At 40.4% G+C, this 55,787-nt stretch overlaps 1 protein-coding gene across 4 annotated transcripts; it reads left to right on the top strand.

Moving 5' to 3' along the window:
• The first annotated feature begins 1,714 nt into the window (after positions 1-1,714).
• SLC9A8 (solute carrier family 9 member A8) lies at positions 1,715-43,791 on the top strand. 4 transcript variants are annotated; one of them, XM_038369233.2, is made up of 16 exons: positions 1,715-1,880; positions 2,828-3,006; positions 6,237-6,317; positions 17,140-17,198; positions 24,185-24,268; positions 25,984-26,085; positions 26,798-26,832; positions 28,869-29,012; positions 30,462-30,600; positions 33,013-33,118; positions 35,114-35,230; positions 36,650-36,732; positions 38,353-38,464; positions 38,939-39,159; positions 41,005-41,151; positions 42,748-43,791. In XM_038369233.2, the coding sequence occupies exons 1-16, from the start codon at positions 1,867-1,869 to the stop codon at positions 42,853-42,855; spliced, it is 1,731 nt and encodes a 576-aa protein (XP_038225161.1). In that variant the 5' UTR covers positions 1,715-1,866; the 3' UTR covers positions 42,856-43,791. The 4 variants fall into 4 exon arrangements, with proteins under 4 accessions (XP_038225161.1, XP_038225164.1, XP_038225162.1 ...); XM_038369234.2 differs by lacking the exon at positions 1,715-1,880 and adding an exon at positions 1,932-2,435; XM_038369236.2 differs by lacking the exon at positions 2,828-3,006 and having other exon boundaries at positions 1,723-1,880.
• The last annotated feature ends 11,996 nt before the right edge of the window (positions 43,792-55,787 follow it).

Raw genomic sequence — 55,787 nt, 5'->3', positions numbered from 1 at the left:
TGCATAATGAATAATAATCCCAATTATTAAACTTGGATTACAAGTTCAAAAGAGCCTCCAAAAATGCACCCAAAATATGCAGGCACATATGCCTGTATGCACAAACCCACTCATTTTCTTGAGGCATTCATATTGGAAAGTGACAGGTTCTTAGATTCCTTGCAGGGGCTGAAAAAAAGCCTTACAATGGAATAACATGGCTATCTATTTTAGTACTTACACTGTAGTATCTCACCTCCTTACAATCTTTAATGTATTTATCCTCACAACACCAAAGCACTATCATCTCTGTTTTACAGGTGTAGAACTGTGGCACAGAGAAGCTAAATGACCCAGGTCACACAGGAAGTGTGTGTGAGAGCAGAGAACTGAAACTGCATTTTCCAAGTCCCAGGCTTATGCCCTTCCCATTCAGTTTTCCTTTCCCTTTCTTGGGGCACAATTTGGTGGTATTTTTATGAGTTAAAGACATTTTCATTCAAGTATGTTTTGACACTGATTTCGAGACACAGCATTCTGATTCAGCTTGAGGGTAGTTTGATACAATAGTTTTAGAGACAGGTTTCAGAGTAGCAGCTGTGTTAGTCTGTATTCGCAAAAAGAAAAGGAGGACTTGTGGCACCTTAGAGACTAACAAATGTATTTGAGCATAAGCTTTCGTGAGCTACAGTTCACTTCATCAGATGCATGAAGTGAGCTGTACTCACGAAAGCTTATGCTCAGATAAATTTGTTAGTCTCTAAGCTGCCACAAGTCCTCCTTTTCTTTTTATTTAGAGACAATTGCATTTTGGTTTAGCATCAGGCTGAAAGAACCATTCTGACACAACATGAAGATATTTTGAAATCACGGATTATCACACTTCAGTGACCGAATCATAGAAGATTAGGGTTGGAAGAGACCTCAGGAGGTCATCTAGTCCCACCCCCTGCTCAAAGCAGGACCAACCCCAACTAAATCATCCCAGCCAGGCCTTTGTCAAGCCCGGATAACATCGAGATAATTTCAATGGTGCTTCCGAACCAATCACTGCATCAAAAATATCACCAGGATCCGTCAAAAACGAGAGTTGGCCACGCTTCCAGCCCCACCGCGTTTCGGACTCATTGAATCGGATCACAGCATAAGGAGACCTGCCAAGGCAGAGATGTTTTTTTTAGGCAGCCGCACTACCTGCAGACGCGGCGTGACACTACCTGCAGACGCACGCGGGCACGGCTGCACCATCGCACCGTCGCACTGACACGGCGCCGCTTGCCGGCACTTGCAATTGTAGGCCGAGGCTGAGGAGACTGAGTGTGTTCTTACACCCCCAGCTCCCGCAGCCATGTGATTACACCACGAGCTCGACTCCCACGTAGGAGGATGAAGTCCGTCCCCCTCCCCCTCTGTGGAGCATGGCTGGAAACCGTGGCGTGGCTACCCTCACGCGCCACGCACTGGACGGCAATGACAGTCACCGCAGGGGGACTCAGGAGGTGGGGGGTGGGGACACCAGCGACGCGATGACGCAGCCCGCTGCCCCGGCAACCGCGTGAGGACGCAGCCCGCTGGCATGACACCGCGGCAGGCCTGTGGCTGCTCTCTATATTCCTCCCCGCAAGGCGCTCCCGCCCTGGGGGCTCTCATATTGCGGGACCCCACCCCCGGGCGACGCGAGCTGTTGCCGTACCTTTTCCGTCTCTGTTAAACCTCACCTCATCGCCTACGCACGTCCCCTCCTCCCGCCCTCTCTCTCACCATAGAGTTGCCTAGAGCGCCGCCGCCGGCAGAACCCGGAAGCAGGAGGCGCCCTGCGCAGCCGCTCCCGACCCTGAGCGCTATGGAGGACTCCGGAGGAAGGGGCGGGGCGGGGCGGGCGGCACGATGGCGGAAGTGGAGTGAGTTGATTCTCTTCAGGGCGCTGCGGGACGAAGGGAGAGTTTGCAGGGCGGGGGGACCAGGTCCTCGCCCCAGCGGGGCCACCCTCTAGACGGGGCGGGAGGCCGAGCCCCTCCTTTCAGGCCGGGGGGGGGGGCTCTCGCTGTGGGGGAGGGGCAGGGGTAGCCACCCCCAGCTGCATGCCCTGGCTTATCCAGTGAGTGTATAGCTGGCTGTGCCGCCCCGCCCCACATGGGCCCTGCTGGGCCGCTTGTGAAACGGGGCCCCCCGGTGCAGGAATCGTAAGGCCCTGCCCTCTTCCCCCCCCCCACCCCCCCCGGGAAATGGGTCTGCCCAGCGCAGCCACTGCGAGCCCCCCGTGAAACGGGGCTGTCTGGTCCTGCTGCCACATTTGTACAGGCCTAACGGGCCCCTTCCCAGCACACATGCACAAATTAACCAAGGGGCAACTCTGCGAGGCTCATCTGAGCGGGTTGGGGCCTCCCCCTTCTCTTCCCGTGGGTTGTGAGTGAGCCAGCCTGCCCTGGCAGGTGTGTGTTTGTCTTACAGTTGAGGTTTGTGTTATTTATATACTTATTTGTATTACAGTAGATTTGTATCACTGAACAAACTAAACAAAATAAGTCCCTGTCAACACTGCACACCTTCCATTCATCTGTGTGCTAAACCCTAGCTCCAATGCAAAGTATTCTTTGCACACCAGTGAGTGAGAGAATTCAACAATAAATTATTCTATGAGCCTGAGATTCTAATACTTGCACATGGACCCATTATTAGGGACCACTTCTTTAAGACAGCTGCACGGTATTATCATTAATTCTGTTTCCAAGATAACTTGTTGGTAATGTTTTTAATCTTTCAGTAGTTTTGTGCTTTCCCTTGACTGACCTCCCACACAATGTTGAGCTTTTGCTAAGTCTAATCATGTTCTGTATTGCCCTGACAGGTTCTCAAATACCACCCATGAAATCCTCAATGTCACCCTCCACACCATGCTGTCCATTACTACTAAATTGGTGGCTCCTACACCTGCCAAACCTATCCTTCCAGTGCAGACTGGAGTCCAAGCTCAGCAAGAGGAGCAATCTAGTGGCATGACTATATTCTTTAGTCTCCTTGTATTAGGTGAATGCTGAACTGAAAAATCTCTTATTGTTCACTGTTGAGTTTGTGTTATGTCTGAAACATTTGTAAGATGAGCTCTGGGGATATAAAACTTTTTTAGTATGGTCCTGTATTTCTCCTGCAAACCCCTAACCATAAAAGTTTGTCATATAGACCCAAATTTTTAGAAAAGTTGGATATGCAAGTATACGTTTAAAAAGGTGAGCTTGTGGAACTGAGTGACTGTGGAATAAACTCCTAAAGGAACTAAGGACCCTCACAGACCTCATCACCTTCTGCACCAAGTGCAAGGCATGTTTCTTTGACCTTGTCTTTAGTATAAACACATAGCAATGTGTATGTGTCCTACCATAACAAATGCAGTTTTTCCCTTGAGGAAACGATGAGAGAACACGTGTGAGATATTAGTCATGTCGCTTAAAGCACTGCTGGAAGGCTCTCAGCTATGGTGAAGAGTGTGGTGTAAGAACCTGTGTAGAATTTGCATGCACAGTTACCATAATTATACATAAATCAGGTAACTGTAGTGAAAATTGCCATAGTTATCCATAGGCTTGTACACTTACCCAACTTGAACACTAATTTGTGATAATTGCACAGATATTTTGCACAACCAGTTGCACATTCAACTTTTCTGAAAATCTGGGCCATCAGTAAGTTTGTCTCTTTACAATATAAAACTTTTATCTATGTAGTGTAAACTATATGGTAGTCAAAGCTGTAACAATACAATTTCAGTAACATGTTTAAGGGTTTTTTCCTACCTCTTGCTATATGAAATACAAGCAAAGTGGGGACTTATAAACAAACCGCAATAAGAGATCCTTTCTGAAGAAGTATGTAATATTACTTGCTTGGTTCTTCAGTATCTTCTAGATGGTCACTGTTTGCAGTGTTGATATGTGGCTTGTGTCACAATCTGGCAAACTAAGTAGGAAAGCATGTGTATGTTTGTCATACCAGCATATTTTATAAGTCCACTTGGATAAAATCCTACCTGTGTCACCCTCTTTGACGTATTTTTTATTAAATGCAACAAAAAGAAAACCCAATCCTTTAGATATATGCACATCTCCCTCTGATGCTCTCCCTGTGACCAATACCAAAGTGATATTTGAGTAGGTATTAAAGAAAAATCAAAACAAAATGTAATAGATCGGAAAAAACATGAAGTTTAAAAGAAAAATTCTGAATGTTTGTGTGTCAAATGGAATTTAAAAGGTTTATTCAGGGTAAAGTTTCTGCATCTTTTCCTAGGGCTAAAGAGTAGGGCCACAATTCTTGGCTACATTTCAGTCCCCTTGTGCCACTCCAGCAGCATAATGGATCTAGGAAGCAGCTGAATTTCCCTTTCCTCCCCCTTCTCCCCCCCCAGCAAAGGAGAGTGGATAGCCAGTATAAGAGTTCTGTGCTGCCCCATTCATAGCATCTGACATAGAACGTGGTGGGGATGAAGGAAGGTGTGGCCAGAGTGCTCTGGGCTTTGACTGTTTTGGACTGTAAAGTGGCCCTAGGCAGCTATGGGAAGCTGCCCTAAATTAGAGTAACCCAAGTAGCTGCTTTACTTACTCTAGGGCTGGGTAGGTCCCCATCTAAGCCCAAAATTCGGCAGGCCCAGAAGTGACACTGCTTAGTTTCTAGCCCCAGTGTTCTGCAGCCTGCTTATCTATTAAGACAAACCCCAGTTTAACTTCAGTACCTTGTTTGGCCAAAAGGGCCTATCTTTGTAACACTTCTCTCCACTTTATATAGCATCCTAGTAGATAAACTTGGCCTGCAAGCTCCCCTGACCTGTGTTATGGGCCCTTAATCTGCTTTGCCTTCCTTGTGTGATGCTCAAACCCTCCACAAAAACAGTTGAAGCATTTTCTTGTCAATCTCTTGACTGCTTCGTGTCATACCCATAGAAGAGGGTGCGGCCAGAGGGCATTAAATAGTGTCAATTATCAACTGGACAGACAGTTGCCAAGAGAATAGGTACCAAATAGCTATGGAATTAGATGGGCAACCAACCTGCCACTCATTGTAATATCTGTACTGGTAGGAGTCCATTTTCTGCATCTACAGTTGCACCACAGGATTTCTTTTTTTGTTCAAAGAGATAGAATAGAAGTAGGAAGGTGCTGGCATTTGGATCTGCTCAACAGAAATTGTATTATTAATAAGGCAGTAGGAAGAGCTTTACATTTACAAAGTTCTATATGAACGATAATTGTCCAGATTCCCTCATAAGGTGGATATTATCCCCATTTTATAGATATGAAAACTGAGAGGCAGAAGATAAGTGATTTGCCCAGAGCCAACACTTGTCAGCAGTACAGCTAGTATTACTGTGTATATCAGGAGTTTTTGCGCAGTTCTCTAATCCACGGGGCCTGTCACTTGTAAATTTACTAAATGCAAAGCATGCTGTATGTGAGATGCCTAGCAATATGAGTATAACAATGTGCAGAATTCTGAACACAGTGGCATGACTTCCATTTCTGAACAGTCTATAGGGAAAGTCCTTTTCAGTGGGACAAAGGACAATAAGTGACAAGTTCACTCCTGCTGTTCGTACTTGAAAATCATTATTTTCAGTGAGGCCATATTCCAAAGGAATAGCATATAAAATAAACTATCTGATTGAAAGCCACAATCAGCTGTTGGTCAGAAGCACATCAGCACATCAGATTGACTCCTTGAACAAAGACAGTTCCATGGTAGCTAGAGGGAGCTGCTAAAGCTTACCATTAGTAAGAGCAATTCAGAGAAGCTTTTTCGTTCTTGAGTCAGAAACAGGTTTTGTTGCAGTCTAGTTGTAGGAGCCTTGTGGAGCCTGGAAATCGAATTAGCAAAAGACCCCCCCAAATGATTATTTGGCACAGTGAGGTAAGGGAATGAAGATAGCCTTAGTCATTACTTTTCTGCTTTATCACAATTAGCTTTATCAAACAGAGTTTAAAGACACACTCTTGGGATTGACAGGTCCATAATTTGGTGCATCCCCTGTTAATTTGTGTGTGTGTGTGTGTACGTGTACATTCCCCTTCCCCTCAGACTAATTCATCTTTTAATTATTTAACCCATTTCTTGAAATATTTGAACAGTCTATAATCTGATTATTTCAGATTTCTTTTAAATTACTAGAAAAATGTCACAGTTTGTATTCATGGAACATTGTTTAGAAGAATGTCTTTTTCTGTCCTACCAGATACATATTTTAATACTATTTTATTTCTTCCCAACAGCTATCTGCATCATATTGGTGCATTTACTGATAAAATACAGACTACATTTCTTGCCAGAGAGTGTGGCTGTTGTTTCATTAGGTGAGTATTTCTGTGACCACACTTTTAATATTTTTGAAGAAAACTTGATTTATGTTATAATATTTTTAGTTAAAGATAGGATTTACAGACTCTGGTGCCCTCTTTAACTGGTGTGACAATGCCTGAAATACTCTGTTCACTTCTGGGCTGACTGTTACTAGAAAGATGTAGGCACACTGGACATAGTTCAGAGAAGAGCAACAGGAATTCTAGGGACTGAGAGACTAATTTATGAAAGAGTTAAAGAGCTAAGTATGTGTTGTGACCCTGCAAAGTGATACATGTGGGCAGACCCTTATGGCTGTTTGGAATCCTATTGAAATCAATTGGACTCCATGACAGCACATTTACATGGACCACTTTGCAGGACTGGGGCACTTGTTTGATGTATTTAGTGGGGAACCATGATAACACTCTAAATATCTGAAAGGTGCAAGCACTAAGTTGGGAGACGAAATATCTCGCATGGTAAAGAGGGTATAACTGGCATTAAACTAATAAAAGGAAACTGGAATGCTAAATATCATGAGAATCTTTCTGACAGCGAGATCCATTACTTTGGAATAGTTTCCTGTAGGAGGAAGTGGAAGCCCCATCTTTGGAATGATTTGAAAACTAGACTGGAGGAAGAAAAGTGTGTTACTTCAGGGAACAATCCTACGCCAGTTAGGGGATGGACAGAATGACCTAATAGTGCTTTGCAGTGTTGTAGCTGTGTTGGACCAGGATATTAGCGATACCAGATAGGTGAGCTCATCCTGAAGAGAAGGATGTGTAGCTCGAAACTTGTCTATTTCACCAACAGAAGTTGGTCCAATAAAAAATATTATCTCACCCACCTTGTCTTTCTAATAGTGCTTTGTCATTTCTAACATCTAAGGGCCAGATTTTCAAAAGAGCCCTGTTCCCATTTAGGCATCTAAATGAAATGACTTGATTTTCAAAAGTGCTCAGCACCCAGCAGCTCGCATTGTTCTTCATCAGCTGATGAGTGTGATGAATCAGCCAGTAATCATAAAGAAAAAGGAATCATCACCCAGTGCTAGTGCTAATGTTATAGAATCTTAAGGTCAGATTTTCAAAAGTGCTGAGCATTGCCCTCAGAGCTCAAACGGAACTGCTGGACACTGAGCGCTTCTGAAAATGTGACCCTGGGATTCTGTAATTTTAACACTAGTGCTGGGTGATGGTTCCATTTTCCTTTTTTATTATTCCTAGCTGACTTATCAGAGTCAGCGGATTGGAAACATGAAGATTGCTACTCTGCCTTTCAGAAGTTAAAATCGGAAGAGGAGAGAAAATCTCAAGGCTCAGTGAACAAGCCAAGATTAAAAAGATAAACTGGCCAGTAAGGTCAAACAGCAGGATGTTGCTAATATGCCATATTTCCTTACAGAGTGCTTTATCATACTGTCTAGATTTTGAGACCCTGATTCAGGAGAGCACTTAAGGATGTGCTTAAGACCCATTGACTTCAAAGGTGGACCTGAGTGAGGTGTAATTCTATGCATAACTGGGATGCATCTAGGAGGAGGGGAATACTTTACCAACTTCCTCTCACTCATGCATCCTCGTTAGCCTGGGTTAAGATACAATGGTGGCACCTGCTACCACGAATCTTATCTCCGTTTAGGGGGTCAGTTTATTTTAATTGCAGAAGAACTTTGTGTGGTACATGTGATTTAACCTACTCTGAGAATATAAATTTAACTAGTAGACTGAAAACTTGCCTGAATTACTTGATACTGAACTGTCCCTATTGTATACATGGCCTCTTTCTATGACTTGAGGCAAGAGAATGCCACCCTTAATTCAGATCAAGCTCTTAGCCACTTCTTAGTAAGTCTGAAAAGTTCACGAGCCTGATTCTGCTCTCTCAGTGGTTGTACATTGGTATAACTATTGATTTCTGTGCAGTTACTCCTGATTTACAAATCTGTAAATGAGAAGAGAATCATGACTCAAGTAGATATTATATTGTCTAGAGGTCCCTATCACTGAAATAGAGTCTTTTACTGGCATAAGTAACCTCAGGCAGCAGCTTTTCAGCTGTCTCTGTACCTGCTTACTGTAATCTGTGTGCAGTGGTGATATTTTTACTTCAGTCACTAGTGGCACTCACAGTCTAAAAATACACCACAAAGGAAACGATGCTTAGCTATAATACTAAACTAGGAGTGTAGTTGTGTCACACATACTGAGCAAGTAGTTCTCATCTTTCTCTGGACTTCTGCCTGCTTCATTTTCTGGTAGGTTAACTGTGTTTTCATACAAATTCTCAAACCTCTCCCCATCAGATTACTATTCTGGAGAAAACAAAGCCCTCCTGTGCTTGCAAAATCTTAGGGCTTTCACAGAAATAAGAATGTTGCAATCTTCTGGGTGTTGTGCCAAAAGGATCCAGAATTCAGAGTTGTTTCTAAGTGGAAAGGAAATCAGATTCTCTCCTCCCCAAGCATAAGACTTATTGCAGTTGCTTTTTAGTTCACAGTACTTGATTCATGGCACATTACATTGCCCACAGCAAGATCTGTATTAGGAAATTCTTTAACTTAAAGGTACACTTACCTGAAAAATCATATTTGGGCACAGATTAGTCTCAAATTGAAAAGCAAACAGTTCATAGACTCCAAGGCCAGAAGGGACCACTGTGATCATCGAGTCTGACCTAGATACATTTCTGGAACAGCAGTTCTCAATGAGGGGTCCACGGCCCCTTGGGGGTGTGCAAACAGGTTTCAGGGGGTCCACCAAAATAAACCCAAGAGCAGGGCTGCATTAGATTCGCTGGGTCCCAGGGCAGAAAGCCAAAGCCCAAGTCCTGCCGCCCAGGGCTAAAAGCCGAAGCCCGAGCAATTTAGCTTTGCAGACCCCCCTGTGGTGCTGGGCTCTGGGTAATTGCCCTACTTGCTAACCCTTAATGCTGGCCCTTGCTTTTAATTTACTGGGTATGCAGAAAAACAGTTGTAGCACATGTGGACCGTGGAATTTTTATAGCATGTTTGAGGGGCCTCAGAAAGAAAAAGGTTGACAACCCCTGTCCTAGGGCAGGGTTTCTCAATGACTGGTCAGTGGACTAGTGCCGGTCTCTGAGATCTCCCTGACACAGTTTAGGAAGGCAGCAAGCCGGTCCCTGGTATCAAAAAGATTGAAAGACACAGTTCTAGAAGACCCAGCATTTCCTTCTATTTCTAGATTTATTCCAGCAAGAGGCAGATTATCTGTGTTTATCTAATTTAGACTGTAAGATCTTAGGGTAGGGTAGTATCTTTTCTTGTTCTGTAAAATGCCTTACATATTTTAGAAAATCTATTTCTTTTTCCAGTACACTACTTGGTGAAGTAGTTTAGAGCAATAATGTACAAACACTTTAGTGTGAATATGGTATTTTGCTTCAACTTCAGTAAAACCAAAAGAAAATATGATATATGATGGGGTTAGAAAAGCAGCTGACAGGAAACAGGGATACATCAAACGTTGACTATGACCCCTTAGGGCAATTTTCCTTTTGCATCAACATGAGTCTTAATAATGCTTCATTATGAAATTATGGAATGAGATTAAATTGTTGATATTTAGTGCTTATTAATAAGTACATTTGCCTAATCTCTATTTCCTGAATGTTTTACAGTATCTGTGCTATTTGAAGAAGCACATATATATTGGGCCAAATTCTGCTTTCACTTACTTTACTCCAATCCATTGAAGTAGCGGAGTTACTGACAGTAGAATTTGGCCCACCATGTGCAATGTTCCCTCAGAAACTGAGTGACTTTATCATTAAGGCAAATATATGAATAGAAGTCATTGTTAAAAAGGGACACTGCCAAAATATCTCCTTTGTGCTTTCCATATCAGGGCTTCAGTGTAGTGTTAGTCTGTTGGAGGGACAGAAGGGGATATCACCATCCCTCTTTTCTGCACCGCACACACAACTTCCGATGAAAGGGTATGCATTTCTTTTAGGTAAACTCAGATACGGTCTCCATCCTGAAATGTAGCTATTCACTGGTTGCTCCTTCCGGTTTTGTTTTGGACTCTGACTCTTGGATCATTTGAAGATTCTGCCCCAAGGGCTTCACAAACAGCAGAGTTTACTGATATGTCAGTAATGATAGGTCAGTGTTGCTTTACTACTCCTTCTGGGGAACACTGTGGAGGAACAGCAGAGGCTCTTTCTCTCCCTTCTGCAGAGCATTCCCAGCAGCAGTGGAGGATTGTGGCTAGGCCACTGTGGTCCATACTCCTTCTCATAGCACAACCCGAATAGAGATGGCAGTGAAACTTGCTAAGATCTCTAACTAAGTAAGGCTGCTACTGCAGCTCAGGATTTGTAATAGGTAGTGGTGGTCGCAGCAAAGGCATCTAAAGATGTTTCCAAATTGGATGGAGCCCATGATGTCATGGGCTCACAGGCCCCATGCTCTCTCGGCTCCCTGTGAGCCCTGGGAGGAACCCATGAGTGTGACAGCCTTCTTAGGTTGTCACACTTGCTCTCAGGAGTTAAGCCCTGGGCTCCACCATCTTCCAGAACTGCACCTCTCTGAGCCTTCAGCATCCCTGTCTCTCACCATGGGCCCCCTAAGGAAGTCCACTCTCTGGATTCATGGGCCTCCACAGCCTGAGGAAACAATGCAACCCCGATCTCTAGACTGCAGTGACTCTCAGCCAGGATAAAACAGAAGGGTTTATGTAATGTCTGAACCCAGCACAGGAAGTTCTCAGGGCCCTCGAGCCTGGCAAGTCTCAGTATAGTCCAGCTGGCTCTGTCTCATTTCCAATCGGCTCAGGCTGCTCTATGTCCCCAGTCCAGAAGCCTCCTCCTTCAAGCTGATCATCCTATATCACCTTCCCCAACAGCCCCTTCTTTGTCTGTGGTCCCAGGCAAACAGGTCACCTGGACCTCTTTCTTCCATCCTTTGTTCCCCTACTGACTGAAATCAGGTCACCGGGGTCCTTTCTCCTCAGCCCTTTGTCCTCCCCCTGGCCAGAACTGGCTGACTTCCAAGATGGAGTGTGCATCCCAGTCACCAGTTGCTAGGGTACCCAATCTCCAGGCCGTTGTTCAGGGTCCTGGCTGCTAGACGAGGTCACAGCTGATCCTCTGCAACAAAAAAACACCCTCTCCCATCACCTCATTAAATATGCAGTACATCGGGGAAACGGAGACACACAGTATTCATACAAACCATTAAGAATATTTCCCACTTTGTCACGAGGATAATACATTCAATGCTGTTTTGAATGTAAACTATTACATAGCTGCTGTCTTTCCAAATCTAGACCTAGTGTAAGCAGGTTCAGTTGCACTGAAGTAAATAAGGGTTGTGGCCACTTACATCAGGGCTGCGTTTGGCCTTGATCTTTTGAGTCATATCTGTTTAGTTACCGACAGAATCACATTTTTGCTCTTGTCAGCTCTGTAGAGGGGTACAGCTTCTGCTTCATTAACAAAATTGTCAGCTAATTGCCATAATAAAGAATCCTTATTACTGGGTGGTGATATATGCAGCTGAAAGAGCACAGCTACATTTTCAAGTATCCAGTTCTGCCTGTGTGCCAGAAGTTAGATATAAGCAAATGTGCTGTGGCTGTCATTGAGAGAGAATTAATAGCACAGCAGAACAATTGTTTTTATAATCACTTTTATGCCAATGATCATCTTAATTGCTAGTCCCTTTGCAATTTCTAGCCACACTTTTCTTATGAAGGGAGGGGATGAGTGCATTCACTGGACCAGATACTGATCTCCCTTACTCAGATGTAAGCCACCCAGAGGAACTCTGAGCCCCACTGCGGCCCAGCCCTGGGTCTGCGGCGGGGAGTATTAGCCGAGATTTGGGGAGTCAGCCTCCCCCTGCCTCCATTACCCACCAATGATTCTTCCCTTTATTCCTTCTCTTAGAGGAAATTCCCATCTACCTCTGGTGGATATTGGGACATTAGAGGTTGTCACCCTTTCTGTTCATCCTTCTTTCCTCATTGCCTTCTGTTAATTTTTGTGTATAAGCAGGCTGCATAAGCCCTGTGCTGGTCCTCTGCTTGAAGTGAGTTTCTCCAAGATACACTGCACACATTTTGGGTACTTCCTATAATAGCTGAGACAAACTGCTGGTTCTGTCCTCTCTCACAGTTCAGGGAAATTGCACCCTGTGTCTCCCGCTCTGTGGCCCAGCAAGGGCACCCACTCTAAGCTCCTCAGCCATCACTTCTCCTTGTCAGAGACCTGCATCTCTCTCCCTCCTGACTGGGTTTTTCCAGGCTGCACAGTTCCCTGCCTACACTGTGTTATTTGCAGCAAGCCAGATTGCCTAGAGAGACCAGCATCTGCAATGTGCTTTCTCCTCCGAGGCTGTGAATAATTGTTATTGCCCATCCTTACAAGTTACCACACAGCTCTTTATAAGCAAGCACATTTATTCTTAAGGTGAAAGCATTACCGAGAAAATATATAAGAACCAATAAAAATTCCTATACACATGCTGGTATACTTACCAGAGATCACCCATCAGTCTTATGTGGCCTCAGTAAGCCTAGAAAGGATTGGGGCCCTCCTTGGACAGACCAACCTGTATATTTGCTTGGTCAGAAAGCAGTCCCTGAGTCAGTTTATAAACTCAGGCCATTTATCCAAAAGTCCTTTCTCTGCCTGTTAGTCTCTAGAGAATCCAGTTTGAGCAAGTATATGTGAGCCTCTCCAGATGGTGATACATCTTTGGAGATGTTGCAGTCTGAGTGCATTTGCCTAATCACCCTACACTGTTCTTAAATCTTGGAGGAGGTATGGTCATGCTCCCCTATGGAATTATATACAGTGATACATAAACTTAATACAGTAAGATCTCCCAATGATATTGCAGGAAATTGCCATGTCTGTCACAACATCCCCTCGAAGTAATTAAATCTTGAAATCCTGATGTCTGTTGTAATTCAAGTCCATTTGATTGTATCTGTTACCTGCAATATCTATTTAAAAAAAAAAACAAATGCAAACTTCAGTGTTAGAATTAGAGCAGAGTTGCAAACTTCTGCTTTCCCAGGGCAAGAGATTATTTTTTCCCAGGCAAAGTAAAATATATATATTTTTATCATCATGGAAAAGATATATGGGCAGATTTTGATTTATTTAGATTGTAGCTCTCCAAGTAGGGACTGTCTGTTACTCTATATTTGTGCAGTGCATGGCACAATGGGGCCTCAGTACCTTCATCTTTAGGCATTACTATAGTAAATGTGATTAATAATAAATAATTTGTGTGTAAACTGGTAAATTTTCATGATAGTTTTGCAAAACTGATTTAGAGGCACGCACTTCTGATCAAAATACAGATAGTGCATTCTCCATTCACTGTACACTTATACAACTCTCTTATCACGTTATCTTAACTACTTGATGAATTCCTAAAAGCAGTTTGTAATAAAGTCATGTAATAAATGAACTTTGCAACCCTGCAGAAGACTAAAGATTGTAGTTTATATTTATTATGTTGATAAAGAATCCACCATTTTAATGTGGTTACATATAAAACAAATAAAAGAAAGTATTTCTTCACACAACACACAGTCAACCTGTGGAACTATTTGCCAGAGGATGTTGTGAAGGCCAAGACTATAACAGGGTTTGAAAAGGAGCTAGATAAATTCATGGAAGATAGGTTCATCAATGGCTATTAGCCAGGATGGGCAGGGATGGTGTCCCTAGCCTCTGTTTGCCAGATGCTGGAAATGGGCAACAGGGGATAGATCACTTGATGATTACCAGTTCTGTTCATTTCCTCTGAAGCACCTGGCATTGGCCACTGTCAGAAGACAGGATACTGGGCTAGATGGACCTTTGGTCTGATGCAGTATGACCGTCCTTATGTTCTAAAGCTAGAGATGATGTATCTATTCTTTGAGGATAAGGCACCAAAGAAATCTACGCAAGCATTATAAAAAGATTATTAGCAAACATACAGATGTTATATCATGATTGCTAGTGTGACTACAGCTTTGAGAGGTAGTTGAAGTGTTAGATTAGAATGTAACAGATTGCATTCTTTGACAAATCGCTACCCAGAAGTGTCAGGAGTAAGAAATAAACAGGGAATAAAGGCAGTCATTAAAATAGATGCAGGAGAAATGTTGACTGCAGAGGTTTCAAATAATAAGCTAAGTTGCTATCGTTTCCCATAGTCAGAGCTAAAGTGGAAAGTTCTCTGAACAAATTTCAGGAACTGATACAACAGACAGTGATTTTTCTGGTGTCCTGATCAGAACAGGGAGCATAATATTTTTTTAAGAGGGAACAAAAGGCCTGGTGAAAGGCCTTCCAGTGTCCATGCAACTATTGTGTGGTGCAGCTTGTGATTTACCTCTTCCACCTTCCCAGAAAAAGAAGTTCTCCCAGATGGGGCAAACCTATTCATGCATCCTGAACACACAACTCGATACCTGTGGATGTATAAAGCTAAAATCGATAGAGGGCCTCAATTCATATGAGGTTCTGAACAACATCTGTTGGCTGCTGGGCACCCTCAACACCTCTTGACATCAGTAAGAGTAAAGGGTCCCCAGCAAGCACCTTGAAGGTTTGTACACGTGTTGGGTTTCCTGTGCCCCTTCTGCAGTGCTCCTTTGCTCCATTACTCATGTGTACCTAGCTGTGTAGTAGTGATGTGGTGAAGAGCAGATTGAATTGACCTAGACTGTTAGCCACACCTCAGTCAATGACAGATTAGGGTGTAAACCCAGGTTATAGCTCAACTCTCTTGTCTGGAGCAATTTGAAGGTGCCATGTAGTCATATATTTGCCCTCAGTGTTTGATGATAAATGTTATCCACTTCCATTTCCCGGTATTAAGTGTTACTACAAAATTATGTTACAATATCTAAAGTAGTTACAGAGCAGCAGAGGGAGAAAGAATCCTTCCCCTGGCCATATCTATACATCATTTCCTCTTCCAGTTTCCACTGCTTCTCCTTCCTGAATGTCCCATTTGTATCTACCTTCCATTCGTCTCTTTATGCCTTTGTGATTGCTTTTGCTCCACACCTGTAATTCCCTCCCAATAATTGTTCACTAAGTCACTTCCTTTTTGTCAGTGAAGTACCCCCCCTTAAAACACTTATTCCGGGGGCGGGGGGAGGGACTCTCAATGAAAATCTATCAAACATAGAAAGTGTGTTTGAAAAATACACTTCTTGAAGTCTCAGCCATTGATTTTTGATTCATATATGTGGATTATACTGTTTTTCTCATTTGGATTGTAAATTCTGTCACCAGTACTGTTTCTAACAGAATCAAGCCTACTGTTGGTGCTCAGCAAATAATAATCAATGTCCCAGTCATTGGCTTCCAATGTAGCTTCCATCCCAGAGTGGCAGGGCTACATATTGGTAATGGGACTTATGAATTACCATGTCTGATTCCATCCTGCATTAAAGAACAGCAGATCTTTGATGTTCCTGTATTAACATTTGGTTCTTGGTCTCCTTTCAAACCATCTCACTGAGCAATTATTTGTATCCGCTTGGACAAGCCCTTTGAAATATATTTGTATGAAAGAAGGCTTAGTCCTCCTGGAACATCATGTGTATGATGCATCCATCAGGAGTGGTCCATGTGATGCTATTGTGAAATTCTTTCGATAACTACAGTGTGACAGAGTAAAAATTACATCAGTTTCCTTGAAAACGTACTTTAAAACTTCTTAGTTACTTAGTCATCTTGCATCTTTTCATGCAGTGTATTTCACCTTTCCCAAGTGCTATCATTTGATATTACACCCACACTTTGTAAACAAACAGAAAAACACAAAAACGGAGTCTGAGTAACAAGAAGAAGCCTCACCCCTTTCTGTAGTCCATTTGGGGCAGGCTGCAAATTATGCCTCCGACTCGCACTAAAAGTTGTCCTCCTAGTCTGAAGTCTTCATTCAGATCTCTCTGGAGATGCATTAGGTGGGAGAGCATCATGAGCTATAGCAATTCAGCCTTTAACATATTTGGTTAGGTTAGTAATTATTCTATAAAATGATCTCATCTGAAATGGGCAATATATTTAATATCTGTTGGTGACTTTTACAGTATGTCGACCCATTTGAGGAGTGGTTCTGTCAGTTTCCCCACACTGATCAGAAGTGGGTTCCTAGTTTGCAGCTTATAGCTTCTTGCTCGTATCAGGGTGAAATTCATCTCTGTGCAGAGGGTCTGTGCACTCTCTCATTTTCCACTCTGATGGTTTAAATGGCCTTTAGTGTTGTGCAGACCTAGTGCTGACACAAGGTTGGATTTCACCATCAGTCCCTATTTGAATAATTGACTCAGTAGGAAGAGAAGTATGGTTTCTCATTTGCATACAAGTGAAGAGCCTTTTTGAGTAAGTAAACCTGCTGTTCATAGTTAATGATGAAAGAAATGAAAAAAACAAAAAAATTGCAAAGTTACAAAAGTGTTCTCCAAAATCTATTTTCCTTATTAGTTGTGAACAAATCTCCCTAAAAACCTGTGTACAGCATTTAAATATCCTATCTGGTAATTTTGTGTGCAGTATGAGCATGTTTTATTTTATAATGTATTACAGAAACTTTAGTAAGACAGAAACAGTTCTCTAATATGCTGTTCTAGGAATGAAAAAATGTGTTGCTTTATTTATATCTTGCCTTGTTTTTTGCTTTTCATAATGTTGTTTAGTATGCAGAAAATAGGTCAATGGAGTTGCAAATAACAATTTAAGATCCTCTCGACAGAGAGTCAGTGACAGTAATCTGAAGAGTTATGTTTCATGATTAGTGAATTAAGAATGTTGTATCTCTCTCTCTCTCTCTCTCCCCCCCTCCAGGTATCCTCATGGGAGCATTTATAAAAATTATAGAGTCTCAAAAACTGGCTAACTGGAAGGTATATTTGAAGCAATTCATTTTTAATTGTAGTCCTGTTCTCTGGGATTTTTTAAATGTTGATTATTGTTTGCAATATTAATTATTTTAGGCTTAGTTCCAAAGGTTGGGTTTTTTTTGTTTTATTTGTGTGTGTGTTTTGGGTGGTGGTTGGGTTTTTTTTGCTGCATACCCTGGTTGTTTTCGAATAACTACAACCAGATACTTGTGTTTCCCTGTTAAGGGCCTGATCCTGCTGGATAGTAGATACCTTCTCCAAGGTGTCTGGCCTCTTCTATTCCCATTGAATTAATTGGCAATAGAAGGTGCTCACTATCTTGCAGGATTGGAACAATTTAAGTAAGGAACAAAGTTCCATTGTTTTTTGTTAATTCCCCTCTTGGTTGAATCAATGTGCTTGGTACTGTCACTGTGGTTGGTCAGGAGTGTAGGGGCTCTTCTTATAAAATACCATTCCTACACTCATACAAATGCAAATTTTTTGCCTGTGACTGTTGAGCCAGCCTTGGCAGAGAAGAGCAGAAGCCCTTCATCAAAACTATTTTGCTAAAAATCAAAAGAAGCTGCATTTACTGATTTTATATTTTTAAAATGGGCTTTATGTTTTGAAAATTTAGCAATTGACTGTGTTTACCACCAATGAGTAATAAATAAAACCCTTCCTTAAAACACTTGCATTTTTCACTGCATGTTTTTTGGGAACCCCTAGAATTGTTTGCTGATAAATGCTACAGAAGCCAAAGGTGCTTGGAGCAGCAGCATTTTCCATACTCTGGGAGCCACGTTGGAAAGGTCACAGGGCAAAGCAGGGCACGCACATGAGTCTTGTTTCCAGAACTTAACAGAGGTGAAGTAGCTGTGCAGAGGAGCTGGCTCTGTGCAGATGTCCCAGGACTCACAGCCTCCATAAGGTTTCTAGTCTGTGCCTCTGCATAACTGTAAAGCCCTCCCCATGAGGGGAGAATGCTACAGCAGTGACTCCATGAGGTGAATACTACAGTTATAGGAGGATTTTATACCCCACAGGCTAACCTGCATCAGGAAAGCATTTCACTCTTGATTATTTGATGTTTTCCTGCTGGATTATTGTAAGATACGTTAATCTTTAAATGTTTGTCTCCTTAACAGCCTCTGTGCTGTTGAGGATGAAAGTGTTGGGGTGGGAGAACATCAAACTGGAGCGAAGGGAAACGATCCAGAGTTAGGACCCTCATTCCAGGTGACGTCATGGTAGTCTCTCACACTGAGGATGGTCCTCCAGGAGAGGAAACTCTAGTTATTAGGAAGAGATAGGTAATAGTAATGGGTGATTTGGTCATTAGAAATATAGATGGTTGAGTTTATGATCACTGGGAGAAATGCATGGTGAATTGCCTGCCTGGGTGCAAATCTCTTGCAGATCTCTTAAGACATCTAGACAGACTTTATGTGCAGAGTGGGGAATAGCTGGTGGTCGTGGTACATGTAGGTAGGAGTTACATAAGAAAAGGTAGAAGAGAGGTCCTAGAGGCCAAATTTAGGCTGCTAGGTAAGGGATTAAAGTCCAGGAGCTCCATGGTATCCTTCTCTGAAATACTTCCAGTTCCACATGCAGGGCCTGTTGGACAGGGTGAATTGCAGGGTCTCAATGCATGGATGAGCTGGTGGTGTAGGGAGAAGGGGTTTAGATTTATTAGGAACTGGGGAACTTTTTGGGAAAGGAGGAGACTATTTAGGAAGGATGGGCTCCACCTAAACAAAAACAAAACCAGATTGTTGGCATGTAAAATTAAAAAGGTCATAGAGGAGTTTTAAACTAAGGGCTTGGGAAAGCTGTCAGGTGCAGAAGAGCATATGGTTCAGACAGAGACATCCCTTAGGGGAAGATCTGTTACCTCTATATCCTAGTAAAGAGGAGAGGATAGAAGTTGATAAAGTACAGGTAGGAACTGAATAAAAACAGTCAGATGCACAAGAATCCCATTCAATTACATCACATGAAGGCAGACAAGTAAATATTGACAAATTTTATAAGGGCTTGCATACAGCTGCTTGAAGTCTCAATAATAAGATATCGTGAACTCAAGTGCCTGGTATTAAAGAAGGATATTGATATAATAGGCATCAGAGAAACTTGGTAGAATGATGATAATCAATGGGGCATGGTAACATCAGGGTACAAAATATATAGGAATGACAGAGTAGATCATGCTATTGGGGGAACGGCACTATATGTTGAAATAAAGCATAGAGTCAAATATAGTCAAAATCTTAAAGGACTCAAACTGTACCATAGAATCTCTATGGATAGAAGTTCCAGGCTTGAATTATAAGAGTATAGCAGAAGGAATATGCTACTGACCACCTGACCAAGATGGTGATGGTGAATGTGAAGTGCTCAGGGAAATTAGAAAGGCTATAAAAATTGCAAACTCAGTAATAACAGGGAATCTTAACTATCCCTGTATTGACTGGGTACATGTAATCTCAGCACAGGATGCAGAGATAAAATTTCTAGAGTGCTTCTTGGAGCAGCTAGTCCTGGAACCCACAAAGAGAGTGGCAGTTCTTGATTTAATCCTAAGTGGAGTACAGGATCTGGTCCAAGAGGTGACCGTATCTGAATCACTCGGTAATGGCAACTGTAATGCAATTAAATTAAACATCCTTGTAAGGAGGAAAATACCAGAGAAGCCCACCCCAGTAGCATTTAACGTCAAAAATGGGAACTACACACAAATGAGGAAGCTAGGTAAATGGAAATTAGAAGGAACAGTCACAAGGGTGAAATGTCTGCAAACTACAAGGAAACTTTTAAAAAAACACCATAATAAAGCCTCAAATTAAATATATACCTCCAATTTAAAAAAATAATAAGAGGACCAAAAAATTCCACCATGGCAAAACAGAATAAAGGAGGTGGTTAGAGGCAAAAAGGCATCCTTTAAAAATGGGAAGTCAAATCCTACTGAGGAAAATACAACGGAGCATAAACTTTGGGAAGTCAAGTGCAAAAGTATAATTATACAGGCCAAAAAAGAATTTGAAATGCAAAATTAAAAGACACAAAAACAAACAGCAATTTTTTTTTAAATACACCAGAAGGAGGAAGCTGCCAAACAATCAGTGGGACCACTGGACAATTGAAATGCTAAAGGAGCGCTCAGGGAAGACAAGGCCATTGTGGAGAAGCTAAACAAATTCTGTGGATCAGTTTTCACTGCAGAGGATGCGAGGGAAATTCCCACAACCCTGAGCCGTTCTTTTAGGTGATAAATCTAAGGAACTGTCCCAGATGAAGGTGTCAATAGAGGAGGTTTTGGAACAAATTGATAAATTAAACAGTAATAAGGCACCAGGACCAGATGGCATTCACTCGAGTTCTGAAGGAACTCAAATATGAAATTGTAGAACTACTAACTATGGTATATAACCTATCACTTAAATCAGCTTCTATACCAGATGACTAGAGGATAGTTAATGTGACTCCAATTTTTCAAAAAGTCTCCAGAGGTGACCCGGTCAATTACAGGTTGGTAAGCCTTACCTCAGCACTGGGCCAGTTGGTTGAAGCTGTGGTGAAGAACAGAATTATCAGACACACAGATGAGCACAATTTGTTGTGGAAGAGTCAACACTCCTTTTGTAAATGGAAATCATGCCTCACCGCTTTATTAGAATTCTTTGATGGTATCAACAAACATGGACAAGGGTGATCCAGTGGATATAGTGTATGTGGACTTTCAGAAAGCTTTTGACAAGGTGCCTCACCAAAGGCTCTTAAGCAATCAGGGGATAAGAAGGAAGGTCCTCTTGTGGATCAGTAACTGATTAAAAGGCAGGAAACAAAGGATAGGAATAATTGGTCAGTTTTCAGAATGGAGAGAGATAAATAATGGTGTCCCTCAGGGATCCACATATTCATAAATGATCTGGAAAAAAGGGGTAAACTGAGGTGTCAAAGTTTACAGATAATGCAAAATTACTCAAGATAGTTAAGTCCAAAGCAGACTGTGAAGAGTTCCAAATTCTCACAAAACTGGGTTACTGGGCAACAAAATGGCAGGTAAATGCAAAGTAATGCACGTTGGCAAAATCATCTCAACAATACATACAAAATGATAGTCTAAATTAGCTGTTACCACTTAAGAAAGAGATCTTCGAGTCATTGTGTATGGGTCCCTGAAAACATCTATTCAGTGTGCAGCTGCATCAAAAAAGCTAACAGAATATTAGGAACCATTAGGAAAGGGATAGATAATAAGACAGAAAATATCATAATGTCCGTATATAGATCTATGGTATTCCCACACCTTGAATACTGCATACAGTTCTGGTTGCCCCACCTCAAAAAAGATATATTAGAAATGGAAAAAAGTACAGAAAAGGTCAACAAAAATTATTAGGGGTATGGAACAGTTTCCATATGAGGAGAGATTAAAATACAGGGACTATTCAGTTTGCAAAAGAGATGACTAAGGGGAGATATGATAAAGGTCTATAAAATCATGAATGGTGTGGAGAAAAGTGAATAAAGAAATGTTACTACTTCACATAACACAAGAACCAGGGGTCACCTAATGACATTAATAGGCACCATGTTTAAAACAAACAAAGGGAAGTCGTTCTACACACAAAGCACAGTCAACCTGTGGAACCAGGGGATGTTGTGAAGGCCAAAAATATAATGGACGCTAAAAAGAATTAGATAAGTTCATGGAGGTTACGTCCATAAATGGTTATTAGCCAAGATGGTCGGGTCAAGATGACTCACTCAATGATTGCCCTCTGAAGCATCTGGCATTGGCCACAATTGGAAGACAGGACACTGTGCTAGATGGACTTCAGACCCACTATAGCCATTCTTATGTTCTTAATTTGTTTCAAAGGTTGTAACAGTCCATTAAAAGTAGTATTTCCAGTGTGAAACAGCAGCATGTTGAGGTGCAGGTCAAGGTGACACTGGCTAGGAAGCAAACAAGGTTGTGGACAGCACTGAATCTGGCAACTTTTATTATTTATTGAACTTGGACTGCATTCAGTACAGACATAAGGAGACACGATCTTGCCCTAAGAATTTTACAACCTAGATTTCTTGCATCCAAGTCTGAATTAGAGATCAGCGAAGCTTATACGTACTTTCATATGATTCTTGGTGGCTAAAACAGACACCATAATCACTTGCTTGTTCTGTGCTTAAATTCTTCCTCTTCTTTTCCTATGCTCTCACTTTTACCTAGCTTTAAAAAATTTTAATATTAAAGAATGTGTTTAGTGGGTAGCCTAGAGTACAGTTATTGAATCACAGTGAAAACCAGGTATTATTAGACATATTACTAAGCTGAATTGCATATAAAGGAAAAATCTAATAAGTGATATTTCCATGAAATAAACTTCAGTGTAAGAGATGAGTTTCGTATGCTGATGAGTCCACATAAATCCTCTATGTTAAGAAGGTAAATTCATTACATGTATAAATGTGAATGAGGTTTTGAATAGATGAGTGATACTATGAACAAAGTTGCAGTCTTTCCTTGCATGGATACAGCGTAGGAGTTACAGTGTCAGGACTTAATATTGTTCAACCTGAGTTTAAAAAATCCTTGTTGCTATTTACCAAGGCAGCAGGCTTCTTAGTCAGTGCCTCTGAAATCTTGAGGAAGTCGGGGGATGTAAAAAGAACCACACTGGGCCAAAGATTGTGCATGAGTGATTCGGCTTCTTTGCTCAGAGTGCCAGCAAAAAAAGAGAGCCATTTCTGAGGGTGGCTTTTTGCAACGCAGTGAGGCCCAAGTGCTTAGAGTAGAGGACAAGGAGTCAGGAGACTTAAGAGCCTGATTTTCATTTACATTAAAGCTATGTCTACACAGCAAGCTAGGGATCTGATTGTCTTGCTCGTGTACACATACTCGTGTTAGTACTCATCAAGCTAGTGTGAGTGTAAATAGCCATGGAGCTGCAGTAGCACAAGTGGCGGCATTGATGAGCTATGCTGAGTACTTACCTGTGATGAGTATGTACTTGGTGTGTCTCAGCCATACCTATGCTAGCTACTGCTATCAATGCTACTGTGGATACACTGCTATTTATAGCCATGCCTAGTGCAATGATAGCATGTATACATGAGCAGGGGAATCATACCCCTAGCTTGCAGTGTAGAAATAGCCTAAGGCTCATTTACATCACTGTGACAGTGTACAAAGGCATTAACCTGGACATAAATTACATTTGCAAATAAGAATCAAGCCCTTTAATTTTTTTCATTGGCATCCTGAGAGCCTGATTTAAAGTTCATGGAAATAAAATGAATCTTTTCATTGACTGCTGTGGACTTTGGATCAGGTCCTATGTGACCTTGACCTCTTTCTCTGTCTGTAAAGAAAGGGATAATAAAGTTTACCCACCTTTCATAAAGCACTATGAGGTCGTCAGTTTAGAAATGCAAAGTATTATTAAATGCACATATGCCCACCAGGAACTGTACTGAGACAATGAACTGATTTCACATGGTCCCCTGATCAACTATCTAATGGCAACAGTATTTGGCAATTACTGTCCTGGACTAGATTCAGATCAATGACCTAAAGGTGAAAGGTGTATCCTTTTAGCATTTTCCACCAATTTTCTTTCAGGTTTTGAAAGCCTGCAATAAAAATGGTAATGCTTTTGTAATATAGAAACATTTTTTCTTTTTTGCAAGCAGTCTATTTTTCTTACAGTACATTTGGGAACAGTGGTTCATGGTAAATAACACATCCTGTCTCAATCATCAGGTAAAAAAGTAATTTAAAAGGTAATCCTAAAGTTGTTTACCATCCTGTAATCCTCTTTTATTTAGTGGTGGAAAATGAGACAGGTTAAATATAATTTGTATTTCCAAGTATTTTTACTTCTTAAAAATGTTCCCATTTAGGTAGAAACTTGAAGGGACTAGATTTGCTTTTTATATATGGTATTGTTTCAGTTATCGTGCAGTCCTTGAAATCCTTTTACATTTTTTGTTTTTAGGAGGAAGAAATGTTTCGTCCAAATATGTTTTTTCTTCTCTTGCTTCCACCTATTATATTTGAATCTGGATATTCATTACACAAGGTGAGATACTGCCAGATAATCATTTTACAACTTGATCTCTCCTTTGGACCAAATTCTGCCTCAGTTACTGTGATGCAACTCAGGAATAATTGCACCAAATTCCACCATACTTACACTCATGGAATTGAGAGTGGAACTTGGCCTCTTGGAATCTATGGCATCTAATCTATGGCACCCAGAATCTATGGCATGTAATTTCTGTTAATATTAAATGAGAATTGGCAATGTACTAAGTACTATAAAAACATAAGGGGTCATGTTCTAGTCTCCAAAAAGTTTCTTATCTGATGCAGACAAATCAAGGAAGAAGGATCTAAGAAGAAACCTAGGCTATGTATACACTGGCAATTGAATGACAAAACTTTTGTCTTTCGGAGGTGTTAATCCCCCTGCGCTCTCTGAAAGACAAAAGTTTTGCTGCAACAAGTGCCAGTGTGAACAGCGCATTGTCGGCAGGAGAGCCAGCAAGCAGAGGCTATACTGCACGACTTTTAGCCGCAAGGCTGTAGTGACACAGCTGTGTGGCTAAAAGCTGTGCAGTGTAGACGTAGCCCTAGACAGTTTTCTCTTCCCTTTTAGAACTTGACTGTGGTATCCACGCTTTAAACCTTTGCTTTGGACTTGGCTGAAGTCAAGAAGGCCCTGTTGTATTTTAGGGACAAGCTGGCAGACACATTCCTTGCCCCAAAGAGTTTAAAATCAAAGCTGTTGACCCTAAATAGGAAGTAAATGTATTAAAATATAGTCTTTGTGTTATTAAAAAAACAGATGGGTTTTCTTGTTACAGCATATTGGAAGGTACTTTTCGCTGCTCAGCTCTTTAATAACAGCTTAAATCCGAGTGAACTTTTAATCCCGTGATTAATATCAGCCAGGGCTTCTAGTATCACTGTGTGGAGAATCTTAATAACAATACTGAACTAAATGAGAATTAGATCTTGCATAAAGAAGACCAGGAAAGAGATTAGTGTAATCTATTTTAATTATTAGGAATAAAGTACATTTTTGCAATGAAATAGAATTTCACTGTAATCATACTTGTAAAGTACAAACATCAAAATGTATTAGTTTAAAAAAGTGTTGCACATAAAGGATTTCCAGATTTATAGTAGGAGAATATGTATTTAATTTGAAGGATGCAGAACAAAATAACAAAACAAGCAAGGAGATTCTGAGTTAAGGGTGAAACACTGTTTGTAAAGGTCAAGACTGATAGAAATAAACTTAGGCCTCCCAGCTGTGCTTTGGTACATGTGTATGCACACTGTCAAAGCAAGTCTTGTAAATATCTTTCCTCTGCCTGCTTAGTATAGATATGGGAATAGGGCAGTGGTTCTCAAACTTGTGTACTGGTGACCCCTTTCACATAGCAAGTCTCTGAGTGCAACCCCCCTTATAAATTAAAAACACTTTTTTATATATTTAACACCATTATAAATACTGGAGGCGAAACGGGGTTTGGGGTGGAGGCTGGCAGCTCGCGACCCCGCATGTAATAACCTCACAACCTCTGGAGGGGTCCCAACCCCCAGTTTGAGAACTCCTGGAATATTGGTACATTGAGCCCAGTCCAACCAAATGCTGAGCACAGATAACCCAGCAATTGGAAGACAAATATACAGGAATCTGCTTTTACCTTATTAGGTTGTTTTGGGGTTTTTTAGTTTTACAGTTCATTTTCACTACCTCATTGTGTCTTGCTTTTGTGTTTTCAGGGTAACTTCTTTCAGAACATAGGTTCCATCACTCTGTTTTCTGTGTTTGGCACAGCAATTTCAGCTTTCATTGTAGGTGGAGGAATTTATTTTCTGGGTCAGGTAAGAAAAATCTTTTTGAAACTCTAGCATGTAATGGGATGGTCCTTCGAAAGCCCATTCTTTCAAAGAAGGGTCAATAGTTAATGGAAAAGATTATATAAAACAGAAACTGATTATAAGCTTTACATTACCATGTATCCCACACCTTACATTACAAAAAGCGGAGGAAGATCTATCAGTTTATATAATTTCCCAGTTAGTTGCTGAAGTCAGGCAACTGAGGTGTGCAAAAGGTGAATCAAGGTGGAAAAGTGCATTTAACAGTAGAATCAGAATTAATTGCTTTTTCAGAAATGCAGCATGGGCTAAACTAAAGAAGTGATCATAGGACCCAGGAGTAAGGCACCTTTGAGTTCTAATCTTAGCTCTGTCACTGACTCGTATAGCTTGGACAAATTCATTTAATCGTTCTCCTATCTCTTATTTCCTCATCTCCACAATGGGGCTAACAATAATTTCCTACCTCACTGATGTCCTGTGAATTCGAGTTAGAATTTACAGTCTGTAAAACACTTCTTAGGTATTAATTATTAATTTATTACGACATTTTTCATCATAATTTTGGTGTATGATGCACACCTGTACATCAGTATTAAAGTGAATTTTGAAACAAACCTTCTTATGAAATTATACTAATGTATATCTAGTAAAAATAATAAAATGAAATCTTTACACAGCTGATTGTAACTTTTTTTTTTGCCTATCCTTTTAGGCTGAGGTAATTTATAAACTGAACATGACAGACAGGTAAGTTCTTGGTAAAATTGCCTAATATTTTCCAAGAGGCAGTCTCCAAAATACTGCAATAGATGTGACAAACAGTACTTGCCCAGATGTTCTGATTGTGTCTGGATCACTTAGATTTAATATCACTTGTAAAATCATTAATCAGAATTAACATTTTTAATTCTTGTAATGCCTTTTTCATAATGAAGTATATTAAGACTTACTAATCGATAGCATTATCTGATCAAAGTGACTGGAGCAGCGGAAACAAAATAATGAACAGCTTGGCACAAAAATATTTTCATAGTATTTTTTCCCTGCAAATTCTTTTTTTCCAGATTTCAAAATTAAAATGTGTAAATTGTGATGTGCATTTGATAACCTGACATAATTAAAATATATTATGCAGGTATGGCTTCCTTACCCAGAGCTTCTCCTTAAACAAGGAGTGAACTTGTGAGAATTAATGCCACAGACTTTTCATAGCACTTGGCTGGCAAAGGCTCAACATAGTTTTCTAGAAACTCCCCAAACTGCACAAGAGGTCAGATTTCTGCTTTTTGTTACACTAGTACAAACCCAGTGTAACTGGATGGAGAACTTGTATTTACTCTTTTGGTTTTGGTTTGTCTTTTACCGGGTACACAAGCACAGAAGATTTGTATTAAAGTCCACAAATCTGTTGGCTTGGACCTGGTCTACACTAGCGGAGCGGATCGATCTAAGTTATGCAGCTTCAGCTAAGTTATTCGATCGACTTACCGGGATGTCTTCGCCGTGGTGAGTCGACTGCTGCCACCCTCCATTGACTCTGCCTGCACCTTTCACGGTGCTGGAGTACAGGAGTCTACGGGAGAGCGCTCGGGGGTCGATTTATCGCGTCTAGACTAGACGCGATAAATCGATCCCCACTGGATCAATCGCTGCCTGCCAACCCGGCGAGTAGTGAAGACATACCCTTGATCAGAACCAGAAAACGTAAAAAGCGAAAGTATGCATGAACTGGAAATGTCTTCCTTACTGGCTCCAGCATCTGGTTTTGCACAGCTGAGAGCTTTTGATTTTGTGGTCTCTACCTTTTGGTTTAAGATCTAAGGAAGCTTTAGCATCTTTTTTTAAATGTTGCCCTTTTGTGCTACAAAGCAGGAGTATTGTAAGTAGCAACTGATAGCATGGCTAAACCAGCTCCTTGTTTTGGTCTGACTCAGTCTTTTCTATTAGTTGCCTAGTCTACGAATAAATATTTAACAGACAGTTCCTATGTCAGGGTGTTTATATTTTGTGACAAAATTATTAAGTTCCCCACTATGTATGCACAACTAAAACCCAACATATTGATGTAAGGAACCTACAGTAAAAAAAAAAAAATTTTGACAGTGTATGTGAAATCTGAAATGTAAAATATTCTAACTGTGAAAGAAGACTAGGCATCACCTCAGTGATAAAGCCTCTTTCAATTTCAATAACTTTAATGGCATGACAGTAGATACCAGCGTGACCACACTTAATTTTTCAAGTAACTGTCTAGGGCAGGTTTTACATTGTTAATGGGATTCTATACAGTCTGTTCACTCTGTATCATTGTACATATCTGATTTGGTGGTTTGTATTGACACATATTGAAAATCTGTTTCCACAAAGGTATACAGTTTCCCTTTCTTGCTTTTAGTGGGACGTTTTTATGTATTTCTGAAAGTCTGGGGAGGCATATTGCTCCTACTTCTTCGCAACTTGGACATCCATAAGTCAGCCTGAGTTATCGGGGTTGGTGGAAAACTCAGAGTACACAAGATCCCCATGAATTCATGGTCTATTAACAAGTTTTGCTGTATTTAACAGATGATCCTTTCTTCCAAAAAGAGACAAAAAACTTCTCTTACTTTTTGTTTTAAATATTTCCAGTCAACAGGAAGATACAACTGTCTGCAAAATATACCTATATTGTTCCCTAGAAAATCCACTGGTATTTTCCATGCTTTTTCACTAGTCAGTATGATCAAATATGCTGTACATTTATACTGCATGTTTTCTTTTTTGGATTTTATTTATTCTCGCAGTTTTGCGTTTGGCTCCTTAATATCTGCTGTGGACCCAGTGGCTACTATTGCCATCTTCAATGCCCTTAACGTAGATCCTGTGCTTAATATGTTGGTTTTTGGAGAAAGTATTCTCAATGATGCAGTCTCTATTGTCCTGACAAAGTAAGTGCATTTGAATTTGTACTATACTGTAGCACTCCCTTGTAGATGGCCATAAAGCTCTAATGAATTTTGTTACAGATCTCCTTTTAGACTTACAAAACTCCTGATTCTTAACAAAAATTGTATAGGCAGAAAATACATGTATTTCATCTCATATTGTTGCATTGCTTGCCTATGTATCCAGAAGTTATAACAGGGGAACTAAGTATTGTCATTCTGCTTCTATTCTAATATTATAATAGCAATCACATTAGCTTGACTATCTCTTATCCTTAAAGTGTAGTTTTACTCTGAAAAATTACCTTATAAGATGACTTTGTGGAGCTCCATTTCAGTTGTATCTCATTGATTCCAGATCAGATTTGCTCAGTTTACATGTTACATTTTTTTCCTCCTCACCCCAGTCCTGGAATCTGAAAACCAAGCTTTGTTCTTTCTGCCTTATTTAGAAAAAATTTGCTAGCCAAATCCTTCTGTCATTGCTCCTCTTTGACTCCCTGGTCATTGGCTTATGGAATCCTGACTGCAAACCAGTGGAGTTGCACTGGTGGTCCTGCAAAGGGAATTAAGTTAAGAATTCTATTGACAGTACATGAGCCAGGAGAGGATCCAGTTCACTCTCTCTCAGCTGTGTTGATGCTGCAGGGCTGAGAGGAGTAAAATGTTCCCCAATTTTACTGTTTTCATTGAAGTCAGTAGATGTCACTAAGAATACATAGGGACAGCAGATCTCCTGAGTAAAAACGTGCTATATTTACATAGCCATTTTCAGGGAAGACATGCACTTTAAGCACTATCGGTACTTTTCAGTAAGGCCATGGGGCCTAATTATTCTCTTTGAGCTCTAACACAGTTGGGCTCTTTTTTTCCCATATTGCCTCATGCTGAAACAGCTTCATATTCCATAGGATCCAAAGAACTCTCCCTTCTTTCCTCCCAGCCTCTCCCCTAAATCACTTCTTTTGCCCTTCTTTGGTGACCCTGCAGCCTTTCTCATCCACCTGGGGATGGGGCTTTCTTTTTGTTTGTTTGTTTGTTTACTCTCCCACAAAAGGATCATGTGATTTTTCTTTTTATTCCTTCTCCAGCCTTGAGTTTTTACCATTGAAAAATGCATTTTCTTTTCCCTGCTAAAAGTATGGAACCTGTGTTGCTGTACTGGGCATCCTTGTAGCCTATTTATGCCGTTGTGAGAAGATTTCACAAGAGCAATGTTAGATTTCCAGATTTTTAGTGGCATTAGGTTTCCCTTTAGGGATTATACTAACACTTGATTTAATATCTTCTGACATTGCTCTTGTTATATCACAGTAAAAGCCTTTTAAAAGCAGTAGCAACAGAGAAATGTAGGTTGCTTGAATTTTTTTCTAAAGACATCTGGCTTTTTCAGATCAAGACGTCATAACTGTTGTTGCTAATTTTTTTTTTCTGTTTTAAAATCATTCCCAGCACAGCTGAGGGTTTGACAAGAGAAAATATGTCTGAAGTAAGTGGATGGCAAACGTTTCTCCAGGCACTGGGTTACTTTCTTAAGATGTTCTTTGGCTCTGCAGCACTTGGCACTCTTACCGGCCTTATTTCTGCATTAATATCCTTTTTTGGGGTAATGTGATGCACATGCATAAATTGGTGAAGTCTACCATTCTAACAATGATTTTCATCCAGTCATTCTGTAATGTTCCCTAGAGGGATAATTTTTATATAATGTCTTTTTGTGGGCATGATATTTTCTCTTGCTTATTTTGTTTGTAATATTAGTGCTAATGGGCCTATTTTTAAAACTTACATAAAAGCTTTGTATGCTTAGATGAATGTAATTAAGGTCTAAATTATTGTATACTATTTTAGATTATATGCAAATAGTGTTATAAATTTGCTAGCTGTTTTCTAAATTCACAGTATTAATTCTGTTTTCAACACTAATCCATTTTAATAGCATATATCCTAGTTTTCACATTTTTAAAAAATAAGAAAAATATTTTTTCCCAAGAAATTTTAAAGTCAGACTGTGAAATCTTCCAGCCTTACATGTCATATTCAGCTAACTGAATATGGATACAGCTCATTTTGGGTTTATATGTTAAATTATATCTGTGACTTTCTGCACCAGCTTGAATTGGTTGCTAAACAACCTGAGAGCTTCTCCCCTAAGATAAGGAAGGATGTTTGTTTAAACCAGACACCTTTGTTGCTTTTGAAAGCTTGCTTCAATGTTTAAAATATAAATCTGTTTCATATTTTTTGTGCTAGCCTTATGCTACAGTTATTTGTTTAACCTGGCCATATTGTCAAGCACTTTGTTTTGTAAATGAGAGGACCAGAGTGTTTGCTTAAACATGGGCACATTTACTATCTTTGTTCATTAGAATTGTTCCATGCACTTTTGATTCATTCAAAACATCTCAGCAAAAGAGAGAGACTGACATTTTCCTGATGCAGCTATTTTTCATTCAATAATATCTAACTGAAAAAGGCAAAACAGAAAAGCAGTTTAACTGCTCTGATATTTTATTGTTGTTTGAGCCTGAAAATATTAGCTAGAGCAAAATATTTCTGTGAAGCAAAGACAATTTATAATAGTTGCCGACAGATAGATATGATTGAAACTTGCCTGTTCATTAGGCTGGAGGAACCTGAACTTCCATGTCACAGATGTCCTCTGAATTTTAACAAAGATGAATGTGGAATATTTTGAAAGTGAGACAAGAGCATGATTCGTCAAGTGCATGAACTTGTTGATGTAGATGTTATCGCTGATCAGTCATGTCCATTTGGAACTAACTCAAAAGCTGAATATACAACTGATGACATGTAGAGCATATTTGCCCTACTAAACATATAAGGTGAAATCTTGCTCCCCTCCTCTGCAACCATGTTGCATTTCCACTGCATGAAATGGAGAGAGGGAAGGACTCCTACAGATGATAGAGGTCTGCTACAGTGAATCTGAACTGGTAGATTACACTGATTCACAGGTAGTGTATGCTGAGCCACTGGTTAAATCTCCTCCTGAGTTGGGAATGCACTTGCTTTGGGTGCTGCTGCAGCCCAGAGGCTGTAACACCAGCTATGGAACAGCTCTGATTGTGCTCTGCTTCCTTCTTCCTAGGAGAAGCCAAGTTCACAGCCTGGCCAGCTGGGATGTGGGGGTGGGGTCCAGGTTTGGTTCTAACTAAATTAAACTCTTTGCACTTTCACAGTAAAGAATCATTTTGCTTTTAATTTTTTCCAACATTTTTTCCAATCTTTGATGCTAAATGGGAAATAACTGTATTACAGCTGCTTCAAAAGTGATCTAGGCCAGCGTGAAATCCTGCTTTCACTGAAGTCAATGGAAGCTATGTCATTGATTTGAATGGAGCCAGGATTTCACTCCTAGTAAATCTTTCTAGAACAAATACAGATGCAATCAGAGGTTAGCTCATGTTTTCATAAACGTCTAAGCAAGGGCAAAAGAGGATTTTATTTCCGTCAAAAGTAGAAATGACAGAAAATGTGTGGCCCATTTCAGTTCTGAGTCCCAGCTTCTAACCCATCCCCTATTAACAGAAAGCCATTATTGTTTGAAGACAGTTCTGTGACTTCACTGCAATAAATTTGGTGGTCTCTGTTCAGTCCTGAAGGAACAGGAATACACATCATGATTTGGAAATGGCTGGTAGTCTGCGTGGAGGGGTCAACAAGTGAAGGTGCATACAAAAGTGGTGCTTCCAGATCCAGGTTTAGACATGTTGGTATGCTGCTGTCCATATTTTATGTACTCTGTCAAAAACCAGTGGCCGTCAGTCTCTAAGGCTGCCTCTTTCACCAACTTTAATTTCACTTCAAACCCTTCATCCCAGAAATGATTAATCAATCCACAGGATGTTTTACAGGATTAATACTAGCTATTCACTAAACAAATATATGAAATGTGGTGAGTGGTAATCCTGTATGGCATAGATTAGAATTTTTCTGTGGATTTCTTTTCTTTCTTTTTCCTTAATGGTTTGATATGTACGTACTAAAGCACATTGATTTAAGGAAAACACCCTCCCTGGAGTTTGGGATGATGATTATCTTTGCTTATCTTCCTTATGGACTTGCAGAAGGTATCTCGCTCTCAGGTAGGCAGCAAAATGAATAGGTGCAAAATTAGTTATTGAATTGTAAAAAGTTAGCAATCTGAATGTACAAGATTTTCAGTTTCTAGTACTCTGTTCTCTTCCCTCAATGTTCCAATGTGTGTGAGATACCCATTGACACTAATATTAACACTGTAGTTTCAAGTGACCCATTCTGCATATTTGCATGCACAATTACTCTGTGCATACTGTCATATTACATAGTCATGCAAATGGAAATGTAAACTGTTTGAAACCTGACCTAGTGGTTTAATGTGTTTAAAGTATTTGGTGTTGCTGTGAAAATAGGTTTTGTCCTGTAACAAGCTATGCTAAAATACTGAGCATATTACATAAACATTTCAAAACATGAAACCTTTTTATTCCTGGTACCTATTGCACAGTAATATTAAAATCATAGTAAAATACTGTAAATTAGTCATTAATTATTGTATATGGCAGAGAATGTTTACAAGTATGACTTCTTAATTGCTGACATTAGAAAGTACTGTACTTCTTTTTTAATTATGTAACATGTTACAACAAACTCCCTAATTTGTTCAAACTACTTCAAAAATGATTTATCAGAAGAGTATAAACTCTGAATAACCTTGGTCACATTCTGTAACGACAAAGGTCATCTCTGCATTCTAAACAAAGGATTATTTTGAGTACACGTCAGATACTTCTTTTCCTTCCATTCCAGTTCATCAGGGCCACTCCTGTTTGGGAATGTAGCTGTAGTCAAATACTGTTAGCTTTTCAAATTTTCTTTGTTTTTGACTAAACAGGGCATTGTGTTATAACCCTCAATTAAATTTATCATTATCCCCAAATGTCATTTAGTCCTTTCCATAATCTTCACTACAGTTGATTTCCTCTTGTGAGACATGCTGTGGCCTTGTGCTTACTTATTCCACACATTCCTTACAGGTGACAGCATAGTAACTTCACAAGTGAGTAATGTAATATGTTTCCAGAACTGCAAAAATCACACCCACCATCTTGGATTCACTCTTTCACAGGAACAAGACCCTGGGGTTGCTTTTGAAACTTTTAAAGCCTTTTTTAAAATGTTCAGCTCTCCATGAACAATTGAACACTGCACATAGTGCTTTCTTATTGCTTCTTGAGTGCTCAGAGAAAGTCAAACATATAGGGTGAAGTTCACACCATTCACATATAGCCCAAGAACTGGATGGAAAATGGAGTAAAATAGTCCTCCCCCAACTTAAAGCAAGGGTGCAGGACTGCAGCATACTACCTCACTTTCTAAGGCTGCTGCTCCAGCCCATGTGGTGGAATATCAACTGCTGGCTCACCCTGCCACTTGCATATGGTGTAAGGGCCACTGGATCTTTATAATTGTAAACCCAATGTCCCCTCCCTTAGGTCTCTGCCACTGCTACCTTCCATACTAACCTAAAATGGCTGTCTTAGGGGTCCCCTCTGCATCGTGCTGGGAGTGCATAGGCTCACCTTGCATAGCAGCTTTGCCCTGGCTCCATCATGGGCCTTAAGGATGGTGCATCTCTCCCTACCAATTATAAAATTCCCCCTTGGTCTCAGATTGATAGTGAGCAGTGTGTAGAGTGGGGAGACATTCTTTGCTTGGAGAATTAAATGATGGATCCTGGTAGGAAAACCTGAAAGAACAAGGCTTTATTCTTTAAACTAGACATGGAGTTCCAGATCCTGCCCTTGAATACACCTGTGCACCTTGATTTGGTGGATTACATTCCAACAGCAGCCAGCAATCCATCTACACTAGAGCTCCCAATGTTCCTATGACTATGGAGCTGAACCAGTGTTAGCAATGATGGGAGTAGACACCCTAGAGTAGACACCCCCTTAACCTCTTCCTCAGCTTTCCCAACTATAAAATGGGATAATCCTACCTTGTGATGGTATTGTGAGGATTAAGTAAGCAGTGTTTGTAAAGTTCCATATAAATGCTAAGTATTATTCTGCTGTTTGACAGTTGCACTGTATCCACAGGTATCATGGCAATCCTGTTCTCTGGCATTGTGATGTCTCACTACACACACCATAACCTTTCCCCAGTTACACAGATCTTAATGCAACAGACACTGAGAGCCGTTGCTTTCATGTGTGGTAGGTACTGTCTTTATCTTGAGCCTAATATCCATTAGATTAATATTTGTTTTGTATGAAAGGAAGATTCTGTTAGGGTGAGGAGGGAAGGCTGAGTGATCCTCTAGCCAGTGATATATCAGTACTACATGTCTCTACCAACACACTTACTACTATGAAGGTTGCAAGGTAGTCTAAAATCACCTTTACTGACATATTGGGTAAGGTATACAGTAAATCTTCTCCCTTCCACATCCTTCAGTCCAAGCTCTAGCTAAGACTTGACACAGAATTGAGAATCAAATAGATCTTGCCTCCTTTCCCCCTCTAGCCTAGTTTCAGTTGAAGGAGACTTGAACATGTCCCTATTTTTAAATGGTTTTGGATATAAAGAAGCTATTTGAAAAAACAATAGTGTTTCAGACATTGGCAAAGATTTTTAGGTATCTCCATTCAAACCACCCGGAGCAACGCAATTGGTAGCCTTTCCTTTTCTTTTCTTTTCTTTTCTTCCTGGAGGCCAAACTTGTAAGGAAGAAAGGGAGAGGATTCTGCATCACAAATATAATCTTATGTTAAGGGCACCTGCATGATGCCATACTTTGTGCAAGAGGAATAGCACTTAGTGTCTCTGTCTCTCTTCCTAACAAAGAGCCTGCTTTGATAGGACTAGATCAGCTGAAAATGCAGTAATCATATACTTGCAAATTCTAATAATTTTAAAACACATTGAATGTTCTCAATAGCATATTGACTTTGTGCTTCAGAAATAAAGTGGCATTATGAAAATGCCTTAGTAATTGTTAATGGCACCATCAGAGACATTTGTAAAAATAACGTCCAGGTGTTGTTAGAACAATATATTTGCTTGTACAATGCAGAATTTTAATTTATCATGCAAAGCCTTATGAAGTGCAGTAATTTAGTAAGATTTAAATATTTATGCATGTAACTTTATAATAAAATGTTTGACTCAGAATGTTTGAAAGTTCTGTGAGATATTCATTTTTATATAAGGCCTGATCTAAAAAAGCCTACTAGGATCAGTGGGCATCTTTTCATTAATTTCAAAAGGCTTTGAAACAGGCCCAAATTCTTCAAGCAGGCAAGCATACCAGTGAAGACGTTTTTCAGTAATTTAGGGTAAAATTGTGCTAGCCTTCTTCATGCTGATTAATATTTACTCCTGCAATCAGACTACTCATGGAGTAAGGTGCTGCTCAGTGAGAGTAAGGGTGGCAGAATCTAGCCCCTGCATTATGGTAGATATGTCTATTTTGAATCTGGCCTGAGTCAAAGAAGCAGGGAGTGTGTGTGTGTGTGCATATATATAATGTAGGTAATAGCCTATTACAGGAGTAGGAAAGGTCTTAGATACCATTTTTTATTGACCAGCATAGTTTTATTTGAATAACTAAGTTTGATCTCTCTCTCTTTCAGAAACCTGTGTTTTTGCATTCCTTGGTCTGTCAATTTTTAGTTTTCCTCACAAATTTGAAATGTCCTTTGTCATCTGGTGCATAGTAAGTATTTACTTTCCTCTGAAAGTTTTTAAAACCTTTTACAGTATTTGTAAAAAAACAAAACAAAACAAAAAAACACATTACAGTATTTTTCATAGTCTATAGGACTCGAGTTACGGTTTTAAGAAACCTCCCTATGTTTATCTTTTCATAAAATATCCTCAGGCTCTTTATATATTGTACATCATTCATCCCAAATCCGCAGCAGTGAAATGAAATTAACTATTTCTTCTGATTGTCTACACGACATTGGAATGGATATCTAAGAGCATATTTTAAGGAATTCTAATGTAGCTAGTGCAGCTTTTGTGCATGAGATTATTTGAAAAGACTGGAAGAAACCCTGCTTGAGTCTGACTTTCAATCAGATTTATTAAAATAGCACCTTTTCAGAAGTCCCAAAGGATGTAAAGATTATGAGGGGAGCACTTCTTCTCTACGTAACATTTTAAGTTCCTGAATTTTTTACAGATTTTAATTACAAGGTAAAAGAAGGATTTGGTATAAATTCTACTTTAGATTATGCCTCACACGAGGCTAACATGCCTGTTACCATTATCATAATATCAGTTTACAAATGCATAACATGCTCCCCTTTCACAGAGGGAAAAGAACAAAATATTAATCCCCAGTGGGGCTGGCCTAGAGGATAGCACCAGATGCTGCCACATTTGAGTGTATACTTCAGAAGCGCCCTTGTTCTGCCATGAGAGACATTGAGGTGTTGGTCTCCTCTGTGGGAGCTGAGAGGCTGCTCTCAATGCATTACATTTAACTTCCTGTTCTTACAAGCAGAGTGGCATTTCATTCTTGTTGGAGACTGCCTTCACAGCCCAAAGGCAAAGGCAGTAATTATGGCTGATTGCTGTGCAGAAAAAGGGCACAGCCCTAGGAACTCCCACACGTTCTAGATCTAGGATATTTATCTTGTGAAGGCCTGTTTATTGCCATGTTCTTTCATGACCAGCATTACAAGGAACTCCACCTTATTAAGCAGAATTTTCCTTTATATTTGTTGACATTCATTGTGTAGAAGAAAATGATCCTCAGTTCTCATAATGCTATTTGCATGTATTGGGTATGTTCTTTTACAATGACACCTGGGGAAGTGCTGAGGGACTGAATTATAACCAGCTGTTTGGCTTTCCGCCCTTTTCCCTGAGGCACTGGCCTATAGGGAGGCAGCAGAAATTTCTACTTGCCTTTCAGCTGGTCCACAAATTATTAAAGGAGCTGGACTGCTTTTGGGCAGCTATCAGAGGCGCTCAACCTGCACTCAAATGAATCTCTGGGTTTTCTGGAATGCCTTCTTGGCTTTGAATTCACTTGTCATTTGTAAAACAGCATCTGGTAACTTTTTCAATTATTTCTATAGTCTCTCTGTAACGAGTTTTAGTTCCCGTGACTTGTTGTTTGAAAATTTGAGCTCCATATTGACCTATGCTGAGCAATTGCTTTAAGTTGGATTATCAGTATAGCTAGTTATGAGGCGTATATGCTAAGAGTAATACATTCCCTTGACTATTCACAAACCAGTTACAATTTATACTGTTCTATAGGGAATGGATGTAATGCATTAAATAGCCTTTAACTCATTATCTAATTTGGTGCTGTTAACAGGTGCTTGTTCTGTTTGGCAGAGCAGTGAATATTTTTCCACTCTCTTATCTGCTCAACTTCTTTCGTGATCATAAAATCACCCCCAAAATGATGTTCATCATGTGGTTTAGTGGTAAGTCTAAGCTTGGAGTGTTCTGAGTAATGTATCATAGTAGGTGCTGCTCTGCATAATATCCTGCCTCTGTCTATGGAGCAAACGCTAAATGGGCATTTGTGTCCTTCTCAAATCCACATGCAGCAGCTATGCTATGTTTTCCCTATGCAGGCAAGCCAGGCAGTAAAGAGCCCAGCCTGGGAAAGTGTACAAAGACTGCCTTTAAAATAGCCTGGTTTTAGGGACCTAATAGCTTGACAGATTTGCATTCAAAAGCTGTAGAGCTCTGATTCGTTTAGAAATTCAGATAGGCAATCAAATGCTAGGGTGATGGGTACAGCATAAGAATCTAGATAGCTTTAAAACATAAAATAGGTTTAGAAGAAGAGAATTCCAATAGGTTGAACACCATGTTCATATATAAGGATGCAGAGGGCAAATCTTGCTGTTGATGTAGTTACTTATTCTTGGTTTATAATCCTCTCTGATCAGGTTTACGTGGGGCAATTCCATATGCCCTGAGCCTCCATTTGGGCTTGGAGCCAATAGAAAAGCGGCAGCTCATTGGGACCACAACTATCATTATTGTGTTGTTCACAATTTTATTTTTGGGTGGAGGAACCATGCCCCTTATCAGACTGATTGATATTGAGGATTCTAAAGCGCGAAGAAGGAACAAGAAGGATATTAACCTCAGCAAGACTGAAAAGATGGTTTGTGCCTTTTATTCTGTTTTTTTTAAATGAATGATCATTGATACTTTTCTTTAATTTTCAAAAAAGATCAATGCATAGTAAATATACAGTGGTATTCTCTGTTGGAAAATGAGATGAAAGTAAAGAAAAGAGATTTTAAATTAAGGGCTAAGACAGTGCAGAGGAGCACACAGTTCAGACACAGACATCCTTTAGGGGAGGATTTGTTTAGGGGATTCTCTTTATCATTGGTTTTCAACTTGTGGTCAAGATAGTTAAGTCCAAAGCTGAGTGTGAAAAGTTACAAAGAGTTCTAGTAATTATAGCCATGTCAGTCCCAGTATATTAGAGAGAAGGTAGGTGAGATAATATCTTTATTGGACCAACATCGGTTGGTGAGAGAGACAAGCTTTCGAGCCACACAGAGCTCTTTAGGTCACTATTATAGTGACCATAATGCCACTATATATATATATATATATATATATATATATATATATATATATATATATATTAAAAAAAAAATGAGGAAAAGCTCTGTGTAGCTCTAAAGCTTGTCTCTCTCACCAACAGAAGTTGGTCCAGATGAAATTCCATGTTGGTAAGTGCAAAACGGTGCACATCAGAAAACATAATCCCAACTGTACACACCAAATGATGGTGTCTACGTTAACTGTTACTACGCAAGAAAGAGATCTTGGAGTCATTGTGGATAGGTCTCTGAAAACATCTGCTCAATGTGTAGTGGCGGTCAAAAAAGCTAACAGAACATTAGGAACCATTAGGAAAGGGATATACAAGATAGAAAATATCATAGTGTCACTATATAAATCCATGAACACCTTGAATATTGTGTGCAGTTCTGGTCAGCCATCTCAAAAAGATATATTTGAATTGGAAAAGGTACACAGAGGGGCAGCAAAAATGCTTAGGGATATGAAACTACTTCTGTATGAGGAGAGATTAAAAAGTCTGGGACTGTTTAACTTGGAAAAGAGACTACTAAGGGAAGATACAATAGAGGTCTATAAGATCATGACTGGTGTGGAGAAAGTAAATAAGGAAGTGTTATTTACCCCTTCACATAACACAGGAGCCAGGGATCACCCAATTACATTAATAGGCAGACGGTTTAAAAAAAACAAAACTTAAGGATGAACTTCTTCACACAATGCACAGTGAACCTGTGGAACTTGTTGTCAGGGGATGTTGTGAAGGCCAAAATATAATTGGGTTAAAAAAAGAAACAGAGAAGTTCATGGAGGATTGGTCTATCAACGGCTATTAGCCAAGATGGCAAGGGATGCAACCCCATACTCTGTGTCCCTAAACCTCAGACTGCCAGGAGCTGGGACTGGACAACAGGATGAATCACTCAACAATTGCCCTCTTCTGGTCATTCCCTGTGAAGTGTCTAGCACTTGCCACTGTTAGAAGACAGGATGCTGAGCTTGATGGACCATTGGTCTGACCCAGTGTGGCAGTTCTTCTGAAAATATACTAAAGGATAAAACCTTGTCATTTTAAAATATTGTAAAAGCATTAGTAAACCAACATTTATGTGAGTAACTAATTGAAAATGTAGGGATCTAAAGTAATGGCTATAACCCAATCTAATTACAAATAGATCAGCATCAAATAAAGTAACCCCCATGGAAACACAGGCAAGATTCAGGATGGACTAAGTCGTATACAAATTGATAATAGCTAGTACATCGTGAGTCACATGTCGCTGAGAGAGGCCACTGGCACCTCAATCATGAGAGGCAGGTGAAAGTTGTTTAAAAGAACAAGTTCAAAACAAAAGCAAAAGGTGCAGTGATCAGATTTATACGGTTATTCCAATATGTGTGATCTTTTTAGGGTAATACCATTGAATCTGAACATTTATCAGAACTCACAGAGGAAGAGTATGAAGCCCACTACATAAAGCGCCAGGATCTCAAAGGCTTTATGTGGCTTGATGCCAGGTATTTGAATCCGTTCTTCACAAGGCGGCTCACACAGGAGGTGGGTTCTTCTTGTTTTGTTGTTCTGTGGTACATGTTGGCATAACATTTTGTGGAATTCCACTCAAAGGCAATCAAGGGTTTGTGATACAGGCTTGCAACTTTTGAGCTGGGCATAGTGAGGTGACCAGTCTTATTTGTTTATAGAGAGTTGTCATAATCTAAGACTACCTTGTAAAATGATAATTTGATTTAAATTAACACTTTCCATGGCTTCCAAAGTTTGTAATAAATTTACAGAAGTGTGAGCTTTTATTAAACTCTTCTTTAATTTTACAGACAAAGATACTTATATCAACAATTTGGTTACTAAACCTAGGCTTAGGAGACATTTGTGCCTAAAAATGGAAGCATCAGACCTGGCACAGCTAAAATGTTAGTGTAAAATGTTGCCCACACACATGCATGCTTTTTAAAAACCCTGTGGCACAAGCAGGTGCAGTACTGGTTATACACAGGGGCCCATGTATATTGCAGCTGTGGAATTTGCTGTAGAATTCACCCTTTGTTACAGAATTGTGCACTGGAATTGCAGCTCTCACTTAAAAAGTTTCTACACCTTCTCCTTGTGAAGAGAACTTGGAAACTGTGACTCGAAAGCAACTTGATGCCTCTGCTTCAGGCTCTGTACAAATTATGACTGAGAGGTGTGAACTGTTCTACTCTTCTCACTCAGAGCCCCGTAGACTCTGGGATTCTGTGGCCACAGATTAGGCATTTTCCCCAATATGCTGTGGAATTCAGCATTTTTTTGTTGCAGAATTCACCATTTTGCTGCACCAGACATGTTTTGTTTTGTCTCTGGGCCCTGGTAAAACCTGCTTTCAAGCTAATTCTTGCTCTGCGCCTTTCCCTGCAAGAGAAAATTAATTAGATTCCAGTGCTTTCTCCCTGAACTGTTCCATAGAACCAGGCAGCTGGGGGGTTGGGAAACCACAGCTACAGTCCACCTTGTGTCAGGGAGCCAGAATATAGGCTGCTGGGGGATCAGAGCAGCACCCAAGGCCTAGGAAGATAGGATGAGCCACTGAAGCTGACTACAAGCTTCCTGCTTCAACCTGACGCACATACAAAGAAAGGAGATTCGGAGCCAGGCCACCCAGAAAACGTAACTGCTGACAGCTCAGCTCTGTAGGCCTCTAGAACACAGGGGGGAAAAAATCTGTCATCAGAAATAATCATTGCTGAAAATAACCACTGACAGATTGTACATTGATGTGTAATTTCCACTGAGAGCATAACTGTGTTTCAGAGTAGCAGCCGTGTTAGTCTGTATTCGCAAAAAGAAAAGCAGTACTTGTGGCACCTTAGAGACTAACAAATTTATTAGAGCATAAGCTTTCGTGAGCTACAGCTCACTTCATCGGATGCATCCGATGAAGTGAGCTGTAGCTCACGAAAGCTTATGCTCTAATAAATTTGTTAGTCTCTAAGGTGCCACAAGTACTGCTTTTCTTTTTGCGAATACATAACTGTGTGTACACTTAGGGACAGGAGCGAGGGGAATGAAGGGTATTTAATGAAGATACAGTAAATTGTCACTCTCACTCACACAGTGCTGTATCTAAACAGCAATTGTGATTTCCTTTTGCCTTAGGACCTACATCATGGACGCATACAGATGAAAAGCCTCACCAACAAATGGTATGAAGAGGTGCGACAAGGACCCTCAGGGTCTGAAGACGATGAACAAGAGCTGCTATAGCAGGCTAGAGGAAGAGGACTATAATGAGTTTATCATAGAGCACCAAAAACTAGATTTAAGTAACAAAAGATTGACTGTACAAAAGCCCCCGGTTTTAAGAATGAAGACTTCCTGTTGCAGGTCCCACCATGTGCTGTTGTACTTAGGTTTCACAGAACCAGATACACTGTACTTCATAAGACCAATTGCTGCTGAACACCTCATACAAAAGCAGTATGTGGGTTGAGGATAGAACTGTACCTTTTAATTCTGAATATCACAGCACTTGTAAGTTGCACTCAGCCCATTCAAAACTGCATTGAAATAACCTTACATTCTGATGTAAGCTGTAAATGCATGTTACAGTACAGGTTCCATAATACGGCTCCACAAAACAGAATGAGTTGCACTTTATTGTATACTTTAATATTCATTCATATCTTGGGGCGTCATGATGGTTTATACTGTGAATTTGTGCCAATAAGAATAATTGAATCTTTGTCTGGAACAAAACTGTAATTGGCATATTATGGATCCAGAATGCATAGTGAGCTCCCAGACAAGAAGCAGATGTTGTGCATGGACAGAAACACCAGAACCTTTTAAATACTCAGTGTGTCTGCCATTGTTGTTGTTTTTTTAATGTTGAAATGGCTTAATCCACTTGCTATTCCCTAAAGTGTGTTTTTAAATGAGAAAGCATAGAACTGGATTTGAAATCCATAGATTTTTTTTAATTATTTATCCCACACTGTCCCCCCCCCCACTCCAGTAACTTATAAATGGTTACACTTTTTTAACAAAAAATTATAATAAAGGTTGTTCCTAGCTGCTACTACAGACTTTGATTCTCAGGAAGCAGCTGTTTTTGCTTTGCCTAAATTCCTGAAATGTCCCTAACATGCCTGAGGGTTCATGAGGAATGTAGGGAGGTTTTTAAATTTTTTTTGAAACACAGAAAAAGTCCTCAAAAAACCTAACCCAGCGGTGGAAGACTTTAATATTATGCATTGCTGCAGCATCCTCTGCTGGGGAATGCCAGACACTTAACATTCCATTAAGTTGTCCTGCTACTTTAATTTTTTCACGGTCATAGTAGTGTGTAAAAATGATCAGCACTGTTTTGCTTTTCCCACATGCAATGGACCATTTGTTCAGAACTGCATACACACACAAGTGTGCATCTTTTCATGGTGCACACTTACTGTGTTTCAGCTACAGTAAATACAAATTTTTAGTGCCTAGTTGGTCATTTGCACATGCTTTTTAAAAAAAATAAAAATAAAAAAATAAAAACTTTACTGAGCGTTTTCAATTATGGATCTATTGTATTTTTTCTGTACAAATAAAGGACACTTCAGGAATGTATTCAAAAAGCATAAATGCTCAAAATCCTAAATATGGATTGACTTACTAGTTTTTCGTGTGTGTGTGTATGTTGGAAGCTAGTCCTGATGTTTAAGAAAAAAAAGTGCAGCAGCTTCTGGCTAATCTCTCTGGTGAACATTCTGTCCTTTGGAGCACTGTTAGTGGTATCTGCAGCCCTTAAATCAATACAGATTAAGGCAAATGGGGAAGTGGACTAGAGTTTTGGTTCCCTTTTCTACATACCAACTTCGAAACAAGTCTAGTGGCAGCAGCTTTCCAACAGCTGTAAATTAGACATGCTAAGGTTAGGCATTGATATCTGATTAATTTAGCTTTGAAGCAGAGCATTACTAAATGCGTGAGCCTCCTCAAGCTATGCTCCATGCAGAAGCAGAACTGTTAGAGAATGTCTCCCTCATTGACAGGTTTCAGAGTAGCAGCCGTGTTAGTGTGTATTCGCAAAAAGAAAAGGAGTACTTGTGGCACCTTAGAGACTAATGTTAGTCTCTAAGGTGCCACAAGTACTCCTTTTCTCCCTCATTGGTGAGAGCACAATGTGTGATCTGCATGATGCTGCCATTAAAAGATTGATTGTATAGTCCAGCCCGCCTCATTTTAATTTCAGACTCTCTTCTGCATTTTCACTTGCAAACTAATTAATCTCACTAGGGAAGAACACTTTTTGGGGGGTAACAACTCAAGGAACCTCTCTCTGCTAATCAACCATGAAATGCACTTTATTTCCTACCCTTGTATGATGACAGAATTTGGCTTCATACTTTATAGAACTGGAACGTGCTGCGTGATGTGAGTATGAAGGGGAATGAACTCAGATTGTTTCCAGTATTGAGTACTGCAGAATCATGTCTTGCTTGTTGTTTGGGAGGAGAAACAGATTTGTAAAGAATCATACTAACCAGGCTGAAGGAAACTCTAACGTTAGATGTTTTGTTACTAGTCCAAAGTTAGGGGTATATGCTTGAAAACATTTTTTAGGATGTGAAAACCCTAGCTGTAGTACTGTTAGGTAGTTGTGTGTGAAAGAGAGCGAGAAAAATGTCAATTCCACCTTATATACAGCTATTTCCTTGGGTGCCCATCCAGAGTGAGCGCCCGTTTGTATATTTTTTACAGGAGGTCACACTTGCCCACAAAGAGTAGTTTAAGCTGTAGGGGCTAGGAACCTTTTGAGGTTGCTAAGAATATGAGGATCGCTTTGACAGATTAATATGCTCTTGGTTTACAGGAGAATGGTAGAAGTTGTGTTTAAAAAAAAAAAAGACAGGTTTCCACATTCAAACAATGTGCTGCTGCGTGTTAGACAGCAGTTTCTGTTGTTTTGATGCACTATGGTAACTAAATAATTGAGGTGAACTGTCAGTTCTTGGAGATATTTTTGTATCATTGAGATGTCAGTCATTTCCACTTTCTCGTAATAAATAGCAGCTATTGTCCTGATGTACCTGTTCCTAAGAATTGTGTGGTGGTGAACACAATGGTACCAATCCTTGGCTACAGCTGGGTAGTGCATTGTGCACCTCTAGACAGGGCAGGAGAGCTGCAAAGATAGTTTTAAGTTACTCTGTGCTCCCTTTATGCAGACATAGCTTAGAGCACCCTGAAGGCAGCTGTAAGATACGCTGGCTGCCAAGAGCCCCAAAGGACTGTTATGGCACCCAGGGACTGCCAAGGTGCAGGGAAGTCTTGGCCATACCTCTTGTTCTGTAGACACTCCACAGGTTAGCTGTGGAGAGAAGGGGTGGCACACGAGCTGCTATGTTGCCTCTTGCACCACTGGAGAGTCCCCTGAAAGCCCTATGGCCATTAGGATGGCTTTAGAGTCACTTTGTAATGCGGATGCAACATAAAACAGCTGAAGATTAGAGCCACTGTTCTCAGTTAGCTAGTTATTTCACTGAAAGATGAGGCAATCTATAAAATAAATGAAGGTTCTATGCTAATATATCAGTCTTCTGTGGAAGTTAAGATTTCATCATGATAAATTGATCATTTCCTGCCCCTTGCTGGTAATTTTTGAAAATACAGTTAGATCTAAGTTAGGAAACATTTGCTGAGAATAATTTAATACACATTAAATGGATGCAATGAATTGATCATTTCTGTATTAACGAAAGCAGCCTGAAACTCCTAATTTCAAGGGATATTTACTTTATTTAAATGTAAAAAGCAACAGTGCAAAAGCTTTAACAATGAGATCCTATTTAATGGATTTATCAAAGACTTGCCTATGAGAGCTTTCAGAGTAGCAGCCGTGTTAGTCTGTATCCACAAAAAGAAAAGGAGTATTTGTGGCACCTTAGAGACTAACAAATTTATTTGAGCATAAGCTTTCGTGAGCTACATGCATCCGATGAAGTGAGCTGTAGCTCACGAAAGCTTATGCTCAAATAAATTTGTTAATCTCTAAGGTGCCACAAGTACTCCTTTTCTTTTTGCCAATGAGAGGAAAGGATGGGTTTGTGGTTAAGGCACATCACTGGGAGTCAGGACTCCTGGGTTCTAGTTTAGCTTTGCTGCAGACTCACTGTGTGACTCTCAGGCAAGCCAGTTAGTCTTTGTGTGCCTCAGTTTCATTAGCTTATTCTGGTTTTTCTTCATTTGTGCCTTTAGGATTGTAATCGTTTCAGAGACCTGTTTGTCAGCCATGACCTACCACTGCCCAGTTCTTTGTACATTTGTAGGACTATAGAACTGAGGTGCCACTTCAGGTAATATTTGAGAGCTTCAGAGACACTGAAGCAGGCTTTGTGTGCACCATTCTGAACATTACGCAAAAGTCTTATTTTTTTGCAGTAACTGGGTTTCCCCTGTCTTGTCTTGCATTCATGGAAAGAACCACTCAGTTCTGATATTGTATGGTGATGATTGATTTGTAAGTTCATTTATAAATGTGTGGCATTGATTTTCTATGGCATTGATCACTCTACTGTGGGCAGCTCAAACATGAATGGATTTATCTTTACAACACTTCCGTGAGGAAGGCCTGTATTATTACTCCCTTTTCACAGAGCGGAACCAAAACGCAGAGAGATCAGTGGCTTGCGTAGAGTGCCACACAGTGGCAGAGTAGTGAATTGAATCCAAGTCCCAGTCTGATACCACAACTGCAACCCCATCCTTCTGCTGGGATCTCAACTTTGAGTATGTTTCATTTGAAAAGGGAAATCATGTTTAAATGGAGACTGTCAAGGTGCAATGATGAAGAGAATGTCCTCTCGCCTTCTGAGAGCACTGTTAAGATCTGCCTCAAATCCCGTGTTCGCTCACTTTCTCCAAGCATCCACATGAGAGTTGTCTAGTCAGTTCTTGTGCCACTTGCTGACCTTATTCCTGACTACTTCTAGTGCTCAATCCAATTTAGTCCGAGTCCTCTTATCACAAATATGAGCAATAGGTCTTGGAATAATGTCAGGGTTATAAACGTGTTTGCTAAAAGGGTGGTACATGAGGGCAGGTGTCTGAATGTAGGGAGTATCTTTCTTGTCAACTTGACACAAGCAGGCTAACAATTCTCAGCTGACAGCTCTTCTTTACAACTGGGCATGTGTCTCTGAAAAGCCTGTTTCATGGTCCATAGATAAAGGATTCTGTAGTACCAGCAGAAAAGTTTGAGCCAAAAGCTAGGATTTGCTGCTCCTCCATGTACCACCAGAAATTATGTTGTTAGCAACATGAAGACACTGAGACTGCCACTGCTGTAAAAAGCCCCCTCTCCACCATACTGAAGACACAAAAACGTACAGCTTTTACCAAAAATCCTAAAGTGTTGACAGTGATATCCCCTGTCCACTTCCCCCCGCAAAATCCCACGTCAACCTATGGCCAGATTTTCCTGTCAATTACAGTGGCATAACTCCATTGAATTTGACCACTGTAGAATGCAGATTCCAGAGAAAAACAGCTGTCCACTGACAGCACCCTGCCACCAGGCCCTAGACATTCTGATCCAGGCAGCATTAGCAAGAGACCGCCAGAAGGTATCAACTTTTATAATATCTCTCAGCAATTCTACAGCTCCTGTTATCCCAGTAGGTCAGTGTCTGAAGTAGACAGGACCAATCAGGCTGGGAAGATTAGCAACATCTTGAATTATAGTTGGAAGGGACTAGGGTGGCTGTGCAGTATTGGGAAATATCAATGCAAAAGCTTGTGAATTAATATAAAATTTTTGGATAGATTTGGTGTCTCAGTTACCTTGGAGATGAACGGATTGTCACAGTTCCAACTCGAATGAACAACAATTCACTTTGTATCACTGCCATGCATTTTATTTAAAGAGGCATGATGAACATTTTGGCTTGACTGTATTTCAGTGTCAAACATTTCCCATTGCTCAGAGCTTCCACTCAAACTGCTAAAGGAAATGGCTAGTGTGAGTTGCACTATTTTAGCCATAGGGTTTCTTTGCAGGTGAGCAAAGCACACCGTTAGTCAGCTTTCTTGGAGGTGAAGCTGCCTTTGTTGCTTGTGTTTAGCAACTTTTAGTAGAAGTTAAGCTCTACTTAAGTTTTCAAGGGTTAATATTTTTCACAGAGATCACTGATGGACAGGGTGGTTGGGACAACTGAGGAAATGGTGGGTTTTGTCTTGAAACGCAAATGGGAGTGGGGAGGGAGATGGCAAAGGAAGGTTATTTGCACTACTATGAGATTTCGTAGAGTCAGAGCTTTGCTATAAAGTATAAGCACAGAAAGAAATCTGGTCATACAAATTCTTTTGCAGTCCCTGACAACCCTAGCCTCTGTAGTGCTTGATAAAGCAATATACTAGATTGATCTGAATGAAGTTTACAGATAAATAACTTTTACTGGGTTGGAATCACAGGCTGCCTGTTTTATCTATGCTTAGCAGGTAGTGTATATGAAAAATGTACAGTTATATGCTCCCCAAGAGATGCTCAAAACTGAAGCGTGGTCCTACGCTCTCTTCACCCATTTTGTAATGCATTACTAATAAATCCAAGGTAGCATTTGGTTTCGTTCTGTTATGTATCATTTGAAACTGTTTCTAGAGATGTCCTGTACAGATTCTAGGGGTTCCACTACACCATGTTTCCATATATTTGTGCATACCTGGGTATTAAATAGCCCACAAAACATATCCACACTGTTTTAAAAAAAATTGATCTTGAAAGGCTACAATGATTTAAGATAGTATATGTGGAATAATAGTGCTGTATCAGGGTTCATGCTGCAGTGTGTAACCACATAAATGAGGTTATAACTATAGAGCCCTGACTTTGAAATGAATAGCTTATCACATTTAAGAATTTACTTCCTAGTTTAATGGAAATTGAGAGATACATTCTTCTATTGTAGTCCACATAGAATCATAAGACTGGAAGGGTCCTTAAGAAGTCTTCTAGTCCAGTCCCCTGTACTCAAGGCAGGACCAATTATTATCTAGACCATCCCTGACAAGTGTTTGTGTAACCTGCTCTTTAAAATCTTGTATTACAGAAATTCCACAACCTCCCTAGGTAATTTTTTCCAGTGCTTAACCACCCTGACAGGAAGTTTTGAAGCCTTTTAGAATAAATGGGAACTCGTGTTTAAACCCATGTCCATGTGGCTGAGGATCTACACAAATCTAAATACACAGCTTATAATTATTTGGATCTATAACTCTCTTGAGAGATCCAGAGGAGTTGGGATGGAGCAAGGTTCACACCCTAATTATTGTATTTACACTTTGACACTAATGCAACAGAGGAAATAACTACCCCTTCCCCTCATGTAATTTTGTTGCATGACCCAGAAGTTTTGCTTTTGATCATATTTTTGCAACAATAGCCAGTTCTGTTGTGCAACATGTAAAAATTGATCTTTCAGCTCTTGAGCAACACTCTATAAATTGTCACAAGTTTTTCTGCCAAGCTCTCTTCCGCCTCCCCCTCCGACTTTGCAGTGAAATATGAACACCTCCAATGTTGTATATATTTAGAAGGACAAATGGAATCTGGACTGTGCAAACAAGTTTCTCCAGCACTTTTTAACGCAGCTTTAAGTCATCGGTGTTGCATCCAAGCAAAAGTTATATCAATGGTCATTTTCTCCAAATCCTGAATTTCAGTTAATGTCACAGTAAATACATTCCATAGCTAAAATACAGTTTTAAAATCCAGCCATGACAATTGTATTCCCAGCAAATTATTCAGGCCTTTTACTCAAATGACATGTATGAAAACATACATTTCAATTTCTGCTCAAGTTGATATTGGAGAAATGGTGAAGGAAGCTGATAGTCAGGCACTTGTTAACACTGTATAGATGTTTGTACCAAAGTGATTTTAAATTACTTTATTTGCATGCATAATCATGGACTACTTATGTGCAAATTAAACCCACAATTCTGAGAATCTGGGCACAGATATCTTTTGAAAATTGCCTTATGATTGTAACTGGGGTCTTTGTTTCAGTCTTTATCAGATTCCTGCCTTTGAGAAATGGTTCTTATTGCAATGAATTTTTTAGTAAATGTGTGTTATTTGTAAGGGGTGTACAGAATCCAGACAGACATGTTTGCCTGAGCAATACAAACTACATGGAGTTGTAAATTGGATAGGACATTTATTTATTTTGAAATAAAAGTTATAACCAGAAAACTGAAGTAATGTATCTTATTCAAATACTATAGGATGTGTACTGTGATGTAATTCTGCTTCATAATATTCATGATTTATTTTGATTTATTACTGTTTCTGTGGGGTTCACTCTTCTAGTGTCCGAGTGCTAAATACAACTGAAGTAGTATGGCATAGCTGCAGTTTGTGCCATGCTGGTAGAAATCAGAGATAGAAAAGACCAAATAGTCCACCTTTCTGCCAGGCCAGATTGTTCTGTCAATACTTTCCAGATGTGCATGGTAGTCCTCACCCCATGTGCAGCCCATCTCCCCAGGCAGATTTGAAATATGTGGTGTATTGGATTTGGGCTGCTGTGGTGTATGGTCCTGCTAGCTCTGTGCCCAAAAGTTGTATCTAGTTTTACCTGGGGTTGGCGGGGGCAGCAGCAGGGGTGTGTGTCAGTATCATGTATTCTACAATTCTTCCTTCCTTGTTTACTTTGTTGTATTAGTTAAGTCCTGAAACTGTACATCAAGTTTAGGATAAGTGTTGTTGGGAAAAGATATAGAAAAACTGAGGTGGCTCAGGTGGGAGCTTAGTTGAAATAAAGCCTTTTGTCTTGAAGTCACAGGTTCAAATCCTTTAAGACAACTCATCTCACAGTGGTTTGATATTTAATGTGACATGAGCTGGTGAGCTCCAGACAATTCTTAGTGGGCTGATACACACCCTATCCAGCAATAGACCATGACTGAATTAGCACTGTGACTACCCCTGCTCTAGAGGGTAGACTCTCGTTTTTTGTCAAGTTCCAAATTTCTTGGTGAAGGTATAGTCAAGGTCCAGACTCCAGAGAAAATAATTAAAAATAAATAAATACAATGATTTAATAAAAATAAAAAGATTTTGGGCTCCATTCAAAAGCAATTGGTAGTCCAGATTTGGCCCATGGTTTGCCTATTGACAGCCCTGCTCTAGAGCCCAGAGGTCACTGGGTGAGGAAACTTGCATTACTGCTCCCTGCTCCAAAGCTAAATAGTTCCAGAACTGGCATTTGGCCCTCTTAGCCAGCAACTAAGTCGATACACACAAGTTGCATCAGTCTAACTCAAAATTGGTTTAGTTTAAACACACACACACACGCACAATGCGGCCCCATTGTGTGGTCACAAACTGATTTAAGAGTACCTTATATTAATTTAATTTAAGTTGGTAAGGAACTGGCTTAAGTACCATTGATATAAGGCACACTGACTAATTTAAACTTCGACAAAGGCCCAAGTCATTTCTGAAAACAACTTGAGCATCCAGGAGGAAAGTCATCTGCAGCTTTTCCTGTAACAAGGAGAGGGCTTTCCCTATTTTCTGCACTGGTTTAGGGCAATATTCCTTTTTACTGAGCCTATTCACAAGAGAAGGTAGCTGGTGATGTGGCCTTTTAAGCCAACCAGGATATAGTGCAATTATTTATTTATTCTGCAGTGGCACCTAGGAGCCTCAGTCATGGCCCAGGACCCCATAGCACCCATTGCAAAGCATGCTGAATTAGTGAGTGCAGGGCCTATTGATCTGCTACTACTTCAATAAAACATCAAGAAAAACACTGTGGGGGAAGCAGGGGTTTTCCATGGATCTATCTTGTACCACATTTTTAAAAAGCCAGCTTTTGAAATGCAGTTCGTATGTCAAGGCAAGATCATAGCCTCATTAACCTTCTTCCAAGTTGCCCTGACCTAAAATTCAGCCGTCTAGGTGTTCTGCCTCCCTGTCTACCAAGCCCCTTTCAAAACCAAGACTGCACCAGTGACAGCCTTTGTATAGTTTAAACACAGGTTTAGAAGACAAACCATCACCACTAGAGGACAGCAGTTATTCATATTTACATTCCATTTGTGGCCTATGGATCTAGGTGCTTGCTAGGAAAGGCATCAGGCAGTAACACAATGAGCCTACAAGCATCAAGACTGGCAAGGCAATAAGCTTATCTAATCGAGTCATAAAGCCCAAGAAGCCTTACCATAAGCAGCTAACCAGGAATAATCATAGAGCACAGTTATACTTGTCAGCAGTTTAGTCAGAATGCTCTAACAAACAGGGACATTATGCCAGCTTATATCATCTTTAGGTACTTTAAGTTGGGGGGGTGGGGAGTTAGCAGCCATTTGATGACCAGATGCCAGGGTAATTGATGTATAAGCATGGAGGTAAAAGGCCTCGTCACCTAAAGGAAAAGGGCACCAACATTCTTAGGAGAGGAAATACAAAATATGGAAAAGGGACGGAAATCACTACTGAATATGCATTAGACATAGCGGGAGTCAGCATAACATTTCAGAAGCTGTATCCCATCCTGCCTGACTTGGGAGACACCAGGACAATGACCAGACTGATGACGATGTTGGTGAGGATGATCAGGATAACCACCAACCCTTCAGGTTTTTCTGCAAGTGGTGGGCAAGTATACGGATGCTCAGATGCTGGATGTTTTGACCATTCTGTATTATCTCTATCTACTTTGCTGGATTGGAGTGTTTGTGCTTTTTTTAACTATGCTAACAAGAATATTACAAGGGCAGAACGCATTTCCTAAACATAATTGCCTCTCATGCCCAGCAGAGCCCGTGTAATAATTCTAAAACTTTAGGGTCTGATCACAAGGCAGACCCCTGCAAAACTAGAGTGTAAGTGGTATTTCTAATCAATCATAAATATAAGTAATCAAATGAAAGACAAGGTGGATGCGGTAATAACTTATTGAACCAACTTCTGTAGGTGAGAGACAAGTTTTCAAGCTTCCACAGACCTGCACTTCACATGTAGGAAAGGTGCTCAGTGTCACAGCTATGTTCCTTTCCTAGATCTGAAGAACAGGTCTGTGGAAGCTTGAAAACTTGTCTGTCTTACAAATAGAAATTAGTCCAATAAAAGATATTACCTCACCCACCTTGTCTAACTAATATCCTGGGACCAACAGGGGTCTACACCTCTGCATATACAATCAATATATCAGGAAACACATTGTTTGTAAACAAAAAATACTGTTAGCCAAATTTGTAAAGACTCCCATTCTGCTCCTCACATTAATAGATTGTAGATGCTTAATGACCTGATTGTTCCTGTAATCAAGTAATACAAGCCACATGCTAACAATTGCAATGTCAAAAAAAGAGGCCAACGGCCAGATCCTGAGCTGCTGCAAGTTGCCCTCAGCGCTCTCTCAGTGGATTCCCCTGTCATGATAGTGCTCTAACAAATTGACACCAGCTGAGGATCTGTTCCCAGGTCTCTGTCCGTTTGATCACAGCTGTCTGTAATGATGTCTGAATTTTTTCAAGACAGAAAAAAAACCCCATCAATTGCCTTAGTATTACTAATGAGCTGCTACAGTGGAGATCCTATTACACTTGACTTGTAACATTCTCCTTGACTTTTTTTCAAACTGAAAGCTGTTAAAGGTAGGTGATGGAACAGTGCCAGCCTCTTTCAGATTTCTTTATCCCATACTGTCACAGGGTAACTGGCCCCTTTAAAGGAGAAATGGGACCATCTCCACTTGTTCTCATAACTTGCTGCCTCCCAGCCTGAGAGGATCGGACAAATGGGGTCACACATGGGCCTCATAAAAGGCCAGAGAGAACTCAGGAAGTGAGGAAATACAGGAAGCAGGTTAGGCCCCTGTGGGAGGCTATGAAGTAGGGGCTGTAAGAAGCTGCTGAGTCCCCTGGGAGAGGAGGCACTGGGAACCTGCTAGGAAAGAGATTCGGGTCAGAAAGCTGTATGAGACTGTGCTCAGTTAAAGGGCAAAGAAGAACCGTGTAGGGCCTGGGAATAGGGGCAAAAAATGGGTTTATATTTTACTTATATTTCAGTGAGAGGTAAACTACAAGAGGGACTCCAAGGAAAGCAGCCTGGGAGTTAGTACTCTATAACAGAGAGGACTGAGTACAGAAGATGGGGCTTGTCTACATGACAGATGCTAGAGCGGCACAATTATGGGGCAGCTGCCCCTATAGCTGCAGCTGCCCCTGTAGCATTGTAGACACTTGCTACAGTGATGGAAGGGGTTTTTTCCAACACTGTAGTTAATCCACCCCTCCAAGAGGCAGGAGCTAGGTCACTGGAAGAATTCCTCACAATTCAATTCCTACCTGTGCCACACACCTCTGACTTTTGCCTCTGTCCGCTATCTGGGCAGTGGAGATCATACTTCCTTTTGTCAGTTTTGTATATTTAGATTGCCAGCACATCAGGCAGGGCCTATCTCTTACTACGCGTTTGTACAGCTGCACTATGTGTATAGTCTGTACAGGCCCCAGTCCAGAGGCCACTACAGTAATAACATTGTTGCTGAATACCCAGATAAAAAATTCAGAATTTGTAAAGTGTTTTAGCCATAGCAAAGGTCTGCTGGCTTTCCTGGCAGCTGTCAACTGTGCTACTGAGCATGTGGCTCAGGTCAGTGACAACACAGCTGGGGAATCTCACATGCAAAATCCTCCCCCAGTGGCAAAGTCCATTTGTAGAAAGTTTTATCTTGGGTTTGCAGCAGGATCTAGCAAAACTGCCCAAGCAAAGGAAGCAAGTGATTCTTCAGTGGAGATGAGAAAACAACCAGCAACATCTTTACATGCATCCCTGTTGGCCCTCTTTGGCATTGTTTTCCACACTATTACAACAGAAGAAAGGACACCTAATTTGAGGCACATGAAGTTGTTGCATCATTGAATTCTCCTACAGCTGCACAGCAGTTATCTTTAGACTTTCTTCATGGTTCCAATTCTATCAGGCTGTACCGGTGCATGGAAAGAGAACAGATGTTAGAGCAGGGTCATGACCAAGAACCATTTGCAGATCTCTAGTAGCTCCACATCTAAGCAGCACATTTAGACTCTCAGTGTGTGAGGGGCTTTGAGAAAGAGCGATGCTCCAGGAAATGACCATTTCATGGGACAATAGCCAGCTGCTTATTCCCTAAACGCTGGTGGGCAATGTTGGAATC

The sequence above is a fragment of the Dermochelys coriacea genome, chromosome 13 (assembly GCF_009764565.3).
Source record: "Dermochelys coriacea isolate rDerCor1 chromosome 13, rDerCor1.pri.v4, whole genome shotgun sequence".
NCBI classification, from domain to species: Eukaryota; Metazoa; Chordata; order Testudines; family Dermochelyidae; genus Dermochelys; species Dermochelys coriacea.
The sequence above is the reverse complement of the archived record's forward strand: the minus strand, read 5'-3'. Positions and strand labels throughout refer to the sequence as shown.

Coding starts and splice junctions, on each gene's coding strand:
- SLC9A8 (XM_038369233.2), top strand. Junction 24,269..25,983: donor CTGGATATTCATTACACAAG/GTGAGATACTGC, acceptor TTGTGTTTTCAG/GGTAACTTCTTTCAGAACAT. Junction 35,231..36,649: donor AGCCGTTGCTTTCATGTGTG/GTAGGTACTGTC, acceptor TCTCTCTTTCAG/AAACCTGTGTTTTTGCATTC.